Raw genomic sequence first — 67229 nt, 5'->3', positions numbered from 1 at the left:
CTCCTTCATAAGCACATTTTAACTTGAGTATATTTACACTGACTGCACTGCAAATGAAGTCACAGATTTTCTTGATGCTGTGACTCTAGAGGACCGTGATACAGTTGGGTCACTGCAGCATGCTGGTCGGCTGCATGAGGGCTGACCTCAATTCCAAATTAACTAATAAATGAATAACTCATCCCTCGATACATACGCCACTGAGATCTATCCTGCGCTGTAGCACACCAAGCAAGTCACCTCCCATCTTCCCGAAGCTCTGTTACTAAATGGCTATAGAGTCAGTCTACCTTGATTTAAATGTCTTCTCCTTCCCCAGCCCCTGCTCAGACCCTTCCCATGGAAATGGGCCTCAGATGGCCAGCAGGGAAAGGTGATTCGTCTGTGGACTTGGGACAATTACAGGCAAGGAACATCCAAGTTTCAGCCGACCCTGAGCAGAAACTTTCCATAGAATTCCATCATGGGTCTCAGCTTCTTCCCCTCCTGCACCCTGAGTCCTCCGGGCACTTGCTCAGCACACAGTTATGTTTCCCCTGGGGCCCAGGCAGAGATGCAAATGAGGTACTGCTGGACTTTAGTCTTTTATCTGGAGCCCAAAAGATTCCCCACTGAATGGCCCTGAACTCCTGCAATGTTAACAAGAAACCATGCTGTCCTTGCAGCAACTGAAAGACTAGATTTGCTTGCCCAGAAAGAGACTGAAACATAGTGTGAGAACCAGGGAGATTCACCTGACTCTATTTGTGGTCCTATTTCTGTCCTCCAAGTGTGTGTGTGTGTGTGTGTGTGTGTGTGTGTGTGTGTGTGTGTGTGTGTGTGTGTTATTCAATATTTTGTTAGTGTTGCAGAAAACTAAAAGAAGAAACTGAAAGGGAAAGTCAGAACTTATTAAAAAAATGACCTGCAAGAGACCAGCAAGCAAGACTGGCAGTCGGTGTGGATCTCAGCATGGTACGTCTCACAGAGGTGAGTGCCTTCTGATTCACCCACGTCTGAGTGCACAGAGGGGAGGTGGGGAAGCCTGTCCACTTACACAGGTCTCAGGAAGGCAGGGCAGCCACTTTTCCATTTGGAAAGCTTGGTTAAGATCCCTGTTCATATTCACAAGTTCATATTCTTCCTGTGACTACAACCTGATGAAAGATATGAAACCAAGAAAGGGGAGATGCTGCAGGGGTAGGCAGAGGGGTTGGCACTCTCAGATGCCCTGGGCACCCCACATTGCTAGGTGCATTGGGAGGGGATGAATGGAGCTACTTCCTTGGCTTCTTTCTGATGTTCCTCAAACATCTCCCTCAGGGGATGACACTGTTGGATTTTTTTCCAAGCCATAGGGGCTCCTGAAGCCCATTTCTGCCCCCCCCCTCCACCCATACCCTCCCTCCACCATGGCACACATAATGACTCTCTCCCAGGCCCAGACTGTTTACTCATCTCTGGCTTATGCTAAAAGCTCACCGACCATGGTGCATGATTCCTTGCTCTGCAGACTCCACCTTTTTCCATGTGGCTTGGCACCAGCTTTCTCCTCTACCAGCTCTCTCTTCTCCATGTCTTGTCCACCTCCTCTGACCCCTGTGCACCTCCTACACAGAGCAGAGTCTCTGTTTCACTGTCTGTCTCCAGTTCACATGCTCAGGGCCTGAAGCCAAGGTGTTTGCCCAAACAACAATTCTGCCTCCCTCTGAGGGTCACTGGCAGTGAGTGGTGAGAGAAATCTTTCCAGACACTCTGGAACCTCACAAAGACCCACAGAGACACTTTCCCCAAGAGGCTTGGAGATGATGGGGACTTCCTCGAAGCCACAGAGAGGGCTCATCTCAGGACCCCCATGCAGGCTCAGGCAGCAGAGCCTACCAACACTCCATCATGTCCTCCCTCTCCATTCTGCCTCTAGGGCCCTGGACTGATGATGGGGCTTCTGTTGCCTCTCTTGTATGCATTCATTTGACTATGTTCGTCTCTCTGCCACCAGAATCAGGCCTCTACCAATGCCAACAACGTAAGATCTGGGGCTCTTTGGAGAGAGAGAAACATACCCCAAAGGGGTCAGTGTAGCGGGGTCTGCCTGTGTCTCCTGCCTGAAGCAAGAGGCGTCTCACAGTGTGTGAGGCCCACCAGGCCTGTCCTTCTCACACCCTCATTCCTGTGCTGTATTATTCCTCTAGGGGTTTTCTAGGGGTTCAGAATACCACCCCCATCACCACCAAATGTCAAAAGACAGCATGTGACCCGACAGGCTCATCTCCATACAAAATAGCACTCCAGAACACAAGGCTACATCGCCATTTGCTAAAACCAGAAGTCTTGCCCTTCTGCACCTTCCATATGCCAAGCTTTTCAGCCTTGCACATCCTAGAGCACACTCCCTGGCCTTGACTCAGGTCAAGTGCCGGGGCTCAGCTTACAAGTCCAGCGCCTGCCTGGCTTGACTCAAGATCCACAGCACCTATATGCTTCAGTGCTGGCTAACAAATCCTGCTGGCCTTCTGTTCAAAAGAAGATGGGAAAGCAGCATGGATTTGAAGAACAGGATCCATCTAGGACACGTGGCATCTGTGTCCTGGTGTCCTGTAGGCAGTCCCCAGGGGGCCTCGCTGCACACAGCCCAGTGGGGAAACACAATCCCATCGGCCACTCATTTAATAAATATGTGTTGAGCATCTTGCGTGTTCAAGGCTCTATTTGGTTTTTTTGTTTGTTTTTTGTTTTGTTTTGTTTTGTTTTTTTGCCAGTCCTGGGCTTGAGCTCAGGGCCTGAGCACTGTCCTTGGACTTTCTCAAGGCTAGAGCTCTACCACTTGAGCCTCAGCACCACTTCCAGCTTCTTTTTGTATATATGTGGTACCAAGGAATCAAACCCGGGTCTTCGTGCATGCTAGGCAAGCACTTTAACCACTAGGCCAAACTCCCGGCCCCATCAAGGCTCTATTTGTGTAGAACAGAAGCAGGGTGAACCACGCAGAATGGGACTCAGCCCTTGACCTCACAGAACTTCCACCCCCAGAGGAAAAGCCACTGGCCGGGTTGGGTGTGCAATCACACAGGCAAGGGTGGGAGCAGAAACCCAGAGATGGGTATGATTAGCAGTGGCAGAGATGCAGCATGGGAGGGAAAGCAGACATCCAAGAGGACAGGAAACCACATTCCCTCACCCCAACCCCATGGGCACTGAAGGACATGGGGTCTCTCCCAAAGGAGTAGGGGCCAAACCTCTGGAGAGAGTCACCCATTAAGTGACCAGTCCTTTCCATGTCCTTGCCACTCAACACCTTCTCTGAGGGAGGTTTCAATGTGCAACTTTGAGGGTCAGACAACCAATGGTTTAATCCACAGAAAGGAGTGTGTCCTGATTACCAGAAACAGAAGAAACAATCAAGAGTCTGAGGGTGTTGTTGAATGAATCATGGTTTCCAAGAAACAGAAGGGAGGAGCCTTTGGAACGTTTGGGGTGACTTGAGGTATCACCTGGGAGGGGAGGCGGAAGGGATGCTGTTAGCATGGGGACAGGACTAAGAAACAACCACAATGTTCAGTACAGGACACAGGGTGGCCTACAGCCAACATTTGCCTGGCTCCCCATCACAGAAATACCCAGGCTGCACCCATGAGCACAGAGGCATCTAAGACTCGTCATAGTCTTCTCCAACTTCCCGTGAGGAAGCCCGGATTTTCTTCCTATCTTTCCACCAAAATAAAACTGAATAGGGTAACTACTGTGAGAATCTAGCTCTCGTCTATTATCCCAGACCTAAGGGAAGGAGTTAGGATGCGTCCTCTGAGGACATAGCACAGGGTGACTGAAAAGAGGGCAGAAGCAAGAAGGCCAACCTCCTCCCTTCTCCATACCTGAAGCTGGTATGGAGATTTTTATCTCCCAGCCTTCTCTCTATGCCCCGGAAGAAAAGACATCCTCATCTCTGAAGACACAGGGAGGAAGAAGAGAGCAAACAACCAGATCCAGCTACGCTCCTGCTTACTAACATTAGGATATCCTCCTTATCGATTTAAACTTCTTCATGACCTTCAATCTATCAAGCCAAAGAGAACCACCACACAAGCGTGCCCCGGTCCACGAGGGTTCACTTCCTTTTAAAGGCTTTCCTGAGAAGTGTAACCCTCACGCAATACATGAGTTCTTTCCTCTCCATTTGTTGTTGCTTGGACCTAGAGGTTGGTGATGGGTGACGGGACAGGAAACAAGATACTTTTCCTCCCTCACTAACTACTGAGACAAAACCCACTGCAAATTTTATGTGCAAATCTTACTTTGATTTAGAAAACAAAGTTTTGTGAGGTTTTTTGTTTGGTTGTTTTCTGGCTCTGGGGGTTGAACTCAGGGCCTAGGCACTATACCCTGAGCTTTTTAGCTCAAAGCTAGCACTTTTCCACTTGACCTATAGCTCCATTTCCACTTTTTTTTTTTTTTGCCAGTCCTGGGCTTGAGCTCAGGGCCTGAGCACTGTCCTTGGACTTTCTCAAGGCTAGTGCTCTACCACTTGAGCCTCAGCCCCACTTCCAGCTTTTTTCTATGTATGTGGTACCAAGGAATCGAACCCGGGTCTTCGTGCATGCTAGGCAAGCACTTTAACCACTAGGCCAAACTCCTGGCCCCCATTTCCACTTTTTAATGGTTCATTGGAGATAAGAGTCTCAAGGGCTTTTCTAGCCACATTGGCTTTGAACCTTGATACTCCAATGGCTGCCTCCTGAGTATCTAGGGTTACAGATGTGAGCTACCAACGTCTGGCTAGAATCTCCACTTCTACATGAACAAAAGATAAATATTTGGCCAGGGCCAGTGGCTCATGCCTGTAATCCTAGCTACTCAGGAGGCTGAGATCTGAGGATCAAGGTTCAAAGCCAGCCCAGGCACAAAAGAACCTGAGACTCTTATCTCCAATTAATCTCTAGAAAATGGGGCATGGCTCAAGGGTAGGGAGGTAGCCTTGAGAGGAAGAGCTCCAGGACAATGCCTAGGCCCAGGGGTAGGGCAGTAGCCTTGAGCCGAAGAGTTCAGGGACTCCACCCAGGGGGAATTCAAGTCCCATGACCCACAAAATTTTTTTAAAAAGATAAATATTTATGCTTATGACCACAGAGAGCTCAGGTTTGCTTGTTGCCACGACAAAAACTGAATCACCAGCATGATAATCTGGGAATTTACACTGGCTGCCAATTTCACTGCTTAGGGTGGTGTTTGTGATTGCTGAGAGAGTTATTTCCTTCATGTTTTCCTGTGATAAACCAAGGAAACATGTTCTTAGGTTTCATTTGATTGAATCTAGTTCCCGATCAGAATAGTGAGCGGTCAAGAGGGAAACTGAAAGTCAGCCTCAGAAGGTATATATGAGGCCAGGCAGGCAGAAGTCTGACATATCTTCAAGATGGTAAGCTCTATGGTAAGTGCCTTTTAATTTATATGGGGCTTGACTGTACACAGAGGCAACCAGTCCAGTATGCTGGTCTTAGGAAGGTAGAAATAACAGCTTCCATTTGGTGTTGTGAGGAGTGTGCATGTGTGTGTGTGTGTGTGTGTGTGTGTGTGTGTGTGTCCCAAAATAAACTAAGTGCCTAATCACTATCCCTTAGTTCTGATGCTCAGGGCTATCTATCACTCTACCAATTGAGCCACAGTTCCATTTCCAGCTTTTTGGTGGTTCACTGGAAGTAAAAATCTCATGGACTTTCTCATCTGGGCTGGCTTCAAACCAGGATTTTCAGATCTCAACCTCATGAGTTGTAGCTAGGATTACAGGATGAGCTATCAATGCCTGGCTGCAGCTTCCATTTGGAAAGCTTTTTATAAAATCTGTGTTATTATTCACAAATCTTTTCTGTGAAAAACAATCGTGTCCCATAGGTTTTCTGCATCCACTGGGCTTGATGAGAGGTATAAGATGCAGAGAGGGAAGACACTGCAGTGGCAGGCAGAAGGAGTTGCCAGGAGAACCTCATTCTCCTGGGTACCTGAGGAGAAACAGACAGAGGACTGATGTGGCCATGGTTTCTTCTTGCTGTTCCCCAAACACATCCTTTTGGCAATGACATTTCTGACTCTCTGTCCCAAGGCATTGGCTTGTAAAGCTAAGTTCATTTCAACACATAGTGCCACTGACCCAAGCTCAGACAGTTATCTTAGTACCTGGCTTGTTTAAAACCTCAGCCATGGTGGAGGCTGGCAGTAGAGGTAGAATGCTACCTCTCTCTGCAGGCTCCATCTGTTTTGTGTGTGGCCCAGCATCACCTTTCTCTGCTACCATCTGTCTCTCCTCTCTCTCTCTCTCTCTCTCTCTCTCGCTCTCTCGCTCTCTCGCTCTCTCACTCTCTCGCTCTCTCGCTCTCTCGCTCTCTCTCTCTGCCAGTCCTGGAGCTTGAACTCAGGGCATGAGCACTGTCCTTGGGCTTTCTCGAGGCTAGAGCTCTACCACTGGAACCACCACAGCACCACTTCTGGCTTTTTCTATGTATGTGGTACTGAGGAATTGAACCCAGGTCTTCATGCATGCTAGACAAGCACTCTACCACTAGGACAAATTCCCGGCCCTTCGTTCTCCCTTCTCTGTGTCTTGTTCACCTCCTCTAATGCCTGTTTACCTCTTACACAGAGCAGTGTCTCTGTTTCACTGTCTGTCTCCAGAACACACACCTAGGGCTCCCTTCTCCACCTAAAGCCCCCAGCCAAGCTGTTTGTCCAAACAGCGACTCTGCTCCCCTCTGAGGGCCACTGGCAGTGAGTGGTGACATAAGTCCTTTCTATACACACTGGAGCTTCACAAAGACTGCCCCAGGGGATCCAGACAGGGGACTTCCATGATGTCATTAAGACCAATCACAAAGCTGCAGTTGAAGGGCGGTGCTCAAACCTTCTCCATTCCCGTTGCCTCCAGCTGCCTGGGATAATTCTCTTAGGTGGAGCGCTCATCATCAGCATTGTGCAGTTATGCCTTGCCCAGAGGTCATTAGGAAATGGCTCCCAGCTGGCCTGCTGCCAGTTCAACCATGTGAGTCCTTGGGATCCCAAAATGGATGGGGAGGGAGAGTCTTCCTGCTGCATGCTGTCCTTCTCTTCACTGTTATTACGCCATCGTCTTGTTACCTGTGTTTTCCAGGTGCGCATACTGGACCTAAATGACTCCACAACAAGATCACCAACTCCTTCAAGGCGCCGGACAAGTCTGTCTCCTTGCTTGCGTCGTTTCATTGAAAACCAACTCCTCAAAAAGCAAGACTAAAGCATCTAGCATCATCTTTTACTGACACAAAAACAGATCCCAGGTTTCCCGCCCCCCCCCCATTCCTAATATTCTGGGAAAAATATCTATTGCAGTGCTTGTACTCAGAACTTTACTCCTCTATTCAAGGGCTAGGGGCATTGCGCAGAAGCAGAGCGCTTGGCCTAGGGTGCTTAAGGCACTGTGTTGATCCTCCACTCAGAAAAGAAGATAGGAGTTTAAGATAGGGGTCACATGACCTGGGAAAGTCACATGAGGTGGAACCTTTGGGAGTCTTGGCCCATGTCCATGTCTTACCCTGCCTGTGAGCTCGTGGGATGCAGGAACAATTATCCACTCATCCCATTTTTACTCTGCCAGCTATCCATACCCTACAATAAATGTGCATTGAATATCTGCTCTGTGTCAAGCTCTGTTCACAGAGGAGGATGGGCAATCTTGAGGGGACATGACATAGTCCCTTGGTTTCCAGGAAGATGGAAGGGGGAGGGGAGATGAAGGAACACAGGGACAGGGCTGCGCTGACCTGGTGATGCAGCAGGCCATGAAGCAGAGGGGAAGCCACGTGGAGGGGAGAACAGGTGTGTGGGTCAGCAAAAGACAGAGAGGATCTTTCATTGCGATGAAGAACCAGACCACTGGGAAGACATCTGGAAAGAGTGAGTGGGTCACCCTTGACCATGGTCAACCCTTGATATGCTGGGATGTGCACCTGGCTTCAGGAAAAGAATCCTCCGGAGTCCTGAGACTGCTCCATTGGCAATCGTAAGAAGTAGGGACTGTCCTAAGAGAAAGCCCTGTGTCTGTCATCAGGGGTAGGTGTGAGGTGAAGCATATGCAAGCAGGAAAGAGAGATCCTCCGCTCACCTCTCCTTTGGATCTGCTGGTTTGGGTGGGGGACAGGGGCTTAGTCGTTGATGTTTGGTTTGGTTTGGGGGCTGGGGTAATGCTTGGATTTCAAATCAGGGTTTTTGCCCTTTACTTCCTGTTATTACTTCCTGAAGTAAGGACCTGCTTCTAACTGAGGCTGCAAAATCACTATTCCAGCTCCCAGTGGGGCTGGAATGGCAGGCAGGTCCCACTACTGGGTAAAACTAGATCTGGAGATCTTTTTCCCTTGGGCTTGCCCATGGCCTTGATCCCCCGATCTCTTCCTCTTCAGTAGCTAAGATGACAGGTATGAGCCGCCAGTGTCCTGCTTTTGTTTCTGTTGGTTTGTTGTGTTATTATTTTTTTTTCCTTTTTGACCATACTGGAGTTCAGAGCCTTGAACTTGCGAAGCAAGTATGCTACCACTTAAGGCACAATCTTTTCAATTTAGTTATTTTTCAGATGGCATCTCCTCACATTTTTTAAACCTGACCAGCCTCAAACTGTAATCCTATTTCTCACTCCCGTGCAGTTCATATCACAGGAGTGAAGTACCACACCTTGCTTGGTCATTGAGATAGTTTTGTGTTAACCCACAAGATTCAAACCATTACCTTCACCACGCAGGTAGCTGGGATTACCAGAGTGTGCCAAAATTGTGCCTAGCCCTGGATACACAGATCTGGAATGCAATCACCGAAAGAATTTTGAAGCAATACCATGAGTAGATTCTCCAAGGAAGAGGCCAGCAGAGATGTATTAGAAAAGTAAAATAAGCTGGGTATGGGTGGCTCATACCTGTAATCCTAGCTCCTCAGGAAGCTGAGACTTGAGAATCAAGGTTCAAAGCCAGCCTAGACAAGAGCATCTGTGAGACTCTTATCTCCAACTAACCGGTAAAAGGCTGGCACCAAAAGAAAAAAGGAAAAAAGAAAAGAAGAAGAAAACATGGAGACCTAAGAAAGGAGAAAGGAAACACAATGGCATGCAAGGAGGGGGAGCTAAGCCTTCCTCCCAGGAATATTCATCCCACCTAAGTGAAGCTATGGCAGAGGAGAGTTCATTTTAAACTTCACTAAAGAGTCATCTGCAAAGGGTCGGGAATTGGCTTAGTGGTAGAGTGTTTGCCTAGCATGAACGAAGACCCAGGTTCGATTCCTCGGTACCCCATGAATAAAAAAGCCAGAAGTAGTGCTTGGGGCTCAAGTGGTAGAACTCTAGCCTTGAGAAAGCCCAAGGACAGGGCTCAGGCCCTGAGTTCAAGTCCTGGGATTGGCAAAAAAAAAAAAAGATTTACCTGAAAACCTTCCATTGTTTTGCTTAATATGTGCAATGAGTTTAATAATGGAAGCACTGTGTCTGGAGGAGGTTTATAGTCAAAGGATCTTGTGACATGAGTCTCTGCTTCGTGAAACCTTAAGCATTTGTTTCTGCTCAAAGATTTAACCAGATTAGTGATTTGAACATCTCTACAACCAATTTAAAGAAAATTAACTCCCTTAAAGTAAGGAATAGAGGAATCAGCTCAAAGTGGTAGAGCACTAGCCTTGAGCAAAAGAAGTCAGGGACAGCTCCTAGGCTCCAAGTTCAAGCCCCATGACAAAAAAAAGGGGGGGGGAAGAAATACAGATATAAAAAGAAAGAATGAGAGAAAGCTAGAAAGGGAGGGAGGGAGGGAGGAAGGAAGGAAGGAAGGAAGGAAGGAAGGAAGGAAGGAAGGAAGGAAGAAGGAAGGAAGGAAGGAAGAAGGAAGGAAGGAAGAAGGAAGGAAGGAAGAAAAGATGGAAGAAAGAAAAGGTGGAAGAAAGAAAGGAAGAAAGGGGAACCGGGCCCCATATCTGGCCACCCTTCAGTACGGGATACTACACAGAGATCAAGCTATTTCTTGCTTGATATGACTCCATATCGATCACTAATTCATGAAGTAGAGCTAAAAGTATGTTACAAAAGATAAAAATCGTTGACTTAAGGAAAAACCCTAGAACACCTGGCTAGGAACAAATGTCAAAATCCTAAACCAGTCTCTGATTTAGGACAGCTAAGGACAATCCTGGTCCAGCCTGGGTGGAGTCTGTTGTTTGAAGATGTTCTTTGTGGACTTTTCCTGGTTCAGAAATTCATGCTTCATTCTGAGTACAGACGCACAGAAATCTTGTACAGTGGTTCCTGGAACTCTTATACAACACTGGTAGGAATATAATCATCCACTTCACACTCAGAATGCATACATGGCCCTTACCCAACCAGTGCTGGCTATTGGCCTATGGCAAGTCTTCCTCATCAGACAGAGAGAGGGCTGGTGAAATGTAGGTGATGCCAATCTCCTGCCAGAGTGGAATCAAACTGTACCTTGATTTGCATCAGACAATGGCTTTATTGTCTTATTGTTTTCTGGCCTTATTCTGTTTAAATTACCTGAGATTTACCATATGAATGTAACACCTGGAAGTTCCCTGGGTCTCAAGAAGGGAAGAAGCTGGAGTGGAAAATAAACGGGGCAGTCTTTACCTGGACTGCAGACATCCCGGACCCGGTGTGTTTGTCTCTCTTCTATTTTTTCCTAGTCCTTGCCCCCTATTTCAGGAACCCCAATCTGCGAACCCTGGTTTGCTGCCGGCTGGCCCCGGCAACTGGCGCCCGAACAGGGACCCTGAAAATCTGGGACGACGGTGGAGGACCCCGCTGTGATGAGTAACACATCGTAGGACTATTAAGAGAGGATGTTAAGAGAGTGTATAGTCAGGAGTAAAAATTATGGGTCAAACTCATAGCCATACGTCATATGTACCAATCTTAACAGGCCTACTTGAAACCCATGGAACGTGGGTGGAAAAGGGGGTGCTTCAGAGCTTCCTACAGTTTGTCGAGGAGGCATGCCCGAGGTTTATAGAGGAGGAATTCCAAAAAACCTGGCAGCGGATAGGAAAAAGAATTCAAGAATATTATAATGTATATGGCCCCGAAAAGACCCCAGTAGAGGCTATTGATGTATGGAATTTAGTAAGTGAATGCATAAATCCTCAACATGAGAACGCTGAACTTAATCTTGAATTAAGGGAAATTTATGAGTTAAAGGACCTTCTGAAAAACCTGAGGCTGGGCCATATGCCGCAGCCCAAGAGAGTCTAAGTGAGATCTTGAAAAGGGAACAACAACCAGTAGATATTGAGTATCAGAATTCAGATTTGAATATCAAGGAGGAAAGTTATGATGAGTCAATGGAGGGCCGGATGGCTACGATGGAGAAGAAGCTAGAAGAAATCCTACATCTTCTATCGAAAATGGGGATAGAGCAGAGAGCCCCCCCAGAAGTAGGAAAGAAATATGACCCTCAGGCCACTATGGTGTCTGATTCTAAACCTTACCCCTCACACCCATCGCCTCCGGCTGCAGCCTTACGGCCTCAATCCCTTTTTCAACCTTTAGGCAAGCCTAAAGGCCCTAGCAACAAGTCCCTTTTAACAGGCACTACAACCAGGCACAGTGCATCGCAATTAAACCTGACTCAGGCTGCTAGAGAGAGGGAAGATATTTCAGGGCCTCGATGCTTCCCTAGTTTAGTTGATCATGATGAACAAGTATACCATCAACCTGTTCCTGTTAAACTATTACAGGATTTAAAAAGTGCCTGCTCCCAATATGGGCCAACTGCCCCTTTTACTCAAGTAATATTGGAGGCCGCGTGTGCTGGTATTGCATACCCAAATGACTGGAAGCGGCTTGCCAGAGCATGCCTTAGTGCAGGAGAGTACTTATTATGGGAGACAGAGTTCACTGCACAGTGTCGGGCTAAAATTGAAACAAATAGGTCTAAGAACCTGCCTTACACTTTTGATCAGTTGTTAGGAGAGGGAACCTATAAAAACACCGAAGATCAATTGGGTTATGCAAAGGAGGCCTATTTACAAATAAATGCTGCGGCGAGAGAGGCTTGGAAAAGGTTACGCAATTCCAATCGTACAAAAAAATCTAGTAGAAGTTAAACAGGGACCGAATGAACCTTATCTAGAATTTTTGTCTCGATTAATGGAGACTGCAGACCGCCTAGTACAAGATGAGAATGCAAGGCTGGGAGTTTGGCCTAGTGGTTAAAGTGCTTGCCTAGCATGCATGAAGACCTGGGTTCGATTCCTCGGTACCACATACATAGAAAAAAATTGGAAGTGGTGCTGAGGCTCAAGTGGTAGAGCTCTAGCCTTGAGAAAGTCCAAGGACAGTGCTCAGGCCCTGAGCTCAAGCCCAGGACTGGCAAAAAAAAAAAAGATGAGAATGCAAGGAAGATTATAGTTAGACACATAGCCTATGAAAATGCCAACGCCGCCTGTCAGGCGGCTATCAGACCCCATAGGAATAAGGAAGGAATCACGGACTTTATTTCACTGTGTGCTGATATTGGACCCTCCCATGTACAAGGCCTTACTTTAGCCGCCGCTCCCCAAGGAAAGACTGTTACTGAATTTCTAAAATATAGAGGTCAGCAGCATTCTCGGGATGCTAGACCCCCAGGGCGTTGCTTTTCTTGTGGACAAATAGGACATTGGATGACGCAATGCCCACGCCAGGCCAGGTTAAAGAGAGAAAAATCACCTGGCACATGTCCACGCTGTGGTAAAGGGAAGCACTGGGCTAAAGATTGCAAGTCAGCAACAAATCGCAATGGCCGCCTGTTTTCGGGAAACTGGAGAAGGGGTCAGCCCCTGGCCCCGCAAAACCATGGGGCAGTCCCTCCCTCTTCTCGGCCACAAGTGCATCTTCTAACAACCCCCCAAGATCAGTCTCCAGCCTCCTCCGTGCCACCCCAGGCAGTGCAGGATTGAACCTCTGTTCCTCCACCTGCTCAGTATTGACCCCAGAGATGGGGACACAAGCTCTCCCCACGGGGGTCTTCGGCCCCCTTCCCCCGGGAGTGGCTGGATTGCTGTTAGGGTGAAGTAGCTCAGCCCTTAAAGGGATACAGATTACACCTGGCAAAATTGAGCAGGATTTTACTGGAGAAACCAAAGTTATGGCCTCTGCCCCGAAACACGTGGTATCGATCCCAGCCGGTCAAAAATTAGCACAACTAATACTTGTGCCTTTACCTCCCGGGGAGACTGCTAATTCTCCATGTGGACAGAGAGGATTTAGATCTTCTGATATATATTGGGTACAAAGCATAAAACAAGAGAGGCCTGAGATGACTATATTTATACAAGAAAAGCCCTTTAAAGGAATATTAGACACTGGAGCAGATGTGTCTGTGATATCTAAAAAACATTGGCCAGCCCAATGGCCCCTGACAACCTCTATGACTTCCCTACAGGGGGTTGGGCAAGCAACTGACCCACAGCAGAGCAGTGCGATCCTTGTTTGGAGAGATGAGGAAGGGCACTCTGGTCATTTTCAGCCATTTGTCTTGGATCATCTGCCAATTAATTTATGGGGTCATGATATCATGGAAAAAATGGGAGTGTATATGTTTAGTCCTAGTGCTGCGGTCACTAAGCAGTTACTTGATCAAGGCCTCCTCCCCTTTAGGGGACTAGGCTGAGCAGCACAGGGGGAGCCAGAGCCACTCCAACCCCAGTCTCACCCTACGAGACAAGGATTAGGGTATTCTTTAACGGGGGCTGTTGTTTGTCGTGCCCCTCATGCTGATCCCATAAATTGGCTCTCTGAAGAACCGGTATGGGTCGAACAGTGGCCTCTTTCACTAGAAAAGATCATTGCAGTACAGCAGCTGGTACAGGAACAGCTGGACTTGGGACATGTGGCCCCTTCTAACTCTCCATGGAATTCTCCAATTTTTGTTATAAAGAAAAAGTCAGGTAAATGGAGGCTTTTACAGGATTTGAGAAAGGTGAGTGCAACCATGGAACTGATGGGGGCCCTACAGCCTGGCTTGCCTTCACCCATGGAAATCCCAAAGGATACTTATAAGATTATTATAGATTTGAAGGATTGTTTCTATACTATACCCCTGGCGCCTCAAGACTGTAAGTGCTTTGCCTTCAGCGTCCCCTCTGTTAATTTTAAAGAACCCATGAAGCGATATCACTGGCTTGTGCTTCCACAGGGCATGGCAAATAGCCCAACTTTATGTCAAAGTTTTGTAGCTAGAGCCATTTCTTCCACTCGTGAAAAATTTTCTTCTGTTTATATTGTTCATTATATGGATGACATCTTGTTGGCTTGTTCTGACCCTATCGTCGTACGACAAGCCTTTGGACAACTAAAGCAAGATCTGAGCCTCTTTGGCCTTATAATAGCAGCTGAAAAGGGTCAGGAACACCCTAAATACGTAAAAGGTTACGTATTTAGGCCATATATTAGGCCCACACTGTTTTAAAAGCCAAAAAATACAATTAAAAACTTCACACTTAAGAACTCTTCATGATTTTCAGCAATTCTTAGGAGATATAAATTGGCTTCGGCCTTATCTAAAGCTGTCCACAGGAGAGTTAAAACCCCTCTTTGATCTCTTAAAAGGAGATACCAACCCTACATCCTTGCGCAAATTAAATCCTGATGCCAGGAGGGCCATCCAAATTGTAGAAAAGGCAATTTCCCAGCAACAAGTGACCTATTGTGACTATTCTAAACCATGGGGAGTTTACATTTTAGCTACTTCTCACTCCCCAACTGCTGTATTGTGGCAGGATGGCCTACTTTTATGGCTTTATCTACCATCAACACCTGGCAAAGTGCTGACCCCCTACTACGAATTGGTAGCTAATCTGATACATATGTGCCGAGTGGATTCCCGTAAATATTTAGGTCAGGAACCTCATTTTATCTGTGTCCCATATAATCTACAACAACAAGATTGGCTATTCGCCCATTGCGATCCTTGGGCCATTGCTTGGGCCAATTATACGGGAAAAATTTTGCATCACTACCCGTCTAACAAACTTCTCCAATTTGCTGCGTGTCATACGTTTCTATTTCCTTCCATAGTACGGGCCTCGCCTTTATCTTCTGCCACTTTGGTATTTTTTTTTTTTTTTGCCAGTCCTGGGCTTGAGCTCAGGGCCTGAGCACTGTCCTTGGACTTTCTCAAGGCTAGAGCTCTACCACTTGAGCCTCAGCACCACTTCTGACTTTTTTCTATGTATGTGGTACCGAGGAATCGAACCCGGGTCTTCATGCATGCTAGGCAAGCACTTTAACCACTAGGCCAAACTCCCGGCCCCCCGCTTTGGTATTTACAGATGGATCCTCTAATGGAACGGCTGCTTTGACCATTAATGGGAAAACTCAATCTTGGGTTACGGGTTTTTCCTCCGCCCAAGAGGTGGAATTAGAGGCTGTTTTACAAGCACTCGTCCTGTTACAAGACAAGCCCTTTAACTTATACTCAGACACTCAATATGTAATTCGTGCTCTTCAAGTCATAGAAACTGTTCCCTTTATTGGAACTCCAATATCCAGACTTAATTTCGCCAAGTACAAACTTTGCTTTGCTCTCGCAACCACCCCTGCTTTTTTTGGCTTTGTTCGAGCTCACACTAATCTTCCTGGCCCTTTAAGTGAGGGCAATGCAGTTACTGACTCCGCCACCAGAGTTTACTTAACTCAGGTTGAACTTGCTAAGCAGTCACATGCCATCCACCATCAAAACAGTCGAGCCTTGCGCCGACAGTTTAAATTATCTAGAGAAGCAGCACGACAAATAGTTAAGACTTGCTCCAACTGTGTCCCTTTTTCACCAGCCCCCCATTTAGGTATAAATCCACGAGGACTGCTTTCTAATCACATTTGGCAGATGGATGTCACACATGTTCCATCATTTGGCCGATTAAAATATGTTCATGTTACTGTAGATACTTATTCTAATTTTATCCTGGCCACCCCCCTGGCTGGGGAAGCCACTAAACATTGTATTTCTCACTGCATTCGATGCTTTGCTGTGATGGGTATTCCCTCCCAAATAAAAACAGATAATGGCCCTGGCTATGCAGGCCGAGCATTTCAATCCTTCTGCCATTCCTATAATATCACTCATATTACAGGCGTTCCTTACAATCCTCAAGGTCAAGGCATCGTGGAGAGAGCTAATGGATTATCAAAACATCAAATTGCTAAAATACAGAAAGGAGAGTCGTATCCCGCTACCCCTGTGAATATACTTAATCATGCTTTACTTGTTTTAAATTTTTTGAATTTGGATTCAAATAATTTATCTGCTGCTCAGCGATTCTGGGAAAAAAGAGAGCAGCGTGCTTTTGCCTTAGTAAAGTGGAAGGATCCCCTAACTGGTGCTTGGCATGGACCCGATCCTGTTCTAACCTGGGGTCGAGGGCATGTATGTGTTTTTTCACAAGGAGAAAATGACACCCGCTGGCTGCCTGAACGCTGCGTTCGGATCGTGGAGAGTGACAGTGGCCATCCAAGCAGCGACTCACTGGGCCTACACCCCCAACCCTCCAGTGGTGCATCCTGCGACGTGGGAAGGACCTGAGTTATTTGTGCATGTCAATCGGGACTGCTACCGATCCACTTGTTCCACACATTCATATGAGCTGTGTTTCTCCTCCTTTTACTATTATGTAGGGACCTTTTAACATATTCATTGACTCTACACAATTTAATATGCGACATTATTTTGTCTTTACCATCCCTCTTCTTAATAACCTTTTTTGTAAAAGATGCCCAGGTGAAAAGCAAAGTCCTCCAGAGGTAAGTAGAAGTTGGCCGACCCCCCTGTATGTCTGTGTTTTGTTTTATTTTATTTTATTTTGTTTGTTTGTTTATTTGTTTGAAAAGGTGCACTGTGGGCCTAAAACAGAGGCCTGGGTGGTCAAGGGACGCCTTGACCCCCCCTCCCCTTCTGAGTTTCTTGTCGATAACAAGGCATACCTGAGAGTCCCACCAGCAAGACATGTCTAAATCTAAAAATAACTGTTTGGTGAAAACATTCATTTGAGCTCATGTTTTTTGTGTTAAGTGTATCTGATTGAGTCCAATTTTCTTGTTATATGTCAATGTCTGATTATTTAAAAGTCTCCGTTTCTCTGTCTTGTTCGTGTTACATATTTTTCCTTGTCCAGTTTTGTCTTTAAAATTGGTACCATTTCTAAGTATGGATCCTTATGGTTTTTCTGTGCGTACTCAAGCACACATCCTTGTTATTTATTTGAACATTTCTGGGCCTAGCATGGCCGCTCCCCCGTGTCTGCAGTTGTAACAAGCCCTGGAAAAATAAATTCCAGCTAAGTTGCCTTGCAAAAAGTTTTGTTTTGAACCTGGTTCTCACCTGTAAGAGTAAAATTGGCAAAACTCTCTTGACACAAACTTCCGGAAAATGAACGGCCGATATTAATTTTGCGCGCTTTATGATCTTTGAGTATGAATGTGTGTGAATGAGTGAGTGAACATGTTCAAGGTTAAATTATCAGCATGCTGTATAAAACAATGGATAAATTTATACTTAAACACAAAGACAATTGGGTAAATCTAAGCTTAAAACTTCAAGAAAAATATTAGGTTTGAATGTTTTACAATGTCTCAAAGGATTATTACATTGGTTTAAAGAGAAATTGGTAAAAAGTACTTTTCTAAAGCCCCGGAAAAAAAAAATCTGGTTTTGTAATACTTAGAGCTGTTTACATTGTAAACATTGTATCCTGTTTAACCCAGAGGTATTAGGGAATTTGGGATTTATTACCTTTAAAGTTTGGAGACATGTATTAGAGATTTAAATGTAAAATTGTTCATTAATGTCAGAAACTTTGCCTATCTGTCTTTTCTTGCAGACTGACACTGGAAGTCTGATGATAACTTTTGGTGCACTGATGTTTGTAATTCTTGCATTAGGGAAAAACTGTTATTTGAGTTTAAACTGTTGATGGAGTTCTAGGCAGTAATAATCTAAACTGCAGAATAATACAAAAAGTCTCTTCAAAGGCAAAGGGAGTGACCTGGGCCCTAGGGGGCCTGGAGGCAAAGGGAATTCCTTTAGCCTTGAAGGTTTTTCAAATGCAAATAAAGACCAAAGTGTTAAGAGTTTAAGTTAAAAAGTGTGAAAGTTTTAAAGAAAAGTAGAAATGGTTTCTGAACAAAATTTAAAAGTAAAGTTGTCCTAAAGTTTTGTTTCTAAAAAAGGAAACAAGGAAAATTAGGACTATCAAAATGGTTGCTTAATTGCTATTTCAGCTTACTCTTGTAAGTTACTTTACAGCAATCTCCAGCAGGCCCATGGAGAAGGACAGCAGATCCTCATTCAGATGTAAGTTTGGCCCTCACCAAGTTCTAGGTAGGCTCATGCTTAGAGACTATTTCTGTGTTGACCACCTAGTTGCTTTAATTGGAGTAACGTGGCCTTTTGTAGGACTCATTGATCTGAAAGCCGCAGCTTTGAGCCTGCCCGGGCAAAGCAAAGTCCCTGTGAGACTGTGGTGTCTAATCTGCCAGCAGGATGCTGGGACAGAGTTGCTTTGGAGCTTGAAGTGGCAGAGTGCTAGCTCTGAGCTGAAAAGCTGGGGGAAAGCACTCAAGCACCAAGCTCGTGACTCATAGTGGTAGGGTGCTAGCCTTGAGCTGGAGAGCTGAGAGACAGTGCCCAGGCCCCGAGTTCAAGTACAGCAACCAACAAAGTGAAATGCCAATGGCATGTTTATCCCTGTGTGGAGAGACACTACTGGGACATGAAAGCCTCTGCTTGGGTGGCAGAGATGGTGTCAGATCTTAGTCACTTGTGCTTGGCCAATCAAATTAATCAGAGCCGGAAGGTCATAGAATAGTTTGTAAGCATGCCTTACTAATGCCCGTGCCTTTCATAACTGGGCAGGAACTTGTCAATCTTCTGTGATAGTGGGTAGTTTAAAGTCCTAATTGAGCGAAATTTTTATTTTGACACCAGCCACAAATTCAGGAAAAGTTTGTGGATCTGAGGCTTGTGTCTCTATTAATCTGTTTAGATCTGACAACTGAAGCATTGTTAAGGTTGCAGAAATTTAGTTCCCCAGACAATCAAGAAAAAGCCTTTGCAAATGGGTGCTATGTAAGCTACACTATTGTAGCCAAAGATAGTTTGTGCAGTTGTTAAATGTTAAATATGATCTCTAGTTTGGAGTAAATTATTGTTCCTAATATCTAATCCTTGCAACCCCTTGATAAAACAGGCTAGGCTTCTTAAGGTCCCTGGTCAAGCACAGAGACAACGCCCCTGAGTCAGCTTGAAGAAGTCACAGAAGCTGAATCTCCGCCCATCAATCCCCGTTAGACGAAGGGACCAAAGTCATTTTTGGAAAATGTGGCAGGATAAATTAGAGGTATAGGAAAGAGTAAAAATTGCACTTGTGTTTCTTTTAAAATAAAAATGGGGGATATGTTGGGAGCCAGAGTGGAATCAAACTGTACCTTGATTTGCATCAGACAATGGCTTTATTGTCTTATTGTTTTCTGGTCTTATTCTGTTTAAATGACCTGAGAATTACCATATGAATGTAACACCTGGAAGTTCCCTGGGTCTCAAGAAGGGAAGAAGCTGGAGTGGAAAATAAACGGGGCAGTCTTTACCTGGACTGCAGACATCCCGGACCCAGTGTGTCTGTCTCTCTTCTATTTTTTCCTAGTCCTTGCCCCCTATTTCAGGAACCCCAATCTGCGAACCCTGGTTTGCTGCCGGCTGGCCCCGGCACTCCACCACCTGGTAAATGACACCAGGGGACTCACCTTAACTTTCTACTTGGCATTTCTTCTTTTTTTTTTTTTTTGCCAGTCCTAGGGACTGAACTCAGGGCCTGAGCACTGTCCTTGGGTTTTCTAAGGGCTAGTGGTTTACCACTTGAGCCACAGCACCACTTCCAGCTTTTTCTATGTATGTGGTACCAAAGAATTGAACCCGGGTCTTCATGCATGCTAGGCAAGTACTCTGTCACTAGGCCAAACTCCCGCATTGCTTTTCTGACTCAATAAAATGGTCAGTGGAATTCTCATAAGTCAGGTGGTTTCAAGAAAATTAAAATAGACTGGGCATGGAAATTCTGACACAAGCAAAACCAATTAAGGTCACAGGGAGTAACCCCGGATAAACTTGGACTAATAATAAACAGGAATAAAGTGTCCCCGGATGATTTCTATGACAATAACATGAAACTGAAACTGAAAAAGGAGGAACTTCCCTCCCCACACACACACCCCCAAGTGTGGGCCAATGGAGAGATTCTGCCTCTGGATTATCAACTCTATAAACCAATACACTTCTTTGGGTTTGGCATTCCAGTATCCATCCATTGCTTTTATTATAAGCTGAAATTGCAATGCTCGAGTTCAGAATCCTTACCCAAAAGACCATCAGAGACCGGAACCAATGTAAAAACAAAGGAGTCTGTTTCCCGGCTGCAACTGGTGACGCTGAGAGCCTCGAGCTCAGGGTTACAGTACTTTTTATACATTTCTTTGGGGAAGGCAGGGACTTCACATGCATCATAATATCTTGTAGCAAATCATTACATACCGCAGGAAATTCATAAAACAACTCTAAAACATAATTGGTGTATCACTAAGCGGGAAAGACCTCGAAAAGGATCATTGGCTAAATCAAGGGACCGCAAACTGATTGGTAATCACCACATGGGTGTCTCAGGAAGATACATGCTAAACTGCACGGCTTCTGGTTTGCCCTGAGCAAACACCATCTGTGGCGACATCCTTGCTTGGGCTAACACCATCTGTCCATCTGTGAGACATCCTGCCCTGAGTAAACATTATCTATTTTTCTTTCCCAGAATTGTTTGTGCAAGGCTCTCTGTCGTATTTCCTAGTATTAAGACTGCAGTGGGTCAGGGATTTAGTTTCAGAAAGGGGTCAGTAAAATGGGGTTGCTCAGGTATCTCCAAATAATGGTCCGTTTACCTGGTTTTAACAATAAAAATAGTGCTCTGCTGCCTGACACACATGGAGAAGACACCAACCAAACCCATTAGGACAAAACTCTTCTTGTCCAGCAGGTACCATTCAGAGGCAGTGGGGTGACACAGCTCAGATTAGAGGGATGGTGTCCTGTCCTCAATGGAGTCACTTGTGCTTGCCCTTTCAAAAGTAACTAAAGCTTGGGGGTCAAAAGAAGATAGTTCATAAGCATGCCTATGGAATGCCTATACTTGTCTACCTTGTAACTGGGCAGGAACTTATACTCTTATCTGTCATCTACTATCACTGCGATTTTACCCTGTCTTCTCACTTTTGGGTGGAGGGGGAGGGCTGACCATTTCAATTTTCATTTTCTGCCCATTTTATTGAAATTTGTAGAAGTCTCACAGGCCAGACTGTTTCAACAAAATTAAAATAGACTGCTCATGGAAATTCTAACATAAGTAAAACCAATTAGGGTCACAGAAAGAAACCCTGGATAAAGAGATTAGTAAAAGAAACATGGATTGTGTTCCTGGAAGACTTCTGTTTCAGGGAAATGAAACTAAAACTAAAAAAGGAAGATTCCGCCCCCTACCCACCCAGTACAGCCAACCAAGAAGAGGCCTCTCCTGTCCTCTATAAATACAACTGACCTGTTTTTAGTTCACTGTTCATCCATTGCTTTCTTTTAACTATATCGAGTCCTCAAGTGGTTGACACACAGCCTTGGCTTCAAGATGACTTTGGTAAGTGCATTTTGACTTATGAGAGAAAAATCTGCCATTAGAGGCCTTGCTTGATGCAATTAGAGTGTATACCAGCTTTAATTTTTTTTTTTTGAGCTCTACAGCTCAAGGCTACCGACCTATCCCTGGCCCTGGATGGTGTCCCTGAGCTCTGCGGCTCAAGGCCAGCATTCTACCCTTGAGCCAACCCCCACTTCCCATTTTTTCTAGAGGTTAATTGGAGATAAGAGTCTCAGGTTCTTTTGTGTCCAGGCTGGCTTTGAACCTTGATCCTCAATCTCAGCCTCCTGAGTAGCTAGGATTACAGGCGTGAGCCACAGTACCCAGCCAGCTTTAATTTTTTTTCAAAGCTTTCCAAGTTGCATTAAATGAGGTGCAGTGCTTCATGTCTATGCTACTTGAAATCAGGAGACTCATACTTTTAAGGCTCACCCAGGAAAAGGGTCTCCAGACACCTCTCATCAGAAAAAGTTGCATGGAGTAGTGCAAGCCTTTCGCGCCAGCTTCAATGAGAAGATTTCTATACAAGATAGCCAGGGCAAAAAAGTGAGAGTTTATCTAAAAAAAGAAACAATCAAAAGAAAATGGGCTAGAGATGTTGCACAAATGCTAGAGCACATGCCTACAAGCCCAAGGCCTGGAGTTCAAACCCTAGGACTAACAAAAAACAATTGTCCTTTTGCCAAAGTGCATTTTGTGTAAAAGGCAATGAGTTCTTTGCAGGGTGAACAGCTCATTTCTGTGTCCACAGGAAGTGATTTCAGGGTGTCAGTTAGGGGCAAGGGGAGCAGTCACTGTGATAACATTGGTAGAAGCTGGGTCATTGTTCTAGAAGCTGTGTTATTGCAGCTCCCTCCTCCCTCCTCTCTTCTCCCCCTCCCCCCTCTGCCCTGAGTCCCCAATATTGCAGTGGTTTAACTTACACCAAGGAAACTCAGATCTCAGCCTTCTGAGTAGCTAGCATTATGTACTCTGCCCCGAGCCCCTCTGCTGCCCTATCTGTGTCTATATCTATGTCTCAGTGTCTGTCTGTCTGTCTCTGTTTGCTGTCTGTCTCTGTCTCTGTGTCTCTCTGTCTCTGTCAATCTCTTATCCTTCAGATGAAAATTAAAAGGATGTACATTCTCTGTATCCCTTTGTAGATAGTACCTCCTTGGGTATTTCCATCAACTTTTATACCATTGAGAAGTTTATAAATACTTGTTAAATAGAGACAGATAAGAAGGAAAAGTGCCAAAAATAAGGGTCTACCAAAAAGGAAAAAAATCCACTAAGCAGCTAACGTTTAAAGTCATTTTCTAAAATGATGACTGAGTTGGACGCTGGTGGCTCACACCTGTAATCCTAGCTATTCAGACGGCTGAAATCTAAGGATCACAGTTCAAAGCCAGCCCAGGCACAAAAGTCTATGTAACTCTTATCTCTCCAATTAACTACCAGAAAACCAGAAGTAGCACTATGGCTCAAGTGGTAAAGCACTAGCTGAAGAGCTCAGGAACAGCACCCAGGCCCAGAGGCTAAGCCCCACAACTGACAAAATGAAAAAAAAAAGTTAACTGAGAAGTATTGCTTTGATTCCCTGAAATGTGCCATATTATCTTCCTGTCATATTATTGCTTCACATGAGTACAACCCAATTAGGAACTGGAAGAATGCCTTACGGATCTCAGATGCTATGGGGGCCCAACACTCTTGGATACCCAGACCAAAACAAGCAGAGGATTGACACATCGCTGCCTGAATCCTGCTGCTGCTACTGCTCTGTCATCTTGATTAAATTCATTCAGTTTAGAAATGACATTGCTGAATCTTTCTCCCAAGCCATAGGAACTTGCACAGACAATGCATTGCCACCATCCAAGCCAAGACAGTTCCCTCAGTACCTGACTTAATCTAAAAGCCTCAAGCCAAGATGGAGGACAGTATCAAAAGCCCAAAGCTACCCATTCTTGTTCTCTTCATCTCCCGTGATGTGGCTCAGCACCATCTTTCTCCTTTACCCGTTGCCCTTCTCTGTGTGGCATGTCCACTTCTGGCACTGATGGAGGGTGGAAGCTTCCATTAAGCCACAGAGAAGGCTTATCTCAGGCACACAGTTCATACTGAGGCAACCTGACTCCTAGACTGTTGCTTATGGCCTCTTGGTTTGTTCTGATTTCAGATGTCTCAAATAATGATGATTGGTGTGGTTGCCGTGTTTGGTTTGTTGGCATTACTCATTCCTACGCAAAAGTCCTCCAGTAACAAACAAGACGTAAGTACTAGGGCTCTTTGGTGGGCAGAAATATGCCCCAAGTGGGTGGAGTCTAGTGGGGGTCCCTGCCAAGATGTAGGTAGAGTCACACAGTATCTATGCCCCCTTCTCCCCTCTTTAGCACTCCTCATGTGTGCTTGTGTTTTCAGCATTTCCATTACAGACATGACCCTAAATCCAAATGATGCCTCGGGATCCAAGAAATAATGAAACTGACATGAAGTGAAGACAAGGAACTCAGAAATTACCAGATCGTTTTCCCCTGGGGTCTGAAGAAGACTTTGCCCCACTGGCTTCTGCATCATCTCTACCATGGCTTCATCCCATCTCTCACTTAAATTCACCCTAATATGCAATGCTGACATTCTGCCTTCAACTAGATAGGAAGTAGTGTGTGTGTGCTACTAAAATATCTTCTTCATGGCATGAGCAGCTGTGTGGTGTTGCGTCCAAACAGAAATCTTGGTTACACATCCATGTCCTTCCCTGCCTATGAGCTTGTAGGTTGGAACAGCAAACTTCTCACCCCCATTTTCATTCCTTCAATCACCCAGTCCCCTAATAAACATGGATCAAGCACCTGCTCTGTTTGAGGAAGGAGTGGAAGAGGAAGGAAAATGTTAGACAACACAAGGTAGGATGGGTGCCACATAAGCCATTGTCCTCTAACATGGGACAGCAGGGGAGAGGGGCGGAGGAACACAGTGATAGGTGGGGGCTACTCTGGTGAGCTAGGAAGGGCTAGAGCAGAGAAAAAGCCAACTTGAGGGAGACACGTTTGGGTAGGTCACTAAAGGGCAGGGAAGATCTTTCGCTGCACGGAGGAAATACACAACTCCATGATGGTTGAGTCATCCATCAGTAATGGTCAGTCCTTTACATGCTGTGGTGGGCAATGGCTTCAGGAAAAAAAAAAAGTCCAGAATCCTGAGACTGCTGCATCCTTGTCTATGGGAATCCTGTAAGAACTATGAATGGGCCAAGAAATATAAGTAGACAGTGTGCATGGAGGAGGCCAGAGGCCAGCAGGAAACTGCTGGTTATGTGATTGTTTAGCTTGTGTCTGAGGAAACACACAGGATTCTGAATGTCTGACTTTCTGCAGTAATCCTGTCAAAAACAAGACAAGGGGTTGGAGGCATGGCTCACATGGGAGACCACCAGCCAATCAGTGAAAGTATCAGATACTGAGTTGGAGTCCCAGTCTTGGACCAAATGAAAAAAGACAAGTTCTTGTGTTCTCTTACTGCTAATTTCTCCTTGGCCTCTGCCCTTGGATCTATAATCAAAACTGCCCCAAGTCTATACTTGCTGATCCCTTAAAAGTGAAAGATGGGGCTGGGAGTTTGGCCTAATGGTAGAGGGCTTGCCTAGCATGCACGAAGACCCGGATTCAATTCCTCAGTACCACATACATAGAAAAAAGCCAGAAATGGTGCTGAGGCTCAAGTGGTAGAGCTCTAGCCTTGAGAAAGTCCAAGGACAGTGCTCAGGCCCTGAGCTCAAGCCCAGGACTGGCAAAAAAAAAAAAGTGAAAGATGAGCCAGGTGCAGTGGCTCACACCTGTAATCCTAGCTACTCAGGATATTGAGATCTGAGGATTGCTTCAAAACCATTCCTATTGATTTCCTTGTTGCTTAAATTGGAAATAAAAACCACTCAAAAAACAGAAATGACACTGTGGCTCAAGTGGTAGAATGCTAGCCTTGAGCACAAAGATGCTCAGAGAGTTCTATACACTTGACCGCTCCAGCAAGCTGAGCTTTAGTTTCCTTTGGGCATGTACTAACTCGTGTTGATCGCTTTTTCAGGAAGGAAGGAAGGAAGGAAGGAAGGAAGGAAGGAAGGAAGGAAGGAAGGAAGGGAGGGAGGGAGGGAGGGAGGGAGGGAGGGAGGAAGGAAGGAAGGAAGGGAGAGAAGAGGAAATCTAGCTGGGATCTAGTGGCTCACATCTGTAATCGTAGCTACTCAGGATGCTGAGATGTGAGGATCACGGTTCAAAGGCACCCTAGGCAGGACATTTCATGAGCCTCTTAGCACCAATTAAAAAAGCTGAAAGTGGAACTGTGGCTCAAGTGGTAAAGTGCTAACCTTGAGCCCAAAAACTCAAGGATACTGTCAAGGCCCTCAGTTTCAAGCCACAAACTGATGCACAATTTCTTCATGTTCCTGTGTCACATGAGTGCCACTCGGTGTGCACAAACACACAGGCACACACCTTAACATGTATACACACATGTGCACATACCCATGCACCCTCACACACTCAACTCCTTGCCACTGGAAGGCTGTGGTCCACCAGCCTCCTTATCTAATGGCAGGCACATTGGAGGAAGAAAGAAGGTAGACAGCGCCCCAGCATATCTCCCCCAGGCATGTTGGGTCTCCATCCCAGCTCTGACACTTACATGAGACCTCAGCACCCAGCGGGCCTCTCTGGGCCTCAGTGTCCCCTTCTGTAGACTGGACAAAGAGAAAGCGAAGCCCTTGCTGGGAGGCCAGTGACTCCCCGCCCCCAGCTCCCTTGGGCCCCTCCTTGAGGGAGCTAGGTGGAGATCTGGGGGGCCAAGAGGGACAGAGACCTTCCCAGAGGCACAGCTCACAGGCAGAGATTTCCCAGCCCCACGCGAGAGCAGCAAGGCTTTCACAGGAAAATGTGTGAATGCAGGAGCTCAGAGACAGCGGGGAGCGAGCGGCCAGCACAGCCATCCTGGCAGCCTGGTGAGTACCCGCTACCTGCCTGGAGGGCAGCCCAGACCATGGGGTACGGGGAGGGGGGGTTGCAACGGGGCCCCTGGGGATGGAACAGAGAGAGATGTCTGGGCACAAAAGGTTAGACTCCAGGGGTCTTCCCTGACATAGTACTAAGAGGATCACAGGACCCTCTGGGACTCCCAGTTTGGGGGGTCATGGCACCTCCACTGCATGAGAAGTTCGGGGACAGGATTGCATCAGCTGCTGCTCCTCAAAATCAGTAGCTGACATGACTCAGGTACCCCAGGGAAATAGAATCTTGCCCTGAACCTGACCCAACCCTAGAGTGATCAGAGAGGGGATCCTAGCCCAACTGCAGTTGTTTCTCCAGATGTTTCCCCCAGGGAGGGGTGAAGGGTTCCCCTCGTTTGAAGATAGAGAATTGAGACCCAGGGAGGGGAAGGGGCTGTCCCTGCCACCTGACCTTCAGCAGGATAGGAAGAAGAAAGGGGTGGGCATTAGAATGGCAAGGAGGCATGGGTGTGGGACGGGAAAGAGCTGCCCCTCCTCGTGTGCCCTTCCCAGACCTGTGGGAACAGTGAGACCTCCATGGCCATTCCTGAAATCTCAGAAGAGCTGAGATTGGAGAATCCCAGGGCTGTTTGGTGCCATGTAGTCAGATTTAGAAGGAATCCGTTTCTGCCCAGTCCACCAAATGGCGGGCCAGGGAGCAGAGCTGCAGGCAGGGCAAGTTGGCAGGGGCATCCTGGGAAGCCTGGGATATCTCACCCCCACCCCAATATCACAGCCACTCACTTGATGGATGGGGAAACTGAGGCCCACAGAGGTGAAGCAACTTGCCCAAAGTATCACAGCTAGTTGCCATAACTTACCAGGATAAACCCCCAGGCTGTGGCTTGATCATCATCAAAGCTGCAACAACCAGGCATATAGCCTCTCCCCGGATGCTCTCCTGTGAACTTCATCCCAGTCTCCCGATTTATGTCTCCTGTCCCCCATTGTGTCATCTCCTCAGCCAGCAGCTCTGGCTTAGAAATGCGCAAAGCTGCTTTCCCTCCTTCCTGAAGAAGGATAATGCTCAGAGATGCTCCTGAGACATGTCCCAGATGCCTGGGGACATCTCAGCCTGGACAAAAGGGCAGGCTCTGGCTGCAGGTCAAGGAAAACCCCTGCAGGTCTGAGGGCCTCTTGCATGCCAGGCGCTGATCTGGAAACAAGGCAGGCTTTTATTATAAGCTCTAAAAATCTAGTAACTAGCGAGGCGTGGTGGTTCACTGTAATCCTAGCTACTCAGGAGTCTGAGCTCTGAGGATCAAGGTTCAAAGCCAGCTCAGGCACTAAAGTCCGTGAGATTCTCATCTCCAGTTAACCAGCAGGAAACCGGAAGTGGCACTGTGGCTCAAGGGGTAAAGTGGGAGCCCAGGACTGACCATTAAAAAAAAAAATCTAGTAACTGTTTACAAACAGTCCAAGACTTGTCTTGTTTCAACCAAGATGTGGTGATAAGAATGCCCCATCTTCGTGATGGCTGGTTCTGCCTGAGTCTGGTCCTTGAGCCCAGGCCCAGGCAGGTAAGGAAGGTATTTGGCTGGCTAAAGGAGGAGGAAAAATGGGGGTGAGACATGTATTTGCTGGGGAGTTGTGAGCTGGCATTGCCCTCCTGAAGCAAGCATATCTCCAAAAGGGTATTAGATGGGGTCCTGCGATACCCTGCTATCCCCACCCTTGAGGGTCCTCACCCCCCAAAAAAGACTCCATTCAAATTTCCCAACCAGCTCCTTCAAACAAGACTGTGTCACTTTGTATATGTGTATGTATGGGCCAGTTCTGGGGCTTGAACTCAGGGCCTAGGAGCTGTTCCTGAGGTCCTTAGCTCACGGCTAGTGCTCTACCACTTGAGCCACAGCATTTCTAGTTTTTCTTGGTAGTTGATTGGACCGAAGAATCTCATGGACTTTCCTGCCTGAGCTGACTTCAAACTGTGATCCTTAGGATAACAGGTTCTCAGCCACCTGCTCCTAGCTCCAAATCCTCAGTCAGCTGAAACTTCAGCTTTAACATCTCCACCAAATAGGTCCACCTCAGAGGCTCCCATGCTGCCCCTCACGGTCCACATGCCATCTGTGACCTCAGTTTTCCATGTCTGCAGCACAGACAGATGACGCCACCCTCACAGTGTCGTGGTGGGGTCGGGAGGAGTGTTGTTTGGAAACAGTCCAGGGCGGTGCTGTTTCTAGTTGTGTTCCCTGGGTAACTGACAAGGAATATGGTGTTGAAGTTTGGTGTGTTGTGTATCTCCCAAGATGCCAAGGAGGGGAGGGAGAGGGGACTGCAGTGTTCCTTTTGCTCATTCTGCCATGGGTGCCTGCATGGTGGGGACTTGCTAGCCTGGGCCAGGTGACTTTTGGAGTCCAACAGGTGGCCAAATAGGCCTTGGCTTTGGGCTGACAGAGGAGGAAGAAGAGAGACATTTATGAGACTCTGACTCATGCCTGCTTGTCATTGACACTTCCCCTACCTCTGAGCCAACAGTCTATTTTTGTAGGTGTTTCTCTTCTCCTGAGGATCACACGCTGCCTGTTTTATCATAGTTCTCACCACCTATCTAGGAGAGATGTTGTTAATTATGCCTGTGTCCCTCTGGGCTATTCAGCCCTTGTTAGTCCACCCCAGAGAACATCCACCAACTCTGCCCACAGTATTTAACTGCCCACAGTTTTAATTGCCCCTGGTGAAATGACACCCATAAAGGCAGAAAGGAGGGAGTTTTTCACCTCATTAAGTCTGTTCCATTTACAGACGTTATTCTGAAAGGATCCCTTCCTGACTTTCTGGGATTCAAATTCCTTTCTAGACAAAGGTGACACTGTGGTGGTGAATTGACTTAGGGGAATGCAGCGTCCCAGCATCAGTGGTTTTCAATTTGATGATCTTTGGTCGCCAACCAAGCACTTCAGAACGTAACCCCATGAAGTAAACAAAAGTACAATGTTAGGTCCCTTCACTCTGCCAAAGCCAGGATTCAACCCAAGCAGTGGACGGATTCTGTAAAGTCAGTGTCATTCTGCTGGAAAGTGGGAGTCTGAGACTTATCCCTAGCTGTATCCATGAGGTGCTGGGTGACCTAAGGGAGGCAATCCCCCTCTCTGGGCTTCTGTTTCTCCCCCTCTAAAGCACAGCACCCACCCTCTGTCACCTGACCTTTTCTCCTACCACATGAGACTCTGAGAACACGACACACCTAACGTGCCTTTATTCACTTCTGCCTTCCCAGCACTTAAGCTTGCCGCTCACAGTAAATGCTCACGTGTGCAAGTTTCTCTTGTCCCTTCCCTGAGACTCTCTACACCTGGAGGCCTTTGTATATAGTGGACCCTGGGGACCCACCAGTCTGTAGGTCTAAGGAAACCTCCATTGAGGAAAAGCCACACACGCTCAGGGCACAGAATTCTGTACTGTCCTGTGGCTGCTTGATTCATTCTCCCCATAACTGCACCCAGCATCTTCCAGTAAATGCCAGCTATTCACTTGGCATCTCAGTGAGGCACATCATGAGTCCATCTTGGCTTCGGGCCATGAGAACGACTTTTACCTTGTTTAGGGGGGGAGGTACCAGTTGCTTTTTTTTCTCCTTCTTCTTTTTGGTCATGAACTTGGGTCCTGGGTACTGTCCCTGAGCTCTTTTGCTCAAAACTAGCACGCTATCACTTTGAGTCACAGCACCACTTCTGGTTTTCTGGTGCTTAATCGGAGAGAAGAGTTTCATGGATTCCATGGCAGGAAATTCCCCCCAGGAGAATTCTATGCCCAGATCCAACAAATGTGAGCAGAGAGGCCAGAAGTGGAAGGCAAATCCTGTCCTCTGGGTCAAGAAACTAGCCGTGGGTTCTTGGACAAGCCCCTACCTTCTCTACAGAGAGGAGAATGTTTAAATATATGATCCTCTGAAAGCTTCCAGTGGGCCAAAGGTGTGTCCCAACACACAGAAGGCCCAGAGATGAAAACTAAAGTTCCTTCCACATCATTTAGTATGGATATTAAGATCAGGGAGTCTGAGACCCTAACTGGAGTCTCGGCTTCACCCTGAGGGCTTGCCCTGGGTCCTGGACTTCTCTTGCGCGAGTCTTGGCCTCCCCAGCTATGGTCCAGGATTGAGGCACCACTGTGCCTCTAGGAGTGCAGGTAAGCCAAGGGGAGGTAATTTGCTGTGTATGCAAGTGTGTCCCCTCTATCACTGCCCTTATTATCTGCCGAGCCTCTGTTTCCCCAGGCCCTCTGAGCACCATGTCTACCCCACCAGCCAGCAACGGAGTGTTCGTTGTCATCCCACCCAACAACACCAGTGGCCTCCGCCCACCTCCCACTCTTCTGCCCACCTCCATGTGCCAGCCTCCTGGAATTATGCAGTTTGAGGAATCACCACTAGGGGCGCAAGCACCCAGGGCCACCCAACCCCCTGACCTGCGTCCCGTGGACACGTTTCTGACTGGAGAACCCAAAGCTTTAGGGGTAAGAATAAATGGCTTCTCTGCAGGACTCTAGATGTGGGTGTTGAGAAGGTACTGAGGGCCGATGCCGGGGGATCTATGAAGGAAGAGAACAGGTAGAGACACTTACTAAAGACTGCCCTACACTAGAAAAACAAGCACCTGTCCCCCACGGGGTCACAGACAGCGAGCTAGGGAACAAATGACTAAGAGAACTCCAGTGAGGACAATGAGGCTGAATATGAAGAATGAAAGGACTAAAAGTTCTCCGTGAAGCTCGAGGTGCGAAGGGAAATTGACATAACCTGGCAGCCAAATCGTAGATGTTAGGTTGAAGCTTCCCCAAGGAAGATCTGGTGGAAAGGAGAGTGTGAGGGGAAGGATTCATCAGGCAGAGCGGAACACACAGTCCAAAGTGCTAAGGTCAGGATGAGTGTGGCTTGCTCAAGGAAGAGGCGGAAGGAATGAAATACAATGCACAAAAGATGGACAGGCCAGCCCCAGCTCTCATAGGGCCCATCCTACATCTGTTTCTGAACCGTGGCCTTGAGATATTGGTCTCTGTAAGAGAGTATATGACAAACTAGATAGGCAAGCAGACATCAGGCAGGCAGACAGACAGACAAGCAGGCAGGCGGGCAGATGGATGGATGGATGGATGGATGGAGAGATGGATGGATAGATAGATAGATAGATAGATAGATAGATAGATAGATAGATAGATAAACATGTAGATGACCTTCCAAAAAGGCCACCTGAGCTGGGTGCAGTGGCTCACACCTGTAATCCTAGCTACTCAGGAGGCTGAGATCCAAGGATCAACGGTTCAAAGCCAGCCTGGGCACTAAAGTCCGTGAGACTCTTATCTCCAATTAACCACCAGAAAACTGGAAGTAGTGCTGTGGCTCAAAGGGTAGGGTGGTAGCCTTGAGCTGAAGAGATCAAGGACAGCACCCAGGCCCAGAGTTCAAACCCCACAACTGAGAAAAAAAGACCAGGAGTTCACGGTTCAATTCCTCAGTACCACATACATAGAAAAAGCCAGAAATGGTGCTGTGGTTCAGGTGGTGGGGCTCTAGCCTTGAGAAAGCCCAAGGACTGTGCTCGAGCCCTGAGTTCAAGCACCTGGACTGGCAAAAATAAAAAAAAAAGGCACCAGTGGCTTTCATGTAATCTGGGCTATTCAGAAGACTGAGATGTGAGGATCTCAGTTCAAAGCCAGCTGGGTCAGGAACGTTGGTGATCCAACACTCTTATTTCCAGTTAACCAGTTGTAGTTAGAAGTGTTGCCCAGGCCCTGTACTCCAGCCCCAGGGCCCGCTGCGCCTGGCAAGGCTGAGCCACGGTGGCAAGGCTGAGCCATGGCTGCTTTCCACAGACGGTGCAGATCCTCATCGGGCTCATCCACCTGGGCTTTGGCAGCGTGCTCCTCATGGCCCGCCGGGGCCACCTGGGCATGCTCTTCATCGAAGGTGGCGTCCCCTTCTGGGGAGGAGCCTGCGTGAGTGTGGGGACCGTGGGGGAGGCCTGCTCACACCCCCTTCTCCCCCCTGCCTGACCCCTATCATTCTTTGAGCTCAGCCTCTCCTAGGTGGGGGCCTAACCCTCACTCTGTAAAGAGTCGTTCAGCTCCCTCCAGAATGACTGCTGAGCACAGCTCGTGACTGCCAGGCCTGCTGAGCACTCAATCAGAACCGCGAAGAGCTAGGCGACGCCATTCCCTCATCAAACAGTTGATGAGCAAACACTTGACACAACCGTGTCTTCCTCATGGGACTGTGACGTAATGTCAATGAAAATGTTTACTTTGGAAGCTTCTGACCCAAGTTCCCTGGATAGGAGACTCTAATAACCCCTGGAGAGACCCCAAGGTCACGGCCAAGAGACAGACAGGGCAGTGGTCAGGAAGGAGCTGCTGCACTCTCCCTCGGGTCTAGGGATGGCGTGGCTGGCACCCAATCCCAGCCAAAGCCTCACTGGGCCTTCTCCCCCCTCTCCCCACAGTTCATCATCTCCGGGTCCCTCTCAGTGGCCGCTGAGAAGAACCACACCAGCTGCCTGGTGAGTCCTGCAAGGAGGCGGGCACCAGGGGCAAAGATGGCACTGGCCCCCACCTGCTCTCTGCCTCCCATCCACCAGCCATCCTTTCCAGGGGGGCTCCTAAGTGCCCGAAATGGGCAACCCCCAATCCCTATACACAAGCGTGCTTTCAAAATCCATCCCGGGGCAGAAAGTGAGGCCCCAGCCATGAGGTGCTCACAGTCCCTCAGAGAAGAAGGGGTGAACAGACTACAGAGGGAAAGTGGAGGCAGCAGTGCCACTCCTGAGGTCCAGGGAAGAAAGAGAGACAGAGACAGAGGAGGGAGAGAAAGAGGAGGAAGGAAGGAAGGAAAGGAGGGAGAGAGGGAGGGAAAGAAAGAAGAAAAGAGGAGGAGGAAGAAGGAAGGAAGGAAGGAAGGGAAGAAGGGAGGGAGGGAGGGAAAGAAAGAAGAAAGGAGGAGGAGGAGGAAGAAGAAAGGAAGGAAGGAGAGGGAGAGGCAGAGGTAAAGGGAATGGGAAAGGGAGGAGGAGGAGGAAGAGGAAGAAGAGGAGGAGGAGGAGGAGGGAGAGGCAGAGAAGGAGGAGGAGGAGGAAAGGAAGGGGGAGGAAGAGGGGAAAGAGTAAGGGGAGGGGAGGGGGAGGAGGAAGATAAGGAGGCAGAGGAAGGGAGAACAGCCCAAACGTTACAACTGTGCAAGTTCCACACAGTATGGCTGCCTTGGCCATGGAGACAGAATGTTAAGAGGTGGGACCAGCAAGCTGTTACCTCCTGGCCTTTCCTCCTCCCTTCGCCTTACCCCCTGCTCCTCTCCCTTCTGTCTTTCCACTCTCCTGCAGGTGAGGAGCAGCTTGGGAACCAATGTTCTCAGTGCCATGGCGGCCTTCGCTGGGACGGCCATCTTGCTCATGGATTTCGGCGTTGCTAACTGGGTGTGTTGTCAGAAGTTCTGGTGGTAAAGGTGGGATGGTGGGCGGGTACTCATGAACAGGGGGCGAGGGGAGGAATATTAGTACTGGGACTTGAACTGAGGATCTAGGTGCTGTTCCTGAGCTTGTTTTTGCTCACAGCTGGTGCTCTTTCACTTGAGCCACAGCTCCATTTTCCAGCTCTGGGGTGGTTGGTTGGAGATCAGAGTCATATGGACTTTCCTGCCCAAGCTGGTTTCAGATTGAGGTCCTCAGCTCTCAGCCTCCTGAGTGGCTAGGATGGTAGGTGAGGGGTATTCGTGGGGGGGGGGGGGACTCTCGGCTGGCCTTGACTGTGGACTTTGGTCCCCAGGATGTGGGCAGGGGCTACCTGGCTGTGCTCACCATCTTTACCATCCTGGAGTTCTTCATCGCAGTCATTGCCACACACTTCGGATGCCAAGCCACTCGCGCCCGAGCCAATGCTGTGAGTACTCCAAACCCGGGCTTCCCAGCCTCTCTGACCCCAGCCTCTTCCCATTTGCCTCTAAAAAACAATGTGGAGAGTCTGAGCTTCCACCCGTGCACACACCCAGGGACCTGAAGCCTTCAGGGATGGACAAAGACGGGCCTGTTCACTTCATGGCCACAAGGGGCGCCATACCAGGGGCGGCTCTATCTTCCATGATGAATACAAGGCCTGGGTTAGGTCAAAGGACTGTGGGGGAGTGGGGATTCGTGTTAGAAGAACCCCTAAGAGCAAAGGCCACAGTGTGGGGGCCAGAGGATGGAGATACTCTGGTCTTGGAGTGAGCCAACAGTCTGGATTCAGAAAGGTTATCCCATCCACAAGATCTGTCCAATATCCAGGCCTCCATCCTCTATGGAATCCCCAGACCAGACCAGGAACTGCTCAGGTAGACAATCACCCCTCGTGAAATCCCTTTGCTAACAGAGGCAGGGTTGTTTACTGAACTATTAGTTGATTGCACCTTCTGTGTGCACAATTCAGCCTTGCACGTGCATTTCCAGGGGGCCTGTGTCAGAATGGCCGCCAGGCTGACAGCCTCCGAGCCCACCCAGGACTTTCACGGAGGTTTCTTCTTCTTCTTTCTAGTCTGTGATTTTCCTGCCAAATGCCTTCAGCACAGACTTCAACATCCCCAGCCCAACTGCCTCTCCACCCCCTGCCTACGACAACGTGGCTTACATGCCAAAGGAGTCCTCTGAGTAGCCCACTGGCTCCCACAGACCAGTCCAGCCTTCCCCCTCTTGGCCCAGCCCCACCTTGTTTCCCTGGAGACCCTCATTCCCTGCTGTCCCCTACATGCATTCTCCTCTGCCAAGTGAAGTGTTCCCCAATGATCCCCATCCCATCAATCCCCCCCCCCCACATACACACACTGGCTTCTTTCTTTAAAAGAGAAAGCTGGCTCTCTGTCCATCTCCCCCACCCTGCTTGGCAATGTCCTCAGCTCAACCAGAAAGACCCATGTCCCTGGAGACTCACTCAGCTGGGAAGCCTGGCTTTGGGCCTGTAGGCTTTGGGAAAGTCATTTAAGTTCAGAGTACCCAGAATGCTCGGAGTGGAGAAGAGATGTTCAACTCCACACATGAAGGCTCCCCAACACCACCACCACTCCACAACAAAGCCACAGCCTGGCCTTGGGGCTCCTGGCCAAGACCTGCTCTGCTTGTTGTTTTCATTTTCCCACAGGAAGCTAAAGGTCTCTGAGGTAAAGCTGAAGCCCTTTTCTGGGCCTCAGAGCTCCACCATCATCCTGGGTTAAAGCCAAGCTTTGGCACGCCCACTGTCTTTGGGAACCTCCCTTTTTCTTATCTGTAATGTAAGATGGACTTGACTGGCCCTGCCTGTTAGGAAACTGAGTTGTGCGTGTTAGGAAAGAGCCAGTGGATGAAAGGAGAGAAAGAAGGCAGACACCTCAGCAAACCAGAACAGGCTTTAATCCTGGCTGCAGAGGGACTCTAAGTAACATGGAGCAGGGTCTGGGGAGGCTGAGAACAGGGAGGAGTGGGGGGGGGGGCGCGGTTAGGTGTTTTTTTTTATACATTCTAGGATGAGACTCTTCTTTGTCCTGCCCTGCTGGGGGTTAATTGTCCCAGCTGTCCTGTTTGGTGAGTTTCATATCTGGCATTTTAGACAAGTCCAAGTGTAAGGTTTTCCTGAGAATAAGGAGAGACGCCCAGTAGAGGTCAGTGGGCCATGAAAGTAGTACAGTTAGAATAAAGCAGATTCCCACCACTGCCCACCTCTCCTCCTCCACAGAACGCTCAGATGGACTGGGGTACAGTGTGCCCCAGGGAGCTGGGAAACCTCCCATGCCCTTCCATGTTCCCTGCCCCACCCCTGCCTGAGGAGCCAGGATGCTTGAGTTGCCATGGAAACAGAGCTGGGTCACAAGGGGCAGGGATAAGAATTCACAGGCCCTGGGCACCCAGTTTGTCTCATCCATACCCCATCCAGGGGAAAATAAACAGTGTGCTTACATTTTGAGCTGGTCTTGTTGCCCTGGCTTTTGTTAGGGCTTGAGCTCAGGGATTGGGTAATTTCCCTTTGCTTTTTCCTTTTTCCTCTCAAGTCTGTCACTCTACCACTTGAGCCACAGCTCCACTTGAAACTTTTTGCTGGTGAACTGGCGAGAAGCGTTTCACTTTCGTTTCTGACTTCAGATCTCAGCCTCCTGAGTAGCCAGGAGTACAGATGTGAGCCACCAGCTCCCAGCTCAAAAATGACGTTTCTTTTCCAAACTTAGGGGCTTCTAAGGGTTGTCCTGGGTTTATTAGAGGCCCTGGGTAACTGTTTCACAGTCACAGCAAAGAGACACCAGAGATGTGCGATGTGGAATGTAATTCTTACATGTATTCTGTCCCCATTTCAGTCCAAATAAGCCAGTATTCACGTCCCCTCTCTATAATAACAGCGCCAACATTATGGAGCTTAAATCCCACGATCTAGGCCACCAAACTATTAGGAGGCAATGTTGGGATTTGAACCCAGACTCATCAGGCGTCAGAGTTTATGGCCTCCCCCTCATAGTGCAAACCGAAGCAGTTCTCTCTCCTTCTCCTATGTCCTTACACCCAAAGACTGGCTCAGGGCTATGTTTATCGCCACATCCGTTTCTTCTAACAAACCCCTAATCCTGCTTCACAACCCACTTATAACTGAGTCTCCCAAAAGGAGGCGGCATCATTAGACCAGTGTCTTGGCCTAAGGTAGAGTAATCCAGTTGCCTTGAAGAAGCTTTCCACTCTCAGAATATTCCCAGAATTGAGGTATAGGTTTGACTTAAAAAATCAAAGAAGACTTTGGGAAGGGAAGAGAAAAAATGGAGGAACAAAGGATAAACACATGCGGCAGTGGCTCTCCCTAGACACTACACTGGAAATGAACTGTACAAGCTGTGGGTCGGGACAGGAGGAAGAAACTGGAAGAAAGCAAGTGCGGGGTGATATTGCCCCAAAAGAAATGTACTCTTTACCTGACTCATGTAACTGTAACCCCTCTGTACATAATAACAATCAAAAATTTAAAGAAGTGAAAGAGGAAACTTACAAAGCCATAGTAACAAAAACAGCACAAACACAAGCCAATAGAACATATCAAAAGATCCCCACACGGCTACAGCCAGCTGATTTTCAACAAAGCGATTACAAACATACATCAGATCACAATAGCCAAGAGATGGGAACAACCCAGATGCCCTACTACAGATGAATGGATACAAACACTCATACACGCAATGGAATTCTGCGTAGCCAACAGACAAGATAAAATAATGGCATTCGCTGCAAAGTGGATGAAACTAGAGCAAATCATGTTGAGTGAGGTAAGTCAAGACCAAAGAAACAAAAGGCACATGGTCTCCTTGATATTCAGATATTAGACATTAGACCCAAACAGTACAAGAACGATGACTCAATATTTGGGTACCCAAGGTTATGGACATGGTCTTGGAGATATAAACCTAACTACATAGACATACAAATCTATGATGGGATATATACTCTATAGGCATGATGTTTTATTATGTCTATAATAAAATGTATCTATGACATACAAACCCTCAGCTTAATTTTAATTATGTTCTAAAATCTATGTGCCAGTGATTGCATATAGAGATTCCCTTCCTGAATACTTGTTTGTTAAACATGACATTTGCCATATGATGTAAAAATCAGTGTTAATAAAGCCTTTCAAAAAGAAAAAACAGGGCCGGGAGTTTGGCCTAGCGGTTAAAGTGCTTGCCTAGCATGCATGAAGACCCGGGTTCGATTCCTTGGTACCACATACATAGAAAAAAGCCAGAAGTGGTGCTGAGGCTCAAGTGGTAGAGCTCTAGCCTTGAGAAAGTCCAAGGACAGTGCTCAGGCCCTGAGCTCAAGCCCAGGACTGGCAAAAAAAAACATACATCAGAGAAAAGATGGCCTCTTGTAAAACTTGATATCCATCTACCTCTCTCTCCCTGTACAAAACTTAATTCAAGCCAGCCACTGATAGCTCACACCTAGCCACTCAGAAGGCTGAGATCTAGAAGACTGAGGTTAGAGTCTAAGCAGAAAAAGCCAGTAGTGGACGTATGGCTCAAGTGGTAGAGCACCAGCCTTGAATGGAAAAGCTAAGGGAAAGCATCAGGTTCTGAGTTCAAGCCTCAGTACTGGCACTAAAACAGCAGGGTGGGGGAGTAATCAAGTATAACCAAGAAGGTCATGAATGGCCTTTCCCCGATCTTAGCCTCTTGAGTTGCTAGGTTTACAAGCGTGAGCCCCCAGCACCCAGCTATCTTATTAGAATGGTGAGACAGATGAATGTTTCTCTCCACAGGGAATAGATGCCTTCCACCCCCATCCTTCCTCTCCTCACCGAAATCCTGGCTAAGTATCATACAACACAGGCTCTTCTGCCCCCTAGTGCTCAAACGCTTTCTCCACACACATCACTTTCGGGTGCCTTGTTAAAGTTAAATGTCCTTTTTTGGATCAATTAGCCATACAGGGAGATTTCATGCTAACAAGTCCACGTATGTGTGGCAATATTTAGCAATCATCATCCCCTCCTTTACCATTCTCCTCTTCACCTCCCTTCCAGTCTGGTCAAGTTCCCTTATTTCCTTTTGCCTGGCTGAAGAAGAAATGGCGCAATTCTCTCTGCCTCCTAATGAGACATCTAAGTCCTCTTTTTTATGAGGCAGAGTGAAGTCAGGCAGGGAAGGGGTCTGGGGTGGTTTGTCATGGGAGGGGGCGGGATGGAAGAGGAGAAGTGGCTCTTTATGCAGAGATGGCCTCTTACCTTTAGTTACAGGAGAAGGGGATATGAACCGAATCATGTCAACCCACAGGGTGCCATGAGATCACAGGTTCTCTCTCTTACAGGGTATGCTTGGGGAGGGGGAGAGGGAAGGGAGACAGTTCACTGAGGTCTACAGAAAGGACAGTTTTCTGGCATTTTTCAGGATATGGCTGTCTAGCAAGGAGATGAGGGTTTTCAGCTGAAGTCATTTTCCATGACAGGATACACGCCCTATCCCAGGGGCTCCACATCCTCTCCAGAACATACACACACAAACACACACACACACACACACACACACACACACACACACACACACACACACCAGCCTTGACTTCCTGCTGGAAAATTGCTTGTGCCCTAAGCCATGAGACTCTCCTGGACAGGTGTCCCCACCCCCTCCCCTACATCCTCTGTCCCCACTGCCTCAGGGTCGGAGGCCCCCCTGTAGTGATGGAATTTTCTGCACATAGTACCCATTCTCCCTGTGCCTCCGGGAAATGGCATTTATGCGGCCATATTTGATAAAGAGACCTAGGACTCTGTACCTAGAGCTCAAAGAAACCTAGAACTCAGCATGTAGAGCTCATATATGGGGACAGCAAGAGGCCTGGGGAGGACAATCCCAGGCCTTGCACTGCCTGGTGCCCAGTGTGGAGATAGATAGGGTGTTCTGGAAGGCAAGAGCCAGGCCCCGGCCTGGGCTGGGCAAGAGGGGACATGCTTTGTCCCAGGCTTGATTACCTGTTCTTGGGGCCACCAGGGGTTGGTTTCCTTGGAGAATGAGAGAAAGGGAATTTGTGAGTTTCAACAGATCTGCCCCCCCCCACATTGTCTGGACTCTGGCTTGCAGTGTCTCCATTTCAGAGATGATGGCACTCGGTCATGGCAGCATTTTCTTGAGTCCTTTCTGCTGAGCTGGCACTGGCACTTTGGGCTTTTCCCTCCCATCCCAAGCCAGGGGTGACCTTCAGGCTTTATGTGCACAGAGGTGACTTGAAAGAAGCTTCTAGAAGTAGACAAGCTTCCAGGACAGCAGAGGGCAGCAGGAGACAGCAGGACCACAGGGGAAAGCAGAGTTAGATGGGCCCAGAGGCAGACAAGCTGAAGGATTTAGTGGGGTGAAAATGGCTCCCAGCAGCTCCATATCTCTGTCTAGAACAGAACATGGCTTCCTTTCAAATCTGCTGAACTTTTTTCACTGTATTCTTTTTTGGGGTTTTTTTGGGGGGAGGGCGGGTACTAGGGATCCAACCCAGAACATTGTACTTGCTAGGCAAGTGTGTTGGCCCTGAGCTACATCCCAGCCCATCTGCTGAAATTGGATCTTGGTTACTTATCTGGACATCTACCCAGCAGCCCCATATCTCCAAAGCCAGCATCCTGAAAATCATGCCTGGCTCTGCTCCCCTTCCACAAGCCCCTGGGAATGCTTCTCAACACTCTCTGGTGCCACACCTATCTGTCCACCCTGTGCCTTCCCTAGAACCAGAACTGGGTCATTATCTCCAGCCTAGAGGCATCCCCACCCGGTCCCCTCTCCAGTCAGCCAGTGAAGGAAGAATTGGTGTTTTTCTTTTGGTGGATTTCTCTCCCTCCCTCTCCCTCTCTTTCCCTCTCTCTCATCTGCCCTGAGGCTTGAACTCAGGGCCTGGGTTTTTTTTACTGAAGGCTAGTGCTCTACCACTTTAAGCCACAGCTCCACTTCCAGTTTTCTGGTAGTTAATTGGAGATAAGAATCTCAGCCTCTTTCCTGACTGGGCTGGCTTCCAACCATGATCCTCAGATAGCTCCTAAGTAAGTTGGAGTACAGGCATAAGCCACCTGGCTTTCTTTTCCTTTCTCTTCTTTTAACTGGACCTGGGCACTGACCTTTAGCTTTTAAGCTCAAGGTTGGCACTTTACAACTTGAGTCACAAGTCCACTTCTGGCAATGGGGGATAAGAGTCTCACACACTTTTCTGCCAAGGATGGCTTTGAACCACAATCCTTGGATCTCAAGCTCCTGAATTGCTACAAAGACAGGTACACGCCACTGACTCCTGGTTGATGGACTGTTCTTGAACTTGAGTCCTTGTGTCCCTCCACCACTGCCACCTTCCCCTGGGTTCCGGGGTCCCTCTGCTGGCCTCCAGCATCAGCAGATCTACGGGGCCTGCACTTCTCAGCCAGCTGCTGACTTTCCACCTACTCCGGCTTCTAAATACCAGACACTGAGGCATTGCAGCGTGGGGGTGAGAGGCAGTGCAGGGTGGGGGTGAGATTCGCACTTCCTTCTTGGGGTCCCTACCTGCATGGGTGTTCATTTTCCACCCCACCCACTCCTCTCTTGGCCTGCTCAAGGGGACGTGCTACAAAGGTTGGCCAGGTTCAAGCAAAGAAGAGGGTTTGTGTCACACACAAGCACCTCGCTATCAAGAGGGGGGCATACATGCCCCTTTCCTGTTTCAGCAAAACCTGCAGATACTGCGAGGCTCAGGAGATACGCTCTGCCTGAGCTCAGGCTTGTAAAGCACTCCTTCCCTATCTGTGCTTGCTTCTCTGCACCCTGGCCATGGTGCACGGGCAACAATTAGAAGATGGCATGCCTGGGTGCCAGGGATTTCCAGCATTCTCCCGACCTCAGGCCTCTGGGGAAGTCTCCTCCCTTCTCCCCCAAGGATGTGAGGCCCAGCCTGAGCTTTTCAGAACGCACAGCCAAGAGAAGCCTCCAAGATAACTAAATGCTCAGAGTAGGAACTAGCAGATTAGCCAGGTTGGGGGGCAGGGGGAGTAACTCAGGAGGAGGTTGCAGGAGGATCCTGAGTTTCAGGACAGCCTAGGCTACAGGCTATAGACCTTGGGTCAAAAAATAAATGATATTTTTTTCTGTTTGAGGATTTTTTGTTTTGTTTTGTTTTTGCCAGTGTTAGGCCTTGAACTCTGGGCCTGGGCACTGTCCCTGAGCTCTTCAGCGCAAGGCTATAGCACTCTACCACTTTGAGCCACAAAGCCACTTCCAGTCTTCTGGTGGTTAATTGGAGATAACAGCCTCATGGACTTTAGTGCCAGGGCTGGCTTTGAACCTCAAACCTCAGATCTCAGGCTCCTGAATGGCTAGGAGTACAGGTGTGAGCCACCAGCACCCGGCTAATAATACAATTTTGAAAGAAAAGAGAAAGAATAGGAGAAGGGAAGGGAAGGGAAATGAAAGAGAAAAGGGAAAAGAATGAATGGAAAGGAAAGGACAAAGAAAGGAGAGGAACAGAAAGAAAGAGACAAGGGGAGGGATGGAGGGAGGAGGACAGGAGGAAGAGAAGGAGGAGGAGGAGGAGGAGGAGGAGGAGGAGGAGGAGGAAAAACTGGCTGCTTGCTCTGGTCCTGCCCCACTCTCTCTGCATCCTGATCAGATAAATCTAGAAGCAGCTGTTCACTCATGCAAAACAAGGAAGAAAAGTAAATATCATAGAAGGGGGCTGCACCTCCAGACATGCCAGACCTTCTGGCCCTCTCCCTCAGCTCTGATATCAGAGAAAGACAGGGAGAGTCTAGCTGCCACTCATAGAACTGAGCCCTCAGTACCTGCCAGGCCTCTCCTAGGGCTTACTTAGTTCCAGGCCAGTGGGAGGATTTGGAGGCCAGGTTCAGCACTCTGTTATTTGGGAATGACCATTTCCCTTCTATGGACCAGAATCCAAGGTGTGGTGAAGACAGAAGGACAAGTGAAGGGGTCAGGCCTAGAACCTGGTTCTTCCTGAATCCAAACTCCAACCTTACCCTCAACATCTACCTGGTCAGGCATTGGGTGTGAGGATGTGTAAGGCTGGGGTGTCCATTGCTGAGGATAGCTGGAAAGTGAGGCAGAGAATCACACTGGCCGTGCTTCCCCTCACCATTGCCCATTTTAGTCTGCTTCCTCTGGAAGCCACCTCGGAGATAAACATTTCAGTGTAATGTCAGGAACCCATGGCTCATGCCTGTACTACCAGCTACCCTGGAGCCTGAGATCTTAGGATCAAGGAGGCAATCTTATGTCCAATTAACCATGCAAAAAAGCCAGAAGTGGAGCTGTAGCTCAAGTGGTAGAGTGCTAGCCTTGAGTGACAATGCTCAGGGATAGTGCCCAGGCCCTGAGTTCAAACCCCAGTTGTGGCACAGATAAACAGAGATTATTTGCAGATATGCAAATGCTCTGCTTGCATAATGACTCCAGGCTATAAGCACTTATAAGTGGATTGGGAAAGTGAGACAGGGATGCCGGAAGGTGCATGAAGAACTAAGTTATCATTGTGGGCAGATGGAACTCTGTGAAGCAATAGAAAGCAAAGGTGTGCAAGGGGACAGGCTCCCTGCAACAGCAGCAGCAGAAGCAGCACACCAGCCTGCTCTGCAAACTTCCATACTCTCCCTCTGATCCCTGCACAACACAATGACAAGTTGAGAGCAGATGGGAATAGAGAGTTCTGGGGCCAGAGCTCCCCTGATGACATTGATGATTATATATCTGCATACAAGTCAGAGGGACATCTAAAGGTCTCCATCCAAAAACCATATCTTTTTCTCTCACACCCTGGTGGGGACTTGGATTAAACTAGAAGTTTTCTAAGTGGAGCTGGGACATGATCCAATCAAAATATGCAAGTGCTCCCATCCGCTGGGGATGAGGGTCAGGAAACAGGAGTAGCTAAGGGGCCTTCCTGTGTCCTCCAGGAGACCTGGGAACCCACACTGAGGTTCTGAGAACCAGATCGTTCAGGTCCCCAAGAGAGAACAGGGAATTTAAGTCTGGAGGCTACTCCTCCACAAATTGGGGATGAGAAGAGATGGGTAAAACAATGTCCAGGAAACACTAGGACAGGTGAGGTCTTCCTGCTGGGCTCAGCTCAGGAACACAAGGGCCCTGAACCCATAGGCAGAACCCTGGTAATGGAACTGGCTGAGAGTGGAGAGGTCAAGAATTCCCAACTCACTTTTCCATTCATCAGCGTCATTTGTCTGCCTGTTCATCTTCTCTTTCATCTCCTGGATCTACAAACAAAACCCAAGTCCTGGGTCCTAGATGATCTTTATCCTGCTCCATCATAGAGTGGCTCAGTCACTGGAGATAAGTGAGGCACTGGGCCCCCATGGCTGTCTTCCCTGGAAGGCCTCCTCTAACCCCTAATGTCCTTGGACAACTCCTCAAGCCCTGTCCCTCTCCCTCCCCTACCTCCTGCCACACTAGCTGCAGAACCAGTAATTTCTAAAAGAAACCACTGGAATGTGCTGGGATCCCTTAGGGGCACTGACAGACATTGTAGAGAAGTAATGCTGAAAAGAGCTGAAAAGCATGTGGAGCCCTTCAGCATTTCCTTCCTAAGAAGTGTCTCACTCAAAGGGGGCCCAGGAACGTCTTCCCTGGATGGTTTTGGGGAAGTCCAGAAATCAGTCCCTGCTCACAGGTGAGGCCCTGACACTGAGCGAATCAAGAACGTTTACAGGTGAGGGCTGAGAAGGCCTCGGAGTCCACACAGCGGTGAAACCCTCGTCTTGAGTGAATGACCCAGCCTGGCTCTGGAGAGAAAGAGGGGCGCGGTGGAAGGCGGGCAGAGGGGTGATGGCCCAGGGGTGTCACAGGGCAAAGGCAGCCCGTGCTCCCGACATCCCTCACAGACGTTGAAGAGGGACCCTCGATTGCCTGGGAAGGAGGAGAGAAGCTTTAGGTATGTGTGTAAAGTAAACGCACCTGGAGAGCCTCTCGAGACCATTTTGGATGCTCTCTACCATTGCACAGGGCGCTTTCGACACAGCCTGGCCTACAAGCTCCATGGATCATTTTCCAGTCCTCTTTTCTACAAAACCAGGCTCCCCTTCCCGTCTCTTCTCTTCTTTGGCTGCACGTTCTCCTTCCCCGCCTCTCCCTCCCACCTGCTTTGCAAGAAAGACAAAGTGAACGCCTTCCCCTTGGTGGCCACACACACATCGCGCATGCGCCTCCTAAGCCCCGCCCCCTCACCTGGCGGGTCGTCCGCCTTTCCGCCGCTTACCAACATGGCGTCCCTGGCAACAGCCCTTTTCCTGTTCGGACCGGAAGTTGCCGCGCCTGACGTCATCAGCGGGCGACGGCAGTCCGCGTGGTCGGGGGAGGCCCCACGTGGAACTGTAAAGTTTGGGAACTTTCTGGGGGGGCCATGGACACCCCGCTGAGGCGCAGCCGGCGGCTGGGAGGCCTGAATCCTGAGTCGATAGAGAAGGTCTCCTCCGTCTCCAAGGCGAGACGGGCTCTCGTGCCGTTCGAGACGACCGCGGAAGACGAGCAGGAGCCCGGGTCCCCAGTGAGAGCGCCGCAGAGCGGCCTGGCGTCTCCCCCTCCTCAGCCGGAAACCAGCCCGGGATCGCCCAGTCCGCCGCACCAGGCAGACTCGGGGTCCCCCCAGAGGCACTCAGAGCCGAGCCAAGGGCCCCTACAGCGTCCGCAAGATGGAGTCCTGGAGTCGCCTCCGAGTCAGCCAGAGCCAAGGCCTGAATCCCCCCGACGTGCGGAATCCCCGAAGACCTCCCAGGACTCGGAGGCGGCCGAGGATCAGGAGGCGCAGACCTCGAAGTCTCCCCCTGGTCAGCCGCAGCCGGGACCCCGCTCTCCAGAACCTCGCCCCGGTCAGCAAGCTCCAGGTCCTGAGCCTTCGCAGCCGCAGCGGGAGCTGACACTCCAGGCTCCCGGCCCCCCGGAGCATCATCAGAACCCTCGAGAGCCACCTGCGGCCGGGCAGACGGTGACAGGCAGCCCGGGTACCAAGAAGAGGAAGGGGTCTTCAGCCCAGACCCCTGTGTCCAAAATACTGAAGAAAGAGGAGGAGGAACTTCCCGTGATCCCGAAGGGAAAACCCAAATCTGGGCGTGTGTGGAAGGACCGCTCCAAGAAGAGGTGAAGTAGGGGGCATGGGTGGAGGTGCTGTCCTCTGTGTGGGGAGCCTTGTCATTGATAGGGTGCAGTCCTAGGGCTGGAGAGAGCGCATGTCAGGGAGAGAACAAACTGGTGATCATTATGAAAATGGCTAAATGTGGCTCACACCTGTCATCCTAGCTACAGCCTGGCTGAGATGTGAGGATCACAGTTCAAAGCCACTTTGGGCAGGAAAGTCCCTATGACTTTTATCTCCAATTAGTCACCCAAAAAGCTGGAAGTGGAATGATAGAGTGGTAGAGTGCCAACCTTGAGCAAAAAAAATGTCAAGGAACAGCCCTGAGTTCAAACCCCAGAACCTGCATACAATAAACGTTAAAAAGCTTCCTGGGCTGTCGGGGTGGAGTCCTTCAAATGTCATTTTGGTGACATAGCCTCCTTGCAGACCCTATGGACCTGTCACCTTAGTCCCTCTTCATTCAGCAGATATGTACCCTTGTCTGCAGAGGCAGGTAAAACCATTCATTACTCCTTAAAAGCCAAGGTCTTCATACACTGTTACCTGTTAAAATAAAAAGTATTAGCAAGGCCGGGAGTTTGGCCTGGTGGTAAGAGTGCTTGTGTAGCAAGCACAATTCCTCAGTACCACATATATAGAAAAAAGCTGGAAATGGTGCTGTGGCTTCAGTGGTAGAGCGCTAGGCTTGAAAAAGCCCAAGGACAGTGCTCAGGCCCTGAGTTCAAGGCCCAGTACTGGCAAAAAAAAAAGTATTAGCAAGCACCAATAATATGAGAACCTTCAATAAGAACTGGCCAGATTGAGAGACTTTCAGCACAAACACCACTTATTATTTATTGTGTTTACCTGTACTCCAGCCCTGGGAGCAGTTACTACTATTATTCCTGTTTTACATCTGAGGAGACGGGCTCAAGGAGGCTAGCAGTTCCAGGTGTGGATGCCTATCATCTGAGCTATTAGGGAGACAGAGGCATAAGAGTCCAGAGAGTTCAAAGCCAGCCAGGGCAAAGTTAGTGAGGCCCTGTGTCAAAAACAAAATAAGCTGAGCACTGGTGGCTCTCATACCTGCAATACTAGCTACTCATTCTATTGTACTCTTAAAAGCTACCATATCTCCATTAACCTGAGATGACACTTGAATGACTTGCTATGCATTACCAATCAGATTTTGAAGCTGCAGTGATGAGAAGTGTAACCCTGAGCCACCCCATCCTGGCAGGTCACAGGGAGAACAGCAGGGCCATGAGGGGCCTGGTGGAACCAGACAAGGAGGTTAGTTCACTTGGAAAGAGGGTAGGGAACGAGTTAAGAGAAAGCCAGGCGTACTAGGAGTGGATTGATGCCCAGGAGGGGAGAAAAGAGGAGTGACAGCTGGAGTGGGGAGAGGCCTCCAATCAGGCTGACCAGGAAGCAGGATAACCTGTCCCAGCTCCCCACCTGTCCGACCCTGCCCTCACAAAGAATCCCATGTCCTCTTGGGGTGCTGAGACTCACAGGCTGCTTGCCTGAGATCACATAGAAACCAGGGACTTCTTATTTAGCATCTCTAAGCCTTGGTTTGCTCCTTTGTGACATGGGGAGAACCAGAGGGCTGACTGCCAGGACAACAGAAGGAGAGTTCAGCTGCCTTCTGGGGAGTAGAGCACCAAGGTAGGGTGAGCTGAGGACACAGGCAGCAGCCCACAAGCCCTGCAAGCAACCCTGTCGCCATCAGGTTCTCCCAGATGGTCCAGGACAAGCCCCTGCGCACCTCCTGGCAGCGGAAGATGAAGGAACGGCAGGAGAAGAAACTGGCCAAGGACTTTGCCCGGCACCTGGAGGAGGAGAAGGAGAAGCGCCGGCAGGTGAGGGTCTGGCATGGCCAAGGCCAGAGCTCCAGGGGCTGAGTGCAGGGCTGCTGGACCAGACCCAGATCCGGGGAGGAGCAGAAGCCCCTGAGGCCTCTGGTTCTGGGTCAGGCAGGAGGCCTTCTTTTATCTGGACCCCAGTTTTACTGTTGTCATTCAAGGAATGGCCTTCACCCCCACATGTGGGTGCTCCCCACACCTTTCTTCCGGATGACTCCGTCATCCCTCTCAGAGCCACAGATGTGTCATTAGAGCCCACCATGTCAGCCAGGGCCTCTGTGTGGGAGAGAGAAGGACATTCAGCAAACCATACCTGGAAGAACTGGGGTGGTGTGACTTGGGCCAGGTTTATCCATCCAAGGATACTGGCACTTCTTGTCGCCTTCCAGTACAGGGGGAGTAGGGACTAGACTCCTGTGAGTTGTCCCAGGCTCATGGTCCCAGCCTGGCCACTGAGAAATAGGGTGGAGAAGTTACTTGGCCATCCACCCCTTGCTTCAAGTCACCCCAGGTCAGCCTGGGGTTGAGTGTGGGTACCCTTTGTCTGAAGGCATCCTGTCTGAGCTCACCCCATCCCAGCCTTGCATGCTTGCGCATCATGGCTCGGGGAAAGGGCAAATGGGGTGAAGGAAAGCCCAGCCCTTCTCTCTTACCAGTAGGAGGGCTCTTTATACAGGTATGTGTTCATGGATGCATGTTCTCACTGAATCCCAGCCCCTCTGCGGCTGTCTGTGCCTACTTTCTGATACAGTGAGGAACTTTACACCATGGTGGTGAGACACCAGGCCCACAGCATGGATTACTCCCCTGGCCCATTTGCAGGCCTCTGTGCTCACATCAGCAAGAGCAAGGGAAAGGGAAGGCCTTCTTCCCTTCCCTGAAAATTAGGCCAGCTCGCACCCTGCTGGGGCCTGACCGGCCAGGGCAAGCTCAACTGCCAGCCTAGCCCCTCTCTCCTGTGCCTTCCAGGAGAAGAAACAGCGCCGGGCCGAGAACATCAAACGCCGCCTGGAGAATGAGCGGAAAGCAGAGATCGTCCAGGTGGTGAGTATCCCCCCACTCCATTAGGGTACAGACCACCGCCACGTGCACAAGGCACCCTGCCCCCACGTGGCCTATTCTTGCTTCAGCCCGGGTCACTGCAGGGTGTACTGCCTTTCCCCAGGGATCAGGGGGAAAAGGCACACTAACATTTGTCCCTTCTCTGCCCCAGATCCGAAACCCTGCCAAGATCAAGCGGGCAAAGAAGAAGCAACTGCGCACCATTGCAAAGAGGGACACGCTGGCCCTGCTGCAGAAGCAGCCGCCCCAGCGGCCCACGGCCCATGTCTGAAGCCATGTCTGACAGAGGGCACTGCCAGAACCAGAACTCTAGCCCTGGGGTGGAGGCGTCAGGCTGGATGGGGCACCTGGGCCCAAAGGAAGTGAGCATCCCTGTTGGGTCCCCGTCCTTCTCCACGTGCCTTTAGACCAAGGACAGCACGTTCTTGTTGCTTAGTGGCCGCTGATGTGGAGTGTTGGCGTCCAGCCCAAACCAGAGGCCTGCACTCAGAAACCGCCTCCTGCGCAGCACTGGGACGTGATCTTCTCATCAGGGAGTCTGTAGGAAAAAGGCCTCTCAGTTCCTCTCAGCCTACTGCACACTGCAGAATCCCCCACGATCAGACAGCATTCCTGGGCAGTCCACAGTGGAAGCATTTATTGAATGCCTGTTGCATACAGGTCCATCAGTGGGCACCAGGGAAAACAAACACACTTAAGTCCCTGTCCTCAGGGAGCTTCCATTCTGATGGGACCCATAATAAAGAAGTAAAATGCATGGCCTTGGGTGTTGAGATGGGGATGGTGTGCGGTGGGCACATAGCTGATGCTTCATAGCTGGTTTGCTGAGCACCTGCTGTAGCTGGGCCCAGGCTGGCACAGGCAGTGACCCTGGCCTTCAGCAGCCCCAGCCCTCAGTGGCCAGGAGAATTTGTCATCCCTGCCTTCCCAGAAACAGTCCACCACCAAACCAAGTTGAACTGATGAACAGTCCACGAAGTGCAGAGCAGAGATGCACTGCTCTCCACTCCAGCAGCAGGTAGAGGAAATAGGCTTGGTGCTGTGCAAGAGCCGAGACTGAGAAGTCCCCCTCTAGACAAGAGTGTTCATGCTGTTGCTGGGCAGTTGAACAGTTTAGGCAGTCATTGCCAAAAGCCCTGAGCCTGCCTGCCTGCCAGCACCGGGACCAGCCCATCCACCCTAAAGATTAGGTGGTAGTTGGGTGCCCATGGCTCACTCCTGTTACTCAGGAGGCTGAAATCTAAGGGTCACACTTCAAAATGAGCCCAGGCAGGTCACCTGTGAGACTTATCTCCAATTCACCACCAAAAGTCAGAAGAGAAGCTGTGGCTGAAATGGCAGAACACCAGCCATGAGCAAAAAAGATCAGGGACAGTCCCCAAGCCCTAGTACAGGGGACCATTTAAGTATCTGGTGCCTAAGTTAGCTTGGTAGCTACATGAAGATAGTGGACTGCTTAACCCTTCCAATTTGCTCCTGAGATCTCTGCTACCAGGTGAACCCCTCGCCCCCCTTCCACCGTCATCTGGAAACAGGCTCTGGACAGTGACCATGGACTCTGCTCCCTGGCTTGAGAAGTCCATTGAGATTTCAGCAGTGTGTGACTATAGGCACAGCCCTAGGACACAGTACCTGGGAGCCATTAGGAAAGCAGAGCCAGCAGCACGCTGCAGCAGCCAGCTGGCCTCCCTGCCATCAAGCCACTTGGGATCCCTGCTGGATTCCTTTGGCATCCCATTGAGTCACTCATGCTAGTCCCCTAATCTCCATTTTCATAGTAGGGCTGTGTCCTGGGCATCCACCATCACCCAGCCAACCTCCATCTTACCGACTTGGGGAGAAAGGTCTCAGGAGGCCCTGCGGGCTGGCCACACCATCTAATCCTAGATGGGGTTCAGCGCTGCGCCCTGGGTGCCCATGTTGTCCCGGGGTTGCGTGCAGCCCTGCTGAGGGTCCACCCCACGGCCATGAGGCACACAGACCCGGAGGCAGGTGGGGCAGGGCAGGCTCGCCAGGCAGCCGCTGACGAACAGGTTGGAGGTGGAGGAGTAGGCGCTGGGGCGGCTGCCGGTCCCACTGCCGAGCTCACTGTCATCCAGCAGCACGCTTTCCAGCACGGCATGCAGCGAGTCCCGCAGCTTGTGCAGCACGTTGGGGCAGATGAACAGGTAGAGCAGCGGGTTGATGACGCTGTTGAAGAAGGCCAGGCTGGTGGCCAGGGGCAGCCCGCGCCAGACGGGCGGCCTCAGGGCGGGCATGGCATGTGCGTGCGCCTCCAGCAGGCTGAGAACGTGGTAGGGGCCCCAGCAGAGCGCGAAGGCTGCCACCACGGCGCTCACAGGCAAACGAAGCAGCGGCTCCAGAGCGGTGGTTGTGTGCCCACACCGGCCGCACCACCTGCAGCCAGCGGTCCAGGCTGATGGCGCTGAGCAGGAAGCCGCTGGCAAACATGGTGAAGAAGAAGATGGAGGAGTGCAGCTTGCAGAAGGTGGTGCCCAGCTCCCACGAGTGGCCCGCCGCCAGGAAGGAGGTGAAGAAGGGCAGGGAGGCGTGGCCAGCAGGTCGGATAGCGCCAGGTGCAGCACCCAGGTGGTGATCACCGTTGGGCGCATGCGGCAGCCCCCCAGGAAGAGGACGAGACCGTTCTCCCCCAGGCCCAGCGCCAAGGCCAGCGCGTGCAGCAGCACGGACACGTGGTCCAGCGAGCGGATGCTGGAGTTGCTGTGGCTTTGCACACGGCTCATCTGCTCCAGGAGAGGGCGCAGCAGCTTCTGGGTGGTGTTGGCCATCATTCTGGGGGCTACAAGAGCTGAGTCTGACAGCACTGCGGCAACCTGGGAAACAGAGCCCCGGGAAGGAAGAAAGTCCAGTCTCGGTGGGACACAGGTGGCTCAAGCCTATAATCCTAGCTGCTCAGGAGACTTAGATCTGAAGCCAGCCCGGGAAGACAAACCGAAGAGGTTCTTATCTCCATTTAACCAGGGAAGAGCTGCCAGTGGAGCTGTGGTTCAGTGGGTAGAGTTGCCAGCCTTTAGCAGAAAAGACCCAGGGAGAAAACGGGACTGGGTTCAAGACCCCGCACCAAGAGAAGAAGAGAAGAAGAAAACCAAGTCCAAAATGCTATCTTGACCTGGGAATGTGACGGAGCCAGCCCCTGGGGACGGGGGGTGTTGAGGAAGACAGGGGAAGCAGGTCTTCTACCTGAGCGGACGACTCTGTAATCATATCCCTTTATAAGAATCTGTAGCTTGTGGTGATATTAGGGAGAATTAAATAAGCTAATATATAAAGAGCATGTACGAGTGATCCATCATTGGCAGAGGAAAGGGGGCTGGGGGAAGTCTGGTCCCTTTCTACCCACCAGCCCCCAGGCCTTGCCTTTCTGCAGAGCTTCAAAGCAAAGCTGTCATTTGTCCACAGAGGTGGCTGCTTGGGTGTACTGGCGGTGGACACTGGACTGGGCCTCCTTTGCCAGCAGGACAGGAAATAAGATAGGTTGAAGGGGGAGAGCTGGACAGATGGGGGCTCCCACCTACGGGGCAGGAAACCCACCCCTGTCCATGCATTTGCTCACTCAACAGGTATGTGAGCAACCTGCTAGCCGGGTGACACCAGAGATGCCAGGCAGATGCACAGCATGCAAGCCATGTGTATTCACGGCCTGGCAGAGGACCCTGAAGACCCCGGGATGAAGCTGGTGGGGATAAGTGGGGGGCTGGATGAACTGAGGTAAAGGATCTTTGCAGGAGGAAGGGGACAGATAGCAGGGCCTGGATCCCAGCTCACGCCAGGGACCCTAGTTGGTCCCCTCTCTCCCTCTCCCTCTCTCTTTCTCTCTCTCTCCCCCTCCCCCTCCCCTCCTCCCTCCCTCCCCCCCCCTCTCTCTCTCTCTCTCTCTCTCTCTCTCTCTTTCTCTCCCTCTCTCTTTCTCCCTCTCTCCCTCTCTCAGAAGAAGGGAACAGAGACCTAAGATGTTCCATCCCATTTCATTGTTAAGGAAACATACAATTGTTTAAAGAGCTGCCTGAGCACCCCAACCTCCCCCCCCCAAATGCAAGCATGAGTAAGAACAATTGCTTATCCCTCCACTCCTCTCCTCTACCTCTGCTGTAAGTGAGATGATGGAGAAGGAAAAGGGGGAGGAGAAGGAAGCAATGGCCTTTAGTATTCTCTTTCGGGTGGAAACACTATTGCCCAGGGCATAAAAACCTACCCTCCAAAGATCACTGTCCCTGGCAAGCTGGTATTCCAGGACCCAACCCTAAGCAAGAAATTATCTGACAGAGAAGGACTTTGCAACTGGGGGGGGAAGTGGACCCAGAATTCCTGAGAATACTCCCCCTGCTCGCTCTTACCTCCTACGCCTTAGAGCAATTGCATTTGCATTCCCCCATGAGATCCCACTTGCCAGAAGAGGAAACTGAGGTTCAGAGAAACACAGAACCTGCCCCTATGTCCCTCCACTGGCGCTGAGACCCCACTTCCAGCAGATAGACCTGTCCCCTCCGCTCGATGCATTTCCTCCTGCCAGCCACGGCTCACTGAGCCCAGTTCCATGGGAGCCACCTGGACTGCTGAGTCCCTCAGGCTGCATGGATCTCAGGGAGCCCAGTGGCGGGGGTTTTGCTTTTGCAGAGAATGGAGAAGAGGGCTCTGGGCATCTGAGCCCTTCGGTGAGTTCCAGCTCCTTAGCTTCTTAACTGAGCCATCTTGGTCAATCTCCATACACCCTTGAGATTGCTGAGGAATGGTCTGCCACTGTACCTGGAGACTAGTTAAAGCCTAAGAACACAGAGTCCTTCCCTGCCTGGCGCAAATCCCTGCCAGCTGGTGAACTCACCTCTCTGCCAGGTAGAACACTGCTGTCTCCCGTGGATCCACCGGGCTGTCCCACCCTTGATCACTCACCTCCTTGCCTCAGAGGAAGGACGGAAAGGAGGAAGCAAAGATCCGGTCCTGGAGGCAGGTGGCTCCTGAAAGCGGCTGGACTTGAAGCAGCAAACAGGCAGAGGTAAGGGAGTGTGCAAAGGGAGGAAGTAGCTGTGAGCTCTGTGGGGGGGGGGGGGGGGTAGTAGGAGAGGCAGAGATAGCAGAGTTGCCCCATATCTCTGCCCACACTGGCAGTCCTCACCCCCCTTCCTGCATAGAGGAGCTCAGAGCCCAAGAGAGCTTGCATGTGAGCCTGGGGACATGACTGTGTGCAAGAAAGTGAAGGCTGAGTGTGCTAGGAGTGTTGCGTAGGGAGTGGCCAAGAGGAAGATGATGGCTTGTCCCTCTGTCCACTACCCCTGGACTTGTCACCAGAGTCCTGCAAAGAGAAATGCCGGCAGTGGCTCTGAGCTCTCAGCAGCACACGTGCCGGGCTAGGAAGGGCCTGGCTGGAGGTGTCTGGGCCCAGTAGCTCATACCTGTAATCCTAGTTACTCCGGAGGCTGAGATGGGAGGAGGAGGCTTCAAATCAGCCTAGGCAGATAAATCGGAAACACTCTTATCTCCAATTAATCAGCAAAAACATAAGCCGAACATGGAGGTGTGGCTCAAGTGATAAAACAACAACCTACAGTGAAAAAGCCAAGCGAGATCAGGAGTTCAACTTTCCATGTTGAATCTCAATCCCCCAGTCACTCAGAATGTGACTATATTCGGACATAGGGACTTTACATAGGTTACAATGAGGCCATCCGATGAGGCTTTAGCCCGATCTAACCAGTGTTCTTATAAGAAGAGGAAACAACACCCCAGGGTCCACCCCAGGACAATGGAGCACATCCCTAGAGGAGAAGCGTCTGTTTACAAGCCAACTGCACGTGTCATCTGGCCTTGGGAGAAGCCAGACCTGGTGCCATCCTGACCCTGGTTTCTATCCTCCGCAATGTGAGAAAATAAATACCTATGTTGCTTTGTTAAGGCATCTGGAGCTGCTAATACACTGTCAAAGGTATCTAATGCAGAGGAATCCTCCAAACAAACCCACACCACAGGTCACTCCTGCAAAGGAGCCAGTCCACAATGGATGCCAGGTATCAGTGGCTCACACCTGTAATCCTAGAGACTCGGGAGGCTGAGTTGTGAGGATCGTGGTTCAAAGCCAGCCCATGCAGGGAAGTCCCTGTGAGACTCTTAGCTCTAATTAACCGTCAGAAAACCAGAAGTGGCGCTGTGGCTCAAAAGCGATAAAGTGCTAGCCTTGAGCAAAAGATCTCAGGAAGAGTACTTAGGTCCTGAGTTCAAACCCCACAACTGACAAAATAAACAAGTGATGAGGATGTGGAAGACAAAGGAGGACAGGAGTGTCCTGGATCTGAGGAAGTAGATTGGACCCCAGACTAGGGAAATATTTGATGCCAAGTCTTTACCAGGACAATTGCTGAATGGTGCAAACCTGGGACCAAAATTCTGTAGTAGGAAGGATGGCAATAGAGAGGTGTGTGCAACCCACAGGCCAGTGTGTGCCATGTAGATTTCCTGGGCTTGGTCATTTCGCTGTGATTACTTCCTCTTATTAGGAAGTAGGCCTAGCTACTCAGGAAGCTGAGATCTGAGGATCTCAGTTTAAAGCCAGCCTGAGCAGGAAAATTTCAGGAGATTCTAATCTACAATTAACCACCAAAAACCTGGAAGTGGAGCTGTGGTTCAAGTAGTAGAGCACTAACCTTGAGCAAGGGAAGAAAAAAAAAAGAACTAGCACTTCATATCAGAGTAGAAGTGTCTGTCTACAAATCTGGGACAAGATTATACAGTTTCTTTTCTGGGGCCTGGAGCATGGCCTAGTGGTAGAGTCTCACCTAGCAAGCACAAAACCCTGGGTTCAATTCCTTGGTACCACATGCACAGAAAAAGCAGGAAGTTGACCCAGACTTTGACCTAGTGGTAGAGTACTTACCTAGCATGCATGAAAACCTGGGTTTAATTCCTGGGTGCCACATACATAGAAAAAGCACAGAAGTGGTGCTATGGCTCAAGTGGTAGAGCGCTAGCCCTGAGAAAAGCCCAAGGACAATGCTCAGGCCCTGAGTTCAAGCCCTATGACTAGCAAAAAGAAAAAAAGAAAGAAAAAGAAAAGCAGGAAGTGGTGTTGTGGCTCAAGTGGCAGACCACTAGCTTGAGCAAAAAAACATCCAAGGACAGTGCCCAGGTGCTAAGTTCAAGCCCCCAGACTGGCAAAAAAAAAAATCTGTAAGCCTGAAAAGCCTTATATTATTTCAGTGAAAAAACTTTTAGGGTGGAGGTGTGGCTTAGTAACAGAACCCTCAGTCTGGCTCTGGCTTCATCCCCAGGACTGGTGGAAAGAGCGGTGACTCATACATAGTAATTGTAGCTACTCAGGAGGCTGAGATGTGAGGACTGAGATTCAAAGTCAGATCAGGACAGAAAAGTCCCTGAGACTCATCTCTAGTGAAGCAACCAAAAGCCAGAAGTACAGGTATGGCTCAAGTGGTAGAGCACCAGCCTAGAGCCAAAGCAGGAAAAGCAAGAAAAGCAAGAATGCATGCAAGACCCTGAGTACCACCGGCACATACACATACAAAAGAGTCAAGCAAGATCTCAAGACCTGGACTGGCACATGCATACAAATTGTCCTTCCAGTAAGGCTGCACCCCCTCCTTGCCTTATCTCCTCTCCCCTCCCCACTTAGCTCCCCACTTAGCCCCAGCAAGCCGCCAGGCTCAACCCCAGTCACGTTCATCTGTGCCTCTCACACCCCAGTGGAACACTGGCTTTGGACTGTGAGGGATTTGCTGAGCGGGTTCCCCAGACCCATCCCTCCTCCACAGATGTATTGTTTTCTGGCATGGAGACAGCTTCTCCATGCCATGTGGTAGGTAAGTGGCAGTGAGAGAAACAGAACTCCCAAGTTCTTCATTAGGACTCCATATTCTTGCAAACAACGCCTGGTGTTGTTTCTTGCTCACAGCTGGTACTCTACCTCTTGAGCCATGCCTCCATTCCAGCTTTTTGCTGGTTAATTGCAGATAAGCATCTCTCACTACGCTTTCCCCAGCTGGGCACAGTCTCAGTAAGCCTTCGCCATTGCAAGGTATTAAATCATTGTCACCTGTGAACTGGCCTGTCCAATGCTGGTCTCTTTCAGATGCCCCCTTCCCCCTACCAGAAAAGCAGTATTAGCAGCTGCTGTGTTCAGAGGAGAAACCCAAAGTAGTGCAAGATGGGGAGCACAGGGCTGGATGGGAGCCAGCCTTTCCCTTGTACTTTCCCACCACTGCTAATATGACCCTGGATGCCAGCCTTTGTCAAGCTCCAACCCTATTAGGGGCTCTGAGTGCATCACGTACATGAATTGTGTGTCTTAAAGGTGGAGGGGGGAGGTGTCCCAGAGAAGGCAGGGGTGGGTTGACAAATGACACAGGCTGAATCTGTGAGTTGAGCTCTGCTTGCAATAAACATTGGGCCATCTTGTGGTGTAGTTAATAGACATTATCTCTTAGATAATGTTCTAGATTAGCAGGAAAGTTGAGAAAACAAAAAAAGAGCTCTCATAGCCCCAAAGAGGTTTTCCTATCATTGTACGTTTATTTCGATCTATCGATGAAGCCAAGTACTGCACTGTGGTCAGCCGTGTATTTCCTTAGCTCTGCCTGCTGGCCTTTCTGTTCCACAATCGCATTGTGTTTCAGATGTTGGGTAGTTTTGAATTTTAAAATCTTTGCATATTCATGAGATCACTTGAGAAAGGGACCCGGGACTGGTCAGGAAATTCATTTACATTTCCTGGCTATTTTATGCACATAGAGCCCAGAGACAGCTTTTCTTTGCTTGTTTGTATTTGTTTTTAAGATGGCACCTCATTATGAAGGCCAACTTAATCTTCTCAGCCTCCCGAGGGTGATACAACAGGCCTGTGTCATCATGCCCAGCTGCCTGAAGATAATGTTCTAGAATTTTCCAGTGTGTGTGTGTGTGTGTCCGTATTGGGGCTTAAACTCAGGGCTGGGTGCTGTTTTTTTGTGTGTGTGTGCACAACGTTAGCGCTCCACTTCTGGCTTTTTGACGTTTAATTGGAGATCAGACTCTCAGATTTTTCCTGCCCGAGCTGGCTATGAGCCACAATCCTCAGATCTCAAGCTGCTGAATAGCTGGAGTTACAGCTATTCACACTCTTATCTAGTGTGTCTTAACTGTGACCTTGGGGGTGGGGGACAAGTGGAGAATTTTCCACTGTGCCAACACGCTGGAGCTCAGAAAAGCTCAGATTTGGGAAGATCTGAGGAGATTTTGCAGACTGAAGACATTCACCTGCAATAATCTAAGAGGGCCCTGTCAGGGGCTGGCCAGATGCTTCCTCACCGTTGTTGGCTCTGCTGCCAGCCTGCCAATGAGGCCCGACCCCCTCTGCCTCTCCTCACGGACTTGCCCCAGGAGTGCGAACAAACTGCTCAAGGGCAAGCAGGAGGCCCGGGAGCACTGACTGGACATGACGGGTGGACAAGGTCCTTGACAGGGAACTTGGCCGTGAACCTGAGAACTTCAGGCAGCCTCCCAGCCCTGAATCCTGTTGTAAAGCCCATCTTGTAGCTTCAGCTGTGCTAGAAAGTTCCCTCCTCTTCCCAGGCGAGGGGTCAGGGGCAGCTCTCTTAGCAGCCCTCTGGGCCCAGGCTGGAAACACTCCTTCCCCTGCCACTGAGGCAGGAGTTTTACCACAGCCCCTGGAGACCAGGTGGGGCCTCCCCACCGGCTACGTGCCCCCCAGCTGAGCCCCCTTTGCCCTTAAAGGGCGCCATTTGCTTCTTTCCCATATAAGGCCTGGGAGGGAGGCAGTTAGGCCGACTGTGGTTGTGTGTGTGTTCGTGATGGCGTGGGGTCAGTCTGCGACCCTGCTGCTCTTGGCGGTAGCCACTTTGGGTCAGAGGTATTATCTGGAGAGCAGCTTGTCAGACCTCCAGCACAGCTATGACTGCGGGGTCCGGGGGATGCAGCTGGTAGTATTCCCGAGGCCCGGCCACACCATCCGCTTCAAGGTGCTGGGTGAGTGGTGCACAAAGCCCGGGGTGGGGAGGGGCTGAAGCCTCCATGGTTGGCTCACAGGAGAGGCCGGGTGGCCAATCTGGCACTGGAACTAGATACAAAATCTAGGAGTCCCAGTTAGGTCCCCCCACTTGCCCCCATATGCCAAATGAAAAGACAGAAAGAAGGGCGGAGAAAGGAGCCTGAGTCTATGGCCATCGTGGAAGACAGAGCTTCCATTCTCCTTCATCCCTCTTCACCAGGGCAGACACTGGCTTCCGGTTCCATGGGGAGGGCTGGGGGCAGGGAGTGAGAGAGGAAGCAGATCACAGGGATGGCCAGCCTGACGACCAGTCTTCATCCTCGGAGGAGATCCAGGGAGACTGCCATCATGCTGTACTACTGGAACACAACAAGACACAGGTGGCCTCCTGAAGTTTTGGTGGTTTGCTTTAAGATGCCAAGAAGAAAGCACTGCCTGTTTGAGGGGCAGTTTGCCTTCCATATAAGATAGTTACCTGAGGCTGGGAGTTTGGCCTGGTGGTAGAGTGCCTGCCTTGCATGCATGAAGACCCGGGTTCGATTCCTCAGTACCACATACATAGAAAAAAGCCAGAAGTGATGCTGAGGCTCAAGTGGTAGAGCTCTAGCCTTGAGAAAGTCCAAGGACAGTGCTCAGGCCCTGAGCTCAAGCCCAAGACTGGCAAAAAAAAAAGTTACCTGTGAATCTTTTTTCTCCTGCATGGAGACTGCGGCAGAGAATGGTTCAGATATAAAGTTGGGGGACTTTTAAAATAATTCATAGGGTCCAGCAAAGGCACTTTTTTGAAGCTGCCTCTTAGAGAGTAGAGAGGAACCACATTTCCATGCACAGGAATCACCTGGCCAGGTAGAGAGGTTTGTGCTGATGAGGAAATGTCGGAGTCATTTCTAACCACACCTGCTTAGGCAAGGCTGAGATTCAGATTAGAAGCTGTGTGTTTGAGCCTGGCTACAAGCTAGGAAGGCCAATTTCAGTCAGCTATGGGGCCTAAAGAGGAAGGCACCCCGAAGGGTTCCATGGATGAGAAGCAGGCAGGTGTCCTCAAGTGACTGCAGCAGCCACTAATTGTGGCTAGCAAGCTCAGTTCTTGCACAAGGAAAAACGCGGACCTGGAATCTGCAGTCTTCACCACAGCACCTGAGGAAACTCAAGCATCTGGTCTTAGCTGCACAGGATCTAAGCTCAAAGAAGCCATTGATGAGCTGAGCCTCACGTGCCTGGAACTCCGTGGGTTCACCCCAGCTTAGAACCAACCTGCTAGCTGGGTGCTGGTCGCTCATGCCTGTCATTCTAGCTGCTCGGGAGCTGGGATCTGAGGTCTGCAATGTGAAGCCCACCTGGGCAAGAAAGTCTGCGATTCTCACCTCCAATAAAATACCAAACAGCTAGAAGTAGAGTTGTGGCTCAACTGGTGGAGCCCAACTTGAGAAAGCTAAGCGATAAGGGCTCTCAGCTCAAGCTCCAGTACCAAACCACCAACAAAAGCCTATCCCCCGGCTGTACTCTCCCAGTCAGAAATCTTGACCAGCAACCCATCCCCTTACAGGGCTGGAAACATCAGCAGAGAGGTTCCCCCAGGGCCTCGATGCAAGCTAGCAGCAAAGCTAAGGCTGGAACAGGGTCTTCTGACTCCTGAGTTGAGCTGAGCCTCTGTACCTCACATCCCTCCCTCCCTCCTCCCCAGATGAATTTGGAAACCCGTTTGAGGTGAATAACTGCTCCATCTGCTACCACTGGGTCATCTCAGAGCCCCTGGAGCCCGCAGTCCTTTCAGCTGATTACAAAGGCTGCCATGTGCTGCAGAAGGTAGGCAGGCCCAGTGCTGGGGTGAGTGGGGGCAAGGAATCCCAAACTGGCTGGTGGGTGACAGAGATGAAGACTGGGCCCAGCCACAAAGCCCAGCTCCCTGCCTAATTCTGGAGCTCATCGACCTGGGGGCCAGGTGAGCTGAGCAGCTGCTGCTGTGGCTCTTGCACTACAGGATGGCCGTTCCCACCTGAGGATCGTCATACAGGCGGTGCTGCCTGACGGCCGCCTGGATGGAGAGCGGGTGGTCACTCTGATCTGTCCCAAACCGGAGCTCACCTGGACCCTGGACTCCGCCCTGACGCCACCTCTGGTGTCAGCGCCTCCTGCTCCTCAGATTGGTCCCCAGCATCCCAGCACGCACCACTTCCTTCCCAGCACATCATTCCCAGAGCACAGCTCCAGGCCTTCCTCTCCTTCCTCTCCTTCCTCTCCTTCCTCTCCTTCCTCTCCTTCCTCTCCTTCCTCTCCTTCCTCTCCCTCCTCTCCCTCCTCTCCCTCCTCTCCCTCCTCTCCCTCCTCTCCCTCCTCTCCCTCCTCTCCCTCCTCTCCCTCCTCTCCCTCCTCTCCCTCCTCTCCCTCCTCTCCCTCCTCTCCCTCCTCTCCTCCCACTCCCTCCTCTCCTCCCTTTCCCTCTCCCTCCTCTCCCTCCTCTCCCTCCTCTCCCTCCTCTCCCTCCTCTCCCTCCTCTCCCTCCTCTCCCTCCTCTCCCTCCTCTCCCTCCTCTCCCTCCTCTCCCTCCTCTCCCTCCTCTCCCTCCTCTCCCTCCTCTCCCTCCTCTCCCTCCTCTCCCTCCTCTCCCTCCTCTCCCTCCTCTCCCTCCTCTCCCTCTCCCCAACTAGGATCTGCCCGCCCCTCTGTGTCTCAATCCACACTAGGGGACCCGGGAACAACCCAGCCACCTTACCCAGGTAAGACTTCTTTCTGTCCAGAGCTTTGGTCTGGGCTCTAGAAAGCCATCTGTTCACTGCACTGTCACCTGTTGTAGGTATGCATCTTCCCCGCGAGCGGTGCCACGTGACCTCTGGGCACATCCCTTGTATGGCAAATAGTTCCAAAGAAGCATGCTGGCAGGCAGGCTGCTGCTACAACGACACCGGCGAGGTGCCCTGTTACTATGGCAACACAGGTACACCATCCCACGTCGAGTACAGACCTGGTCCCTCAGATCCGGATATGACAACAGGTGCTTCCTGCACCTGGCTGAGCTGCCTCCGGTCTAGTTCAGAAGTTCCTCAGAGTGGCTCAGACACCCCAAGTCCCCCTCCCGCCAAGTTCTAGCCTTCTAACACTTAGTCCTCAGAAATCTGCTGCAGAGCTACCTTGACACGCATCTTCTAGATCTGAACCATTGCTGGGTTTGGAGGACAAACGTACACTCGTGTATCCAATACCTGCCTGACATTCAAGGCCTCATGTGCTGACTTGGCTTTTTTTCTTGCCAAGGCCACATCTCCACTTCTGGCTTCCTCCCCCACCCCCAGGGCTAATTGGAGATAAGAGTCTCAAATACTTTTTCTCTTCCTGGACTCAATTCAGACCCAGATCTCAGCCTCCCAAGTAGCTAGGATTTCAGGTGTGAACCACCAGTGCCTGGCTACATCACTTGGTTCCATGGAAGGGAAATCTGCCCTAAGGGGATTTGCCAGGCCAACCATTTGCTCTAAGTGGGGCAGGGGGGGGTGGGGGGGGTTGACAGGAATGTGTCCAAGTCTCCCAATCCCCTAAGCCATGATGTTAGTATTGTCTCTCAGCCCAGTTTTGTCTCCATGCTGAATGGACAAGGAGTCCCAAAGCTCTGATCTGCCTCTTGGCTCTTTGTTTGTCCTAGCTACTATCCAGTGTTTCAGAAATGGCTACTTCATCCTGGTCCTGTCCCAAGAAATGGCCTTGGCACACAAGATCACGCTGGCCAACATTCACCTGGCCTATGCCCCCAACCAGTGCCACCCCATCCAGAAGACTAGCGCTTTCCTTGTCTTCCAAGTCCCTCTCACCCAGTGTGGCACTACGGTCCAGGTAGGAGCAGGACATAGTGGGGGATTGGCCTTGCTGGGAAGTCCCCTGGGAAGGCCTCATGGCTCTCTCCTCCCCTAGGTGGTTGGCAACCAGCTCATCTATGAGAACCAGCTAGTGGCTGACATTCATGTCGTAAAGGGGCAGCATGCTTCCATCACTCGTGACAGCACCTTCCGGTGAGTGGGAGAGCCCTTCTCAGGCTTGGCTGGAGGCCGGCCGGGCACAGGAGAACAGAGGCCAAGCTTCAGAGCCAGTGGGGATGAATCCAGACTCTGGTTTTGCCTGGCTTTAAGTGAACTACTTAACCTGTCAGCCTCCTTGCAAGCAAGGCCATCTCCAGGACTATGCGGCTGTTTGTGGGTTGTTCTGCGCATGCCTGGTGTGTGGGGCCCAGACAGGTGAAAAGCAGCTCCTAAGAGCTTTTATCCCTCCGAGAGCCAGGCTGAGATAGCTGGGCGCATCGGGAGCCATCGCCATGTGCTGCTCAGGTTGAGATGCGGAAGGCTCCTTGGGCCAGTGCCCTTTGCAGCTGTTGTAAAGAAGCTGGTCAAATGACATGACCATCCAGCTGCTCAGGAGATCAAGAGGGACCCCACAAGGAAGGGGACCCAGCTTTCAACAGTTTTTGATCAGTCATGGAGCTTAAACTTGAGCTAGGTGCTGTCTGAGCTCTTCTGCTCAAGGCTGGCACTCTACCACTTGTGGTTTTCTCGTGGTTAGTGGACTGTCAGGCTTTGAACTGTGATCCTCGGATCTCAGCCTCCTGAGTAGCTACAATGACATGAGCCACCAGCAGCTAGCTGGCTTTGAACTTTTGGACCAGTGCCCGGTGCTAGGCACCTTTGCCCTGTTGCCTGACTCGGAATTGGCTCTATTAGCTTTGGGGTGTGCGAGGTCTCTACTTGGTGCTGCATGAGGGTCCAGGGTAGGAGTGGTGTTGGGGGCCAAGTGTATTTTGCTTTGAATTGCAGAGTGTTTACAGCCCATGAAACGGGGCACAAGTCTGTCAGGCTTTAGATCCTTGATCTAAAGCCAGCATGAACAGCCAAAATTCAGACCCCCAGCCTGGGATTCCCAGAGTTTGAGATGAGGGCAACTGGGGAATTCAGCAAGACTCCACAGATGCTGGGGTAGCAAAAGGCAAGAGGACCTCAGAACTGGGTACAACTTCAGATACCCAGCTTGGTGGTACCAGGCCTTCTCCTGGGAGCTGGGTTCTGGGTCCATGGGTTGGGTCCCTGGCTGAGGAGGGAGTTGCTAGAGCCTGTGCAACAGTGAATTAGCTTGTGGTCTCCCATAATTCCCCTCCACAGCTCTCCAAGGGAGGAAAACTAGAGGCTTTGGTTAAATGACTTTCCTTCTCACAACCTATAAAGAATAAGATGGAAATTGATCTGTACTGGCTCAACAGCCAGGTTGCAAAGGTCTCATAGGGCAAAACAAAGGCAGAGAAGTGAGGTGCTAGCTTTCCCCAGTCCCCCACAGCCCTGCTGCCTTGATCCTGTGGCACCCCTGCCCCTAGACAAAGGCCTGGCATGAGCAGAATCCCAGCCTGATGAGGTGGGCAGAGGCCCCCTCACCCTGGGCCTTGTGCAGAGCCAGTCCCCCGCCCTGCTGGAATTCCCGTTGGGTGTTGGATGGCTGGTGGAGCTGCAGTTCTCTCACTCCACCCCCTTGCTCTTGGACTTCAGGCTTAACGTCCGCTGTATCTTCAACGCTGGTGACTTCCTGCCCATCCAAGCGGCCATCTTCCCACCCCCGTCGCCTGCCCCAATGACGCAGTCTGGTGCCCTGCGCCTGCAGCTGCGCATTGCCAAGGGTACGGCGATCCTGCTGCTCTGCTCTGCCTGCCTCTGCTTCCCCGACGCTTTGCCTGCCCCCGACTCAAGGCCCTTCTCCTTGCAGACCAGACTTTCAGCTCCTACTACAGTGAGCAGGACTACCCACTCGTGAGGCTGCTTCAGGAGCCCGTCCACGTGGAAATTCGGCTCCTGGAGAGGACAGACCCCAACCTGGTCCTGCGGCTGCACCAGTGCTGGGCCACACCCAGCTCCAACCCCTTCGACCATCCCCAGTGGCCCATCCTGACTGACGGGTGAGTGGCATCAAGTGCTGGAGCTGGCCCCTGGTGGGCCCCGGTCCTACCCACCCTGCCTGCCTCTGCACAATGGGACGACCCAACTCTCCTTTACAGGTGTCCCTTCAAGGGTGACAACTACAGAACCCAAATGGTGCCCTTGGACAAGACAGAGCCCTTCTGGTCTCACTACCAACGCTTCACTGTAGCCACTTTCACCCTTCTGAATGCCAGCTCTGAGCAAGCCCTCAGGGGAGAGGTAAGGAGGGATGAGCTGGTCACCAAACCCCATGAGCACTCTAGGGACAAACGCCAAAGGGCCCAGGATGGGGACTGGCTGTTAGGAGACAGTGTCAGAGGACAGGAAATGCTGACAGTGATTACAATCAAACCTAAATCTCAGCATCCATGGTGGCATCTGTAGTGGAGCTCAAGGGCAGCCTCTCTTCCGAGTCTAGAAATGATCATGTGTGCTTCTTTAGTTTCTGCTTTGAGTTTTTCTATCCCTAGCAGCTTCCCAGAAGGTAAAACTGGATAAACTTGGTGTGCTTAGTTTTGTCTGTATAAACAAATGGTTCTAAAGGCAACAACACACGAGGACTAGAGAATCCTGGTTGATGGCACAGTGTCAGTCGTGCACACAGATCTAATTTAAAATCACTGTCCTATGACTCCATCTGATGTGGTCTAGCCAGGCCTGGTAGCTCATGTCTATACTCCATAATCCTAGCCACTCGGGAGGCTTGAGATCTGAGACTCCCAAGTTTTAAGTGAGCCTTATTTCCAATTAACGCATGCACACGCACGCACACAGAGAAAGACTGAAGTAGAGATGTGGCTCAAGTAGAACAGCAGCCTTAAGCAAGAAAACCAAGCAGCCAAGGGTATAAAACCATGAGTTCGGCCCTAGAGCTAGCATAATTTCTTTAAATGTAGATTATTCCCTCTTGGAGGCACTGTGTATGGCTCCTGAGTTGAAGCGCTGGCCTGTTGGCACAAGGGCACCCTTGGGTGGGATCTGCTGGTTTCTCAGTCCTAAATTTGGGAGCAATACCAGCTCTGTACCAGCAAGGGGCAAAAGCCACCATTTCAGTGAGCATATCCAGGTTTATGCCTGCCTGGTCTTAGCCCTCAGAGCCTCTGCCCAGTGGCACCAGGCCAGCCTCCTTCACATCTCCCTCCTGCCAGGTATACCTCTTCTGCAGTGCCTCCGCCTGCCACCCCTCTAGGCTGGAGACATGTGTGACAGTGTGTCCGGAGACTATGCGTGAGTCTGGGACAGGATGGTACAGACCTGGGCCTGGCTGTTAGACCATGGGCAGTTGATGTTCACGCTTTTTCCCCCCTTCCCCTTCTATCACCCTTCCTCCCCTCCCCCCTGTCCCTCCCCAGGCCGGCGGCGATCTCCAAGTCACCATAATAGCACCACCAAGGTACTGAACATCGCAAGCTCTCCAGGAGCTGTGGGCTTCGAGGGCTCTCTTGGGCTGCAACCATCAGGTACTAGGGCTTGTGGGTGGGTCCCTTCTAGAGGGCTGACCCTTCTAGAGGGCTGACCAATCAGGGAAGCTCAGGCATAACTGCTGTCCATGGGAACTAAGCAGATAGCCTCAAATGTGCAGGAAAGCAGCTTCTAGCAGGGGGTGACGAGAAGGTGGGTATGGAGCATGGACAAGCTGTGCCTAGCCTAAACACTTTCCCCTCCGATCTGCAGGCTCCAGCAGGACCTGGAACACCAGGCCTCTCCTGTGGGGACTCATCTTGCTGCTCACTGGGGCCCTGGTCCTAGGGGTTGGTGTCTTTGTGGGGTTAAACCAGGCCTGGGCCAAGAAGCACTGGGAAGGCACCAGAAGGTGAATGGGCTCAATAAACCATTGTTTCAAACACGCTGATGCAGATGTTGACTGTAAATCCTAGAACTCAATTGTTAGGGCTGGCTGGGAGTTTGGCTTAGTGGTGGAGACTAGGGTTCTCAGTACCACATAATAGAGAAAAGCCAGAAGTGGTGCTGTGGCTTAAGTAGTAGAGATCTAGCCTTGCGCAGTTCTCCAGTTCTTGCGCAGATACTGGGGCTTGAATTCAGGGACTCCTGGGTAATCGTGGTGCTTGCTCAAGCAATTCTCACTTG

General features: G+C 50.1%; 4 protein-coding genes and 2 long non-coding RNA genes across 8 annotated transcripts; 5 read left to right on the top strand and 1 right to left on the bottom strand.

Moving 5' to 3' along the window:
• The first annotated feature begins 5207 nt into the window (after window positions 1–5207).
• Window positions 5208–7642, top strand: LOC150052513 (uncharacterized). Its single transcript, XR_016538123.1, has 3 exons — window positions 5208–5404; window positions 6893–7006; window positions 7115–7642. It is a non-coding gene; the product is annotated as an uncharacterized LOC150052513 (long non-coding RNA).
• A 13943-nt stretch (window positions 7643–21585) lies between these two features.
• LOC150052512 (uncharacterized) lies at window positions 21586–24373 on the top strand. The gene is made up of 3 exons (XR_016538024.1): window positions 21586–21690; window positions 23852–23944; window positions 24094–24373. It is a non-coding gene; the product is annotated as an uncharacterized LOC150052512 (long non-coding RNA).
• A 6570-nt stretch (window positions 24374–30943) lies between these two features.
• LOC150052511 (membrane-spanning 4-domains subfamily A member 15) lies at window positions 30944–35381 on the top strand. The gene is made up of 6 exons (XM_090348691.1): window positions 30944–31168; window positions 32525–32647; window positions 33151–33207; window positions 34024–34116; window positions 34466–34579; window positions 35210–35381. The coding sequence occupies exons 1-6, from the start codon at window positions 30944–30946 to the stop codon at window positions 35324–35326; spliced, it is 729 nt and encodes a 242-aa protein (XP_090204817.1). The 3' UTR covers window positions 35327–35381.
• A 10096-nt stretch (window positions 35382–45477) lies between these two features.
• Ccdc86 (coiled-coil domain containing 86) lies at window positions 45478–49950 on the top strand. The gene is made up of 4 exons (XM_090347592.1): window positions 45478–46286; window positions 47999–48128; window positions 49101–49175; window positions 49345–49950. Exons 1-4 carry the CDS (start codon window positions 45553–45555, stop codon window positions 49462–49464), a joined length of 1059 nt encoding a protein of 352 aa, XP_090203718.1. The 5' UTR covers window positions 45478–45552; the 3' UTR covers window positions 49465–49950.
• A 1126-nt stretch (window positions 49951–51076) lies between these two features.
• Ptgdr2 (prostaglandin D2 receptor 2) lies at window positions 51077–51985 on the bottom strand. Its single transcript, XM_090349148.1, is given in 3 exon segments — window positions 51077–51535; window positions 51537–51745; window positions 51748–51985. Coding segments are annotated over 3 exon segments (906 nt in total).
• A 10851-nt stretch (window positions 51986–62836) lies between these two features.
• On the top strand, window positions 62837–66958 carry Zp1 (zona pellucida glycoprotein 1). 3 transcript variants are annotated; one of them, XM_090348687.1, is made up of 8 exons: window positions 62837–63024; window positions 63103–63200; window positions 64716–64843; window positions 64930–65119; window positions 65219–65360; window positions 66290–66368; window positions 66494–66598; window positions 66801–66958. In XM_090348687.1, the coding sequence occupies exons 1-8, from the start codon at window positions 62890–62892 to the stop codon at window positions 66956–66958; spliced, it is 1035 nt and encodes a 344-aa protein (XP_090204813.1). In that variant the 5' UTR covers window positions 62837–62889. The 3 variants fall into 3 exon arrangements, with proteins under 3 accessions (XP_090204813.1, XP_090204816.1, XP_090204815.1); XM_090348690.1 differs by having other exon boundaries at window positions 66494–66601; window positions 66816–66958; XM_090348689.1 differs by having other exon boundaries at window positions 66494–66617; window positions 66826–66958.
• Window positions 66959–67229: the final 271 nt, after the last annotated feature.

The sequence above is a fragment of the Megascapheus bottae genome, chromosome 16 (genome assembly GCF_031878675.1).
Source record: "Megascapheus bottae isolate mThoBot1 chromosome 16, mThoBot2.hap1, whole genome shotgun sequence".
In the NCBI taxonomy this organism is placed as follows: domain Eukaryota; kingdom Metazoa; phylum Chordata; class Mammalia; order Rodentia; family Geomyidae; genus Megascapheus; species Megascapheus bottae.
This window is presented reverse-complemented; position numbering and strand designations above follow the sequence as displayed.

Bases quoted from the DNA above. Each gene is read 5' to 3' on its own strand.
- LOC150052511 (XM_090348691.1), top strand. From the start codon at position 30,944: ATGTCTACCCCACCAGCCAGCAACGGAGTGTTCGTTGTCATCCCACCC. The intron at 31,169-32,524 runs GTAAGAATAAAT...TGCTTTCCACAG, and splicing joins GAGAACCCAAAGCTTTAGGG to ACGGTGCAGATCCTCATCGG. The intron at 32,648-33,150 runs GTGAGTGTGGGG...CTCTCCCCACAG, and splicing joins CCTTCTGGGGAGGAGCCTGC to TTCATCATCTCCGGGTCCCT.
- Ccdc86 (XM_090347592.1), top strand. From the start codon at position 45,553: ATGGACACCCCGCTGAGGCGCAGCCGGCGGCTGGGAGGCCTGAATCCT. The intron at 48,129-49,100 runs GTGAGGGTCTGG...TGTGCCTTCCAG, and splicing joins AGAAGGAGAAGCGCCGGCAG to GAGAAGAAACAGCGCCGGGC. The intron at 49,176-49,344 runs GTGAGTATCCCC...TCTCTGCCCCAG, and splicing joins AAGCAGAGATCGTCCAGGTG to ATCCGAAACCCTGCCAAGAT.
- Zp1 (XM_090348687.1), top strand. From the start codon at position 62,890: ATGGCCTTGGCACACAAGATCACGCTGGCCAACATTCACCTGGCCTAT. The intron at 64,844-64,929 runs GTACGGCGATCC...TTCTCCTTGCAG, and splicing joins GCAGCTGCGCATTGCCAAGG to ACCAGACTTTCAGCTCCTAC. The intron at 66,599-66,800 runs CAGGTACTAGGG...CTAAACACTTTC, and splicing joins CTCTCTTGGGCTGCAACCAT to CCCTCCGATCTGCAGGCTCC.